Here is a 70,751-nt window from a genome sequence, read left to right on the forward strand (position 1 = left end):
GGCCAGGAGAGACCGGGGGTGGGGCGGGGCCAGGAGAGACCGGGGGTGGGGCGGGAGAGACCTCGGGATGAGGGCGGGGCCAGGAGAGACCCGGGGATGGGGCGGGGCCAGGAGAGACGGGGGGTGGGGCGGGGCCAGGAGAGACCGGGGGTGGGGCGGGGCCAGGAGAGACCTCGGGATGAGGGCGGGGCCAGGAGAGACCCGGGGGTGGGGCGGGGCCAGGAGAGACCCGGGGGTGGGGCGGGGCCAGGAGAGACCCCGGGATGGGGCGGGGCCAGGAGAGACCCAGCATGATGGGGCGGGGCCAGGAGAGACCCGGGGATGGGGCGGGGCCAGGAGAGACCCGGGGATGGGGCGGGAGAGACCTCGGGATGAGGGCGGGGCCAGGAGAGACCCGGGGATGGGGCGGGAGAGACCTCGGGATGAGGGCGGGGCCAGGAGAGACCTCGGGATGGGGCGGGGCCAGGAGAGACCCAGCATGATGGGGCGGGGCTAGGAGAGGCCTAGAGGAGGGGCGGGGCCAGGAGAGACCTAGGGGTGGGGGGCGGGGCCAGGAGAGACCTAGGGGTGGGGCCGGGGCCGGTGGAGACCAAGAGGTTGGGGTCTGGGGAGACTAAAGGTGGGGGTACGGGGCTGGGGAGACCTAGGGATGGGGCGGGGCTAGGAGAGGCCTGGGGCGGGGGGCGGGGCCAGGAGAGACCCAGGGATGGGGCGGGGCTAGGAGAGGCTAAGGGGGCGGGACCAGGAGAGACCTAGGGGTGGGGCGGGGCCAGGAGAGACCTCGGGGATGAGGGCGGGGCTAGGAGAGACCTAGGGGTGGGGCCGGGGCCGGTGGCGACCAAGAGGTTGAGGGGCTGGGGAGACTAAAGATGGGGGGGGACAGGGCTGGGGAGACGTAGGGGTGGGGGTGGGGCTGGGAGAGACTTGGAGGCGGGGCCCAAGGAGTAGGGCGGGGCCAAGGAGGGCTGCGGGCGGGGACCAAAGAGCAGGGGCGGGGCTGAGGGAGACGGAGGGGTGGGAAAGCAATGCTTGGGTAGTGGGCTGGGGCTGTGGAAGTGGAGCCCTAGGGAAGGGAGGCCTGGGCCAGGTGGTAACGGGGTGGAGGAAGACGGTGTGAGTAAACCTGGGGGTGCGGGGCGACGGGGGCGGGGGTGATATGAAAGGAATTGGGAAGCTGAGGGCGGGGCGAAAGTGGGATGGGCGAGGAATCCCGAGGCTGCCTCTCAGGCCTTCTCAGATGCCCCCTCCCCCAGTTCCCCTGAGGAATGTGTTCCCCTGAAGAATTTTCAGTTTTACCACGGGGCCGCAGACCCCCTCCGCCCCCCACCCCGCCTTGCGTCAGAGGTCACTTTCTAACTGGAGTTAGAGTTGGGATGCAAAGAGGCTTTGGGTACTTGCTCGGCCCTTGCAGTTGTTGATGGCCTTTGAGTTTTCCCTGGGCTCAGCTACTCTAACCGACCCAATGGCCCCCGCATTGAGCTGCCCTCGCCGCTCCCCTTTCCTGCCCCCCGCGGTCCGCAGTTCTTCGGGTCCATCCTCCGACTATCCCCTTTGCTTCTTGCCAAGAACCTCCTGTTCCCCTCTCAGCGGTCTTAACATTTGCTTTTCCACCAGCCTCGCCTTTCCTACCATAACTACTGTTTCCTGTGTGCTTTGCAATCCCGGCCCCTAATTAAAATTTAATTTTAAAATAACCCATTTCCGGTTTGGGGCCCCTCATCCCGCCTCTCTCGTCCAGGAGGGCGGCTTCTGGACCTCGCCTCTCCCGGTGACACCTGGTTGTCCTCTGTCTACCTGCTCCTGCCTGGAGGCCATTTTAACCTGCCAGCCCCCCTCGCGGGCTTCCATTCAATAAAGGGCGTTTCTTTGTTTTTTTAATGACCTGCCTGCCTTCTCAAGCCTTCACGTTTATCCTCACCCCCGAGTTGGTCTGCGCCATCAGGGTCTCATTTCAACTCCATCTCCTGGCCACCTTAGTTACCTCGGCCTCATTCCCACCACCCCCTTTTTTTTTTCTTTTTCTTTTTTTTTAACTCAGCTCCAGTTTCCTCCACCCTTAACCTCTGCCATTTTTCCCCATCAATTTTCTCTTTTTCTGGAGGGGTGGTACTGGGGATTGAGTCTACTTCCACTGTACACCCCCAGATCTGCTTTGCTTTGAAACGTGTTGCTTGAGTCCCTCGCTGTATGGCTGAGGCTGTCTGAATCTAGGATCCTCCTGACTCAGCCCCTCACATACTGGGAATCCCAGCCACAGTACTTCTGTTCTTGTTCTGGGGATTGAACCTCGGGTCATTTTACCACTGAGATGCACTCCCAGCCCTATTTTTTATTCTTTATTTATTTATTTTTTGGTGGTATTAGGGGTAGAACCCAGGGGCTCTTCTACCTCCAGGCTACACTCCCAGACCTATTTTTTTTTTAAGATTTAAAGAAGTTTATTAAAAGATAGAAATACAGAGGATAGGTACAGCTCCATACCAGACTGGCATGGAGGGGTGACTCGAATGAATACACCCCCCCCAGACCTATTTTATACTTTATTTGGAAACAGGGTCTCACTAAGTTGCTGAGAGCCTCACTAAGAAGCTGAGGCTGGCTTCGAACCTGCGAATACACCCCCCCAGACCTATTTTATACTTTATTTGGAAACAGGGGCTCACTAAGTTGCTGAGAGCCTCACTAAGAAGCTGAGGCTGGCTTCGAACCTGCGCGATCCTCCTGTCTCAGCCCCCCAAGCGCGGGGATTACAAGCCTGTGCCACCAGGCCTGGCTATTCTTTATTTTGAAACAGGATCGCACTGAGTTGCAGAGGGCCTCACTAAGTAGCCAAGAGTGGCTGCGAACCCGCGATTCTCCTGTCTCGCTCAGCACCCCAAGTACTGAGATTACAAGCACATGCCACCATGCCCAGCTCCTGTTCATTCTTGGTCCCCCAAATTCTCCTGATCGCTGGTGTCCACAAAATTAAAAGGTCCCAATTTTAATTTTTTTCAATTTGTTCTGGCAATTGAACCCAGGGCCTAGACGATGGTAGGCACACCTTAATGTACATTCTAAATGTATTCAGTACCTAGGAGTCACAAAAAAGAATAAAACATCAAAGGGGGCAATATTGTTTCCATTATCAGGAAAACTGGTCAAAGAAAAACAAAGGTCTTCCTCGTTTTAACAAATCTTTCCATGTCCTAGCCAAATCTCAATCAAGATCTCGGAAACGGTTCTTTAAAAATAACTTTATTCCATAATGTTTAAAAAATTCCATAACCTCAGAACAAATTCCCCCCAACCTTTGCCCCACCAAATAATAAAACGTAAACCACGCCGAGGGATCTGCTTATTTTCCTTTGCAGCAGTTTCCAGCGGGTCCCTGGGTGAGAATATTAATTGGCTCTTAAAAGCATCACAATAAATCCACCCCGGCAAGGATTTTCCAGGTTTCAGTGCACAGGTTATAGAAATTTCCATCATGTGTTTCCCTGCTGCAGTTATGGCTCGGTACGTGGGTATGTGCCGGCGAGGATGGAGATAATATCAAAGCCACAGGATTTCAGAGCCCCGCCCAGGGGCTCACCCCGTTTTGAGGAAAGGCCATGTAATTAAAATAGCCCTGACTTACTGCTCTTCCCGGTTCTGCTAAGTAGATCTCATGGCCTCTGAGTTAACAATACATGCAGATAAGGTTTGTTTTTTTTTTTTAAAGACAAAGCAATGTCACACAAAGGCCGAAACCTACTGTCAAGAGCTTGTAGCGATGAAAAAAAAAGGAAAAATGCTCCAACTCTTTATTAGTCCTTATGTGTGTGAAGACCTTCAGTGATTGGGCTCTGGAACGGGCCCAGCATATAAATGTGTACGAGGGGCTGATATAAGGGACAGCGGTCCCGGTTGGTTCCCCTGGTCTGGTCTGGGCTCCATGACGTTTGGCTCCAAGCCCTTTCCACTCCCATTTGGTAGTGGAAAAACCCTCAACAATTTCCTATCATTCCCTATGTGTGCAAGAGAAGAGGAAGCTGTGGGACGCATCCCAGGAATCTTGCAAAACATTCTCTGCATTCCCAACAAGCGGTTTCATTTCTCCCTAGTGTGTTCCGTTCTCTGTCTCCAATTCAGTTGCCTCTGAATTGTGGACTGTCGAATGCAGAAACGCAGACACGGAAGACTCCGAAGGACAAAGCTGAGTCTCCAGCGGCTTTAGAAGCGACCCGAGTATCCCATCCTAAGAGGATGCTAACAGGCCATGTGAAATGGTCCAGTAGGTGAGGTACCATGCACCGAAGGACCAGGCCAGGTGGCAGGGAGACCTGCAGTTCACAGCTGTTCCCGAGGGATACAAACGGCAGGAACTCCCAAGGACCCTGGCATACTTCTGAGGATTTTAGTCAGTTGGGTTCCTTCATCCAGGAAAACGGAGTTTCCCAACCACACCTGCAGGATGCCTCAGATAACCAGCTCCTCGTCTTGGAAGTCCCTGTCCCTGGTACTAGAGAAAGCAAGTCTATGTAACATTAAAGGGTGCAAATTCAAGCCAGCTGTTCATGTGTAGCACACATCTTTGCACCTTTATATGGTCCCTGACTTCAAGAGACTTAGATGAAATACCCAAAACTCATTCCATGGAATTCTCATTCAAAACTTAGTGTTATTGGTCAGTGTATCCTCATAATATTATCACCAAGAAATAGAAAGAAAACGGGCTTTCTCGTTTCAGAAAGACAGAGGAAAGAACCGCTTCCAGGCGGACTGGTTTGTCTGAGAAATTCTTACGTCCAGATACTGTAATGAAATGCTCTTCCTGCCTTCTTTCTTCAAAGCAAGAAAAAAGAAAAAACAGCTAAAAAAGCTCATCCTAGCTCCCTGTCTGAGGAGGAGGCTTTTATATAAATAGGAAGCTCAGGAAACTGGGAGGTTCTAATGAAAGGCACTTCTCCCATCAGCTCCGACCTCTTCATACCTCCGGGGTGGGGGTGGGGCTGTCAGGGCCTATGGCCTTCTGGGAAAGCATTCTAGAAAGAATGAAAGCCACGGGGCAGCTCCTAACTTACAGTGAATGTCTTTTCTTCCACGAGGGAAGGCGGAGAAGGTAACTGACACCCGTCAAGCACCTCGTAGGCACGTTTACTGATCCTCGCCATAGCCTATGGGAGGAGTGATGGTGCCTCTATACCGAGAGAACTGATGCCCAGCTAGAGGTAAAGTGATGTGGCCAAGCCTGTGAGAGAGGGGAGGCCCAGGTCCCCCTGTGTGTGGCCCCAAAGCCTGCCCCAAGCCCCTCCCTCTGCCTTGCCTTGCCAGCTGCGGTTCGCCTGGCCGCTCACCTGGGCAGCAGCAGAGGAGGCTTGCCTGGACCTCAGCATCCCCCTTTGTGCTGGGCAAGCTGGTCACAAACCTCCTGAGGATGGCTCCTCCAAATCAGCGTCCGGCACGGGAGGGGAAGCGCAAGGAGTCACGGCAAAAGTGACTCCCCGGCCCTGGGGCAGCTTCTCCAGAGCTTAAGTCAAACCAATCAAAAGGAACACAAAAAATAAAAGGAAAGGTGATGTTTGCTTTTCCGCTTTGCTAAAGCAAGCTCCCAGGCGGGGTGCGGGTCAAAGCGGGATGAAGAGCTCCTCCTCCTCGACAGGGCTTCCCAAGCCCTTAAGACCACCGGGTGGCCGGTCTCCTCTTCAGACGGGCCGCTCCTCTTCTTGAGTGTCCCCTGGCGGCTCAACACTGTCATCTGTTCCAGGGAAAAAACAGACCAGCTCAAGAAACTGTGATTCTCTCTCCACCAGCCGTCTCCAGTCATCTCGGTGACTTCTTCGCTGTCTTTGTTTTCTTTGGTTGCTTTGGGTTTTGGTTTTGGTGGCACTGGAGATTGACTGAACCCGGGAGAATTCTACCACTGAGCTATACCCCAGCCCTATTTTCTTTTCTTTCTTTTTTTCTCTTTTTTTTTGTACTAGGAATGGAACCCAGAGGCATTCTACCTCTAAGCCACACCCAACTATGTATTTATTTCTTTATTTACTTATTTGCTTATTTATTTATTTATTTATTTATTTATTTATTTATTTATTTTGTGGTACTGGGGGTGGAACCCAGGGGCATTCTACCTCCAAGTTACACCTCCAGCTATTTTTTTTTTTTTTTTTTTTTGGTGGTACTGGGGTTCCTGGAAACCCTTCTATCTCTGGGTTACACTCCCAGGCCTATTTTTTATACCTTTTTTAAATTTGGAAACAGGGTCTCTTAAGCCATCCAGGCTGGCTTCGAACCTGCGCGATCCTCCCGTCTCCGCCTCCCAAGCACGGGGATTACAAGCATGTACCACCATGCCTGGCTATTCTTTATTTTTTTATTCTTTATTTTGAAACAGGGTCTCACTAAGTGGCAGAGGGCCTCAGCCTCCCAAATGCTGGGATTACAAGCGTGTGCCACCACGCCCAGCTCCTATCTTTTATTCTTGATTTTGAAACAGGATCTCACTAAATTATAGGGGGCCTCGCTAAATAGTTGAGGCTAGCTGCAAACCCATCACCCTCCTGTCTCAGCCTTCCAAATGCTGGGATTACAAGCATGACACTACACACGGCTATCCATTTAATTTCTATATTGGTAACTAATACATGTCCAATATCCTTTACCCAAAAAACTCAGGACCAGAAGTGTTTCAGATTTGGGAATATTTGCATATTCATAATGAGGCATATTGGCATGAGACCTAAGTCTAAACAAAAAAATCCACTTCTATTTCATACACTCCATATGCACAGAGCCTAAAGGTGCTTTTTAAGGGGATACTGGAGATTGAACCCAGGAGCATTCTACCACTCAGCTACTCCCCTCTCTGTTTTTTAAATGTTTTACTTTGAAACAGAGTCTCACTACGTTGCCGAGGCTGGCCTTGAACCTGCAACCCTCCTATCTCAGCCTCCAAAGTACTGCAATTACAGGTATGCGCCACTGCATCGGCACCTAAAGGTATTTGTGTGTGTGTGTGTGTGTGTGTGTGTGTGTGTGGTACTGGGGATGGAACCCAGGGGCATTCATTCTACTTCTGAGCTACACCCCCTGCCCTATATTTTATTCTTTATTTTGAAACAGAGTCTCACTGAGTTGCAGAGGGCCTCACTAAGTAGCTGAGGCTGTCCGCGAACGGCGATCCTCCGGTCTCAGCTTCCCGAATGCTGGGATGACAAGTGTGCGCCGCCACGCCCGGCTTAAAGGTAACCTTATACAATATTTTTAATAATTTAATGCATGTTACAGAGTTAGCGCTAACTGAACCATCAGATTAATGGCGTTGTTTCGGCACTCAAAGAGTTCTGCATTTTATTGTGGCTTCCCGATTTGAGTTACAGTACTAGTGATTGAGCCCAGGGCATTCTACCTCTGAGCTTCTTCACCCCCAGTCCTATTTTTTATTCTTTATTTTGAAACAGGGTCTCGCGATGTTGTCGAGGGCCTCACTTAATTAAACAGCTGAGGCTGGGCTCGAACCTGAAATCCTCCTGTACCGGCATTACAGGTGTGCACCGGCACGCCCAGCCGAGACAAAATTTCAGCCCTTTATCTTTCCCAGCCTCTAACAACCGAGCTGTCTTGTTGGAGATGGGTTGCACAGAGCTGAGTGTGAGGGAAAGGACATACCTTGAAGATCCTGGAGTCCGTTTCCCATCTGGTCCAAGTTCCCGTTCACCAGCGCGGTGACTCTGTGGATGTGGCCGTGCTTAGGTATCTCCTTTGGCCACCCCTCTCTCTCACTGGTCTCCTCGTCCTCTTCCTCTCCAGCATCCTCCTCCGGCTCCTCCTCTTCCTCTTCCGAATCCACCAACACCATGACGTCACCCACATCTTGCCCCCTAATTGCCAAAGGAGGAAAAATAATCAAGCAGACATCGCGTTTCTCCCAACGTCAGCCCTCCACGAACAGGCCACGCTGGACGCTGCACCTTGCGGCCCCTTTAGAGCTGGGGGACGCCTCGTGCGCCCAGTGTGGCGGCGTCACGAGGAGTCAGTGCGGTTGCGACCTCACAGAGACGCAGCCGGTCTCCCACAGATGATCCTATCTTGTGCCAGGTTGCTTTCTTAATCTGTCCCTGCTCCTGGCCAGGTGACTATGTTATTTCAGGTCCTCACACAACATGAATATCAATGCCACGGTCTTGCCTGAAATGTCCTAATTTCCCTTCCTGCTCCTCATCATTTAAGACCAAGAAAAGCTGGGTGGGGTGGTGCATCTCTAGAAACCCAGTACTTGGGAGGCTGAGACTGGAGGATCCCAGGTTGGAGGACAGCCTCAGCAAGTAGTGAGACTCTTAGCAACCTAGTGAGACCCTGTTTCAAAATAAAAATAAAATAGGGCTGTGGGGGATAACTCCAGAGGTAGAACTCCCTGGGTTCAATCCTGAGTACCACAAAAGACCAAGGTAAAATCCTCCCCTGCTCCCTAAAGCCTTGGAGTCCATGCCCAGCAGATGAGCACTTAATTACTCTGTAGTTTAGCACTAACTCTGCCTAACTAGCCAGACACTGAGCCCAGGGGCATTCTACCATTGGTCTACACCCCCAGCGCTATTTTGTTTTGTTATCTGAAACACGGTCTCACTAAGTCGTGGAGGGCCTCATTAAGTTGCAGAGGCTGGCTGCGAATCTGCGGTCCTCCTGTCTCGGCTTCCCGGTACTTGTATGTTTGTTAAGAAAGGAAGAATTTGGGCCGGGCGCGGTGGGCACACTTGTCATCCCCGCGCTCGGGAGGCGGAGACAGGAGGATCGCGCAGGTTCGAAGCCAGCCGCGCGCGCTGGCTTAGGAGACCCTGTTTCCAAATAAAAATGTAAAAATAGGTCTGGGAGTGTATCCCGGAGGTAGAAGGGCTTCCAGGAACCCCAGTACCACCAATAAATAAAAAAAAAAAAGGAAGGAAGAATTTGTCCCACGAGCCAATCACAGCCCTCAGATTCTATTCTCATCCCGTTCCCCCAAAGCCCCCCAAGAAGTAGATGAAGATTCATGGTGCAGAGATGGTCATGAATTTCCAATAAGCTCAGGGCTCGGGAATGGTGGTTATAATTCTTTTCTTTTCTTTTTTTTTTTTTTTTTTTTGGTGGTACTGGGGATGGAACCCAGGCGCCTTCTCCCTCCTCCAGGCTACACTCCCAGACCTATTTTATATTTTATTTGGAAACAGGGTCTCTTAAGCCAGCGCGGCTGGCTTCGAACCTGCGTGATCCTCCTGTCTCCGCCTCCCAAGCGCGGGGATGACAAGCGTGCCCACCGCGCCCGGCTCGGCAGTTAGAGTTCAAACCCAGGTCCACTGATTGCAAAGCCTTTTCCCACAATGCCACACTGCTGTCTCCCGTGGGGGGGGGGGAAGCTCGGGAATGACCGGCTCACTGGGCCAGGGACCCTCAAATACAGAGCATTAGAGGGAATGGGTTCCCACGAGAGATAGTCCCAGAAAAATAAGAGCCCGTCACCACGAATGAGAAAAGAGGGGTCATTTGTCCATATGACGTAGAGAAGCGTTCTCTTTGCCCCCACCCAGGAGCTGCTGAGAAAATTAGAAAATGAGACACACACGTTTCGTTTGCTTGTTTTTTCCCTGCGGGTTTCCTGGGGGAGGGATTCCAGGCAGGCTCAGACTAGTTTACCAAATAAAACAAATGCATGAAGGGGGCTGGCCGTGTACACACTGTCTTCCAGGGCTGGGCCGCAGCAGTACCAGCACAGAGGCTTGGCACTGTAAAAAAAAAAAAAAAAAGCAGACTCTGGAATCCGGCAGATCTGGGTCAGGACACAGACACCGCCGTTCCTTCCTGGAGAAGCCTGCAGAAATGGCTTCACTTGACTTGAGCCTCTGTCTCCTGGTCGGGAAAGCGGAAATGCCACCAGCACCCTCAGATGTCCCGAGAAGGTTCTAGCCAGGCGTCCCGAGCAGCCTGGCGTCAGGTGCACCTGCAATGGGAGCTGCTACCGTCGTCATTATGAAAGAAAGCGACACAGCCCGGTGCGATGGCGCACACCCGTCCTCCCAGGACTTGGGAGGCCGAGACCGGAGGACTGCAGGTTGGAGTCCAGCCTCGGCAATTTAGCAAGACCCCGTTTCAAAATAAAAAATAAAATAGGAGCCGGGCGCGGTGGCGCACGCTTGTCATCCCAGCATTCGGGAGGCTGAGACCTGGAGGATCGCGGTTCGCGGGCAGCCTCGGCTACTTAGTGAGGCCCTCTGCGACTCAGTGAGACCCGGTTTCAAAATAAAGAATAAAAAAATAGGGCAGGGGGTGGAGCTCGGAAGTCAAACGCCCCTGGGTTCCATCCCCAGACCCGCAAAAAAAAACAAAAAAATAAAAAATAAACATCTGGCTCTCACAAAAAATACATACATACATACATACATACATACATACATACATACATAAAACAAAATAGGGCCAGAGGTGTAGCTCAGAAGTAGAATGCCCCTGGGCTCAATCCCCAGTACCAAAATAAAATAAAATAAAATAATAGAAAAGCAACAACAACAAAAAAGCAGTGAAGATACATTCTGAAAGTAGGTTTGGATATGAGTCTAGAGAATTCTTACCTGAAAGTGTTTCCAACTGAAAAGAGAAAGAAACAATATATTAAGGTCCAGTAACACCACTGCAGTCTCACAGGTTTCTGAACAAACACTTAACAAAAGATAAATAAACGAGCAACTGAGCCAGCACGGGTTACAGGGTGGGGGTGATAGGGCGTTCAGGAACTGTATACTTAGGTGCCTTATTATTGCATTTTTTTATGGTGGTACTGGGGATGAGACCCAGGGGCATTCTACCTCTGACCGACACCCCCCACCCTATTTTATTTTTTTAATTTGGAAACAGGGTCTCACTATTATTACACGTCTTGATCCAATGCAGAATTCTACAGAACGTGGCTCCCTCACCCCGGCACGGTAGTGCACACTCGTGATCCCAGTGCTTGGGAGGCTGAGACGGGAGGACTGGAGGATCGAGGCCATCCTCAGCGACCTAATGGGACCGTCGGCAACTTATACCAAGGCCCTGTTCCAAGTTAAAAGCCCAGTGTGGTGGTGGTGCACGCCTGTAATCCCAGTGCTTGGGAGGCTGAGACAGGAGGATTGCAGGTTGAAGGACAGCCTCAGCAAAGTAGTGAGACTCTCAGTAACCTAGCAAGACCCTGCTTCAAGTGAAATAAAGCTGGGCGTGGTGGTGCGTGTTTGTAATCCCAGTACTTGGGAGGCTGAGTCAGGAGGATAGCAGGTTTGCAGACAGCCTCAACAATCTCTTGAGGTCCTTCACATTTATTTATTTTTTTATTTTATTTTATTTTACTTTTGTACTGAGGATGGAACCCAGGGGCTTTTCTACCTCCGGGCTACACTCCCAGACCTATTTTATATTTTATTTGGAAACAGGGTCTCACTTAGTTGCTGAGAGCCTCACTAAGTAGCTGAGGCTGGCTTCGAACCTGTGCGATCCTCCTTTCTCAGGTGGGATTACAAGTGTGCGCCACCACGCCCGGCTGAGGTCCTCCACACTTAATGAGAACCTGTTTCAAAATAAAAAATAAGCCGGGCGTGGTGGCGCACACTTGTAATCCCCACGCTTGGGAGGCGGCGACAGGAGGATCGTGTAGGTTCGGAGCCAGCCTCGCTGTCTTAAGAGACCCTGTTTCCAAAAATAAAAAAGGTATAAAATAGGTCTGGGAGTGTAGTCCGGAGGTAGAAGGGCTTCCAGGAACCCCAGTACCACCAAAAATAAATTTAAAAAATTAATTAATTAATTAATTAAAAATTAAAAATAAAATAGGGCTGGGGGTATAGCTCAGAGGTAGAATGCCCCTGCATTCAATCCCTAGTACATATCAAAATATAAAAATAAAAAAATAAAAAGAGCTGGGGATATAGCTAGGAGGTAGAATGCCCCCTGGGTTTAACTCTTACTACCAATAAATTAAAAAGTTCATTAACTAATTAAAAATAAATAAAAAATTAAAAGGGCCAGGAGCGTATCCCAAAGGAGAATGCCGCTGGGTTCGTTCTCCAGTACAAAAAAAAAAAGAAAAAGAACTAAATTTTAAAAAGCCAAAGAGCGAAATAGCAACAACAAAATACCAGGCAGGCAGAAGTGGCGAGGAAGGCCTGACCTTTCCAGCAGAACACAGGGCTGTAATAGAGCAGAAGTCCTGAGACGATGGCCAGCCCCAGCAGGAGGAGGCTGACGATGGTACCCACGACGCCCCCGATGTTCAGAGGTTCTGCGGAGACAAATCACATGGCAGGATCTTACGACACACGCTCGACACTAAGCACAGTCAGTCCCTCTTCTGCCGAAATCCAGCTCCCAGTCTTGTCTTGGAATCACGACATATGGTCTGTCCATGATGCAATATACTTATCTCCTCTTTCAACCTCAGACAGAGAGTTCCTGGGGCTTGAGGGCAGCACATGATATGAAAGAACAATGCCTAGTTAGACACCCCGGTGTCGACCGGACACCAAGACTACCAGTGGGTTACAGGTGCATGACGGAGTGACCACTGGAACAGAGCAGAGAATCTAGGCAGGCCCACACATACAAAGAAATTTGACATATGACAAATTAGTGCGCTAAGGAAGTACAATTCAAGAAATGGTGCTGAAATAAATGATTATCCAGTTTGGGAGGGAATAAAGAAAGAAACTCAATCCCTACCTCACACCATTCACAAAAATCAATTCTGAGCCAGGCTCGGTGGCGCACACCTGTAATCTCAGTACCTAGGAGGCTGAGACAGGAGGAACGCAGGTTCAAAGCCACAACGTCAACAAGTTAGCCAGGCCCTGTTTCAAAATAAAAAGGGCTGGAGTTGTAGCTCAGAAGTAGAATGTCCCTGGGTTCGATTCCCAGTACAAAAATAATAATAATAACAATAATGATAATATCATTATACCAATATATTATCATTATTTTATGTATTAATTAAAGGCTTAGCTGTGAGAAGCAAAATGTTAAAACTTTTAGGAGAAAACATAGGAAAATGTCTTCATAATTCTGGGACAGGGAGGATCCCTTTAAGAATAGGTCTGTTCTAGCCGGGCGTGGTGGCTCACGCTTGTAATCCCAGCATTCGGGGGGCTGAGACAAGAGGATCACACAGCTCAGCTGCTTAGTGAGACCTTTTGCAACTCAGTAAGACGTGTTTCAAAATAAAGAATAAAAAATAGGAGCCGGGCGTGGTGGCGCACGCTTGTAATCCCAGCATTCGGGAGGCTGAGACAGGAGGATCGCGGTTCGTGGACAGCCTCAGCTACTTAGTGAGGCCCTCTGCAACTCAGTGAGACCCGGTTTCAAAATAAAGAATAAAAAATAAATAGGGCTGGGGATGTAGCTCGGAGGTAGAATGCCCCGGGGTTCCATCCCCAGTACTGAAAAAAAAAAAAATTGAGGGCTGGAGACATAGCTTGAAGGTAGACTGCCTCTGGGTTCAACCCCTATAACCACACACCAAAAAAGTGGAACAAATAAGTACTCCTCCACACCGCCGATGGGAATGGAAACTGAAAATAATCTGGCATTATCTCATAAAGATAAAAAGACAGATGTGTCCTCTAACCCTTCTACATATCCTAGAGAAGTGTTTGCCTGGGTACCCGGTGTACATTATACGAGGGCTAAGTACACGCTGTCCATAGCAACTCTGTTTATCGTAAAAACACGGACCAAAAAAAGACACCAGAAACAACACAAACATCCATCAGTAAGAAAATAAAAAACTTAGCTGTGGAATAATGGCACAGCTGTACAGAGTTAGGAAGTTTTATCGCACCCATCAGCATGAATGAATCTTAGAAACAACCCTCGTCCTTTTTATGTTTTATTTTGAAACACGATGTCGGTAAGTTGTTGAGGGTCTTGCTAAATTGCTAAGTCAAAGGAGGCTGAGAGAGGAGGATCCCAGGTTCGGGGCCAGCCTCAGCAATTTAGTGAGCCCCTCAGCAACTTATCAAGACTACTATTTATTTTTACTTATTTATTTATTTTGGTACTAGGGATTGAATTCAAGGACATTCTACCTTTGAGCTACACCCCCAGCCCTATTTTTTATTCTTTATTTGGAAACAGAGTCTCACTGAGTTGCAGAGGGCCTCACTAAGTAGCTGAGGCTGGCCGCGAACCGCGATCCTCCTGTCAGCCTCTCAAATACTGGGATTACAAATGTGCACCACCATGCTGGGCCTGTCCTGGTTTCTTGAGTGCTCATTTTGCTATTATGTTTCACAGCTTACACATACTCTATATATTTCTATATTTATCTATAAACATATATGCCATTTGATGCATAAGAGATATAAACCAGGTGTGGTGGCGCAAACCCATAATCTTAGTATTTGGAAGGCTAAGAGAGAAGGATCACAGGTTCGAGGCCAGCCTCAGCTACTTAGCAAGACCACTACCAAATAAAAATAAACAGAAGCCAAATGTGGTAGCACCTGCTTGTATCCAGTACTTGGGAGGCTGAGACAGGAGGATTGCAGCCTCACAGCAAGCCTCAGATACTTAGTGAGGCCCTCCACAACTTAGACCCTGTTTCAAAATAAAATAAAAAATTGAGCTGGGGGTATAGCCCAGAGGTAGAATGCCCCTGGGTAGCCAGGCGTGGTGGCACATGCTTGTAATCCCAGCATTCGGGAGGCTGAGACAGGAGGATTGTGGTTCGCAGACAGCCTCAGCTACTTAGTGAGGCCCTCTGCAACTTAGTGAGACCTTGTTTCAAGATAAAGAATAAAAAATAGGGCAGAGAGTGTATCTCAGAGGTCAAATGCCCCTGGGTTCCATCCCCAAACCAGCTAAATAAATAACTAAGTAAGTACATACGTACGTAAGTAAATAAGTAAGTAAATAAATAAAATAGGCCGGGCGTGGTGGTGCACGCTTGTAATCAATCCCCAGGCTTGGGAGGCTGAGACAGTAGGATCGCACAGGTTCAAAGCCAGCCTCCGCTACTTAGTGAGGCTCTCAGCAACTTAGTGAGACCCTGTTTCCAAATAAAATATAAAATAGGTCTGGAAGCATAGCCCGGGGGTAGAAAGCCCCTGGGTTCCACCCTGAAAAATGCCAAAAAATTTTAAAAAAAAGAATAGAATAAAATAAAATAAAATTGGGCTGGGGGTGTAGCCCAGAGGTAGAATGCCCCTGGGTTCAATTCCCAGCACCACACACACACAAAGAGAGATTATATAATTTCTGCTCCCTGACCTCTCGTCCAACCACAGGCCACGTGTCGGGCGGCACCAGGCCGTCCCCGCAGTGGCCTCTCCCATCACTCACCTTTCACGCTGAGCCAGATGTCCAGCTCCCTCACACCCACGGGGTTCTCAGCCCGGCAGACAAAGTAGCCCTGGTCCAGGTCCTGGGAGCAGTTGTGGATGGTGAGGGCGGAGCTCTGGCCGCTCTGGGCGATGACATAGCGGCTGCCGGGCTGGATGACAGCCTCGGGCTGGGTGAGGTTCCTCAGCCAGCGGATCTCGGCAGGGGGGTAGGCCCCGGACACTAGGCAGGTGAGCGTCACGTTGCCCCCCACGAGGCAAGTTTTCATGGGCTCAGAGAGAAGGGAGGGGCCGCCTGCGGACCAGAAGGGGGTAGAGAAAGACAAACGCGTAAGGACAATCAGGACATGGCCTGAGGTCTTCAGGAATATTTTTCCTTACTAATGAAGCAAATGTAGGAATTTCTAGACACTCAGTCTTGTGGGATAATTAAAAGCTAAAGCTGGCCGGGCGTGGTGGTGCACGCTTGTAATCCCCGCACTTGGGAGGCAGAGACAGGAGGATCGCGCAGGTTCAAAGCCAGCCGCGCTGGCTTAAGAGACCCTGTTTCCAAATTTAAAAAATATATAAAATAGGTCTGGGAGTGTAGCCCGGAGATAGAAGGGCTTCCAGAAACCCCAGTACCACCAAAAAAAAAAAAAAAAAAAAAAAAAGCTAATGCTAGTGGGGCGTGGTGGCACACGCTTGTCATCCCAGCATTCGGGAGGCTGAGACCTGGAGGATCGCGGTTCACGGACAGCCTCAACTACTTAGTGAAGCCCTCTGCAACTCAGAGACCCGGTTTCAAAATAAAGAAGAAAAAATAGGGCAGGGGCTGTAGCTCGGAGGTCAAATGCCCCTGAGTTCCATCCCCAGACCTGAAGAAAAAAAAAAAAAAAAAGCTAATGCTTAGCCAGACATGGTGGTACAGGCTTATAATTCCAGTACATGCATAGGAGGCTGAGACTGGGGAACCACAGGTTTGAGGACAGTCTCTGCAACTTAACAAAATAAATGAATAAATAAATAAATTATTTTTTTTTAAAAAAAGAGCTGGGATGTAGCTCAGAGGTAGAATAGGTTCAATGGGCCTATGGACTTAATCCCCAATACCAAAATATCCCCCCACACACATACTATCACTACCAAAACCACTTGGCCTGGAGAACAGGTCCCTACAGAGCAGAGATGCTGCCTTTGTGGCTACATGAGAGACCAGGGAATGAGCACTACGTTCTGGCAACATCACTGCTTCTATCCAGAGCAGAGGCACACACCTGAGGTGAGCTGGTTTCTGCAGGGCGGGGACCTATGGGCCACCCATAGAGACCTAGAGCTGGTAGGTGTGGTGAACACGCACCTAGAATCCCGACTCCTGGGGGGCCTCAGGCAAGAGGACCGCTTGAGCCCAGAAGCTTTAAAGCCAACCTGAGCGACATAGCAAGGTCCGATTTTTTAGAAAATATAAACAAGAGCCGGGCGTGGCGGCGCACGCTTGTCATCCCAGCATTCGGGAGGCTGGGACCGGAGGATCGCGGTTCGCGGACAGCCTCAGCTACTTAGTGAGGCCCTCTGCGACTCAGTGAGACCCAGTTTCAAAATAAAGAATAAAACATAGGGCAGGGGGTGTAGCTCAGAGGTAGAATGCCCCTGGGTTCCATCCTCAGACCTGCAAAAATAAATAAATAAATAAATAAATAAAATAAAATAAAAATAGAGGTTGGCTCTCTGGTAGAGCGTTTGCCTAGCATGTGGGAGGCCCTGGGACAGAGAGATCCAGGCACCAGGGGCCCCTAAAGCATCGCTTTTCATCATCTGGGGAGCTGCGTTGTCAGTGCTACGTGCTGAGGGGGGCGTCAGTGTCGCCTCTCACCCACTTACTGAGCTCCTCAGCTGAAATGATCCTGCCTCAAGAAGTCTTCCTTGTGGGCCTCTCCTACAGAGGACTCTCTTTTGCACATGTTATTTATTCTCCTCTTAAGTACGATCACTTCCTGAAAGCCTATCTGAGCTGTGTTTGCACTCATCCTCCCACCCCGACCTCACCCAGGGGTTAGCGTCTATGAAATGGTTGTGGTTTCCAAGATATGTCCAGACCGCCGGGCGTGGTGGCGCACACTTGTCATCCCAGCATTCGGGAGGCTGAGGCAGGAGGATCACAGGTTCGCAGCCAGCCTCAGCTACTTAGTGAGGCCCTCTGCAACTCAGTGAGACCCTGTTTCAAAATAAAAAATAGGACTCAGAGGTAGACTGACCATGGTCTCAGTGGGGGAAAAAAAAAATCCCCAATACAGCAAAAACAAAAACACCAGAATGTGGAGAAAAGGAAGCTACCCGGGGCTAGGTCTCTGAAGTGGATGGCTTCTGCCAGGCCTACTGCCTCCCCACTGCCCTGCTCTGGGGTGAGTCGGCCGCCATGTTGGAAGGAAGCTCAAGTAGCCCCGTGGAGAATCCCACATGGAGAAGAGCCCACTCGCCTTGGGGGGGGGTATCTTTCTCATGATTTCAGCTCCCCAGCCTTCCAGCCAAGACCCGCTGGAAGACAAAACATCCTCACTTCCCCCTGCCTGAATTCCTGCCCCACAGAAAGCAGGAGATAACAACTGGGGGTCATCAGGTCTTAAAACACTAAATCAGGAGGTAATTTGTTACATGACCGAGAACTAACGTAGGAGCCTTGCCTGCCTCATCCACACACAGTCACTGTACCCAGCACGCAGTAGGCCCTCAGTTAGCATTTATTACATAAAAAGCAGCCTCAGCTGGAACCAAGAAACTCAGCTAGGCATCTCCAGAGTTGAGAAGAATAATAAAGAAGAAAGAAAGGGAAGGAATTCAGTCCACTCTGACACGGTGCGATTTCTTTCTCAGAACGACGCTCAAAGGAGTCTCCCGGAAGAAAGAAAGGTAGGACCCCAACCCAGGCTGAAGAAAACCAGACTCACGGATCTGCACCACGCAGCTGGCTCGAGACTCTGGCCCTACTACGTGACTGCCAGCACACTGGAACTTCTTGCCGTCCGACAGCTGGGACTGGTTCAGCGTTTCTACCCCCAGCTCCGACTTCCCCACGATCGCCCCTCCGGGCTCTTCTGTCCACAGGAAGCTAGGGGGAGGGTATCCCCCGTCCCAGCGACAGGTGAGACGCAGTGCAGAGGACCCTGGGGACGCCTCCGCTGAGCACTGAGGAGCCGACGGAGGAGGCCCTGCAAAGCACCAGAGAACACAGCTTCACCTCACACTCCGAGATCAGTGGTCACCGGGCAGGTGCTGAGGGTTAAAGAGCCGTAGTCCAGAGAAGCCCTGGCTTCACTAAATCGGCCCTTGAAACAGCACCTGGCACCAAGTGCTGAGGAGGCTGAGACAGGAGGATCACAGATTGGAGGCCAGCCTCAGCCACATAGTGAGACTCTCAGCGACCTAGAGAGACCCTGTTTTAAAATAAAAATAAAAATAGGGCCGGGCGCGGTGGGCACGCTTGTAATCCCCGTGCTTTGTAGGCGGAGACAGGAGGATCGCGCAGGTTCGAAGCCAGCCACGCTGGCTTAAGAGACCCTGTTTCCAAATAAAAATATAAAATAGGTCTGGGAGTATAGCCCGGAGGTAGAAGGGTTTCCAAGAACCCCAGTACCACCAAAAAAAAAAAAAAAAAAAAAAATGGGGCCGGAACAAGGCTTGTTGGCACATGCTCGTAATCCCAGCATTTGGGAGGCTGAGATAGGAGGATGACGGTTCGCGGACAGCCTCAGCTACTTAGTGAGTAGGAATCCCAGCCCTTTGCAACTCAGTGAGACCCTGTTTCAAAAAACAAAAACAAAAAAAGAATAAAAAAAATAGGGCTGGGAGTACAGCTTGGAAGTAGAATGCCCCGGGTTTCATCCTCAGTACTACACACACACACACACACACACACACACACACACACACACACCACACAACTGAGCTGGGTGTGGTGGCGCACAAACTTCTAATCCCAGCATTTGGGAGACTGAGACAGGAGGATCGCGGTTCACGGACAGCCTCAGCTACTTAGTGAGCCCCTTTGCAACTCAATGAGGCCCTGTTTCAAAATAAATAAATAATAAATAAATAAAATATCATCCCCAGTACTGCAAAAAAACAAAACAAAAAAAAAACTAGGACTGGAGATAGAGCTCAGGGCTACGCAGAATGCCCGTGGGTTCAATCTCCTGTACAAATAAAATCAGATCAGTAGCCAAAGGGTGGCCCTGCAGGTCACAGAGCCAGGGCTCAGCCTCCCGAATGCTGGGATTGCAGGCCTGCGCCACCACGCCCGGCTCAGAATGATTACTTTTTTACATGCACCTGTGTTTCCTACAAGCACGTGTGAATTTATGCGCTGGGGTCATTTACGAGAGGGCAGAGACCTGTAGGCTCTGGATAACGCACAAATTGAGTAACACAGCACGACCCCGCCCGCTCGCTGCCCTTCCGATGTTGCCCTCGCCATGTTGCCCTCGCCGGGGTTACGGGTACACGCAGCCTGTCCGCAGTAGTCTGCGTCTGAGACGTCTGTGTTGGGGAGAGTTTGCTTTGCTTCCCCTCTCCCAAAATAAAGCCTCAAAGGACTGCTAGTTGATGACCGAGCAGCCGAGTGCCTGGGTCGATGAAAAGAATGAATGCAAATGTATCGATGGATAAGAACACCATGTGACGTACAAACGGTGGACTAGTATTCAGCCATAAAAAGGAATGAGGTACTGATACTTGCTACAGGGTGATAATGTTACAGGACGGATGAACCCTGAAAGAGGGCAGAGTGCAAAGTACCAGACACCAAAGGCCACATCATGCCATCCACACGCGGTGTCGGGATAGGTAAATCGGCAGAGACAGACACAGATCTGTGCTTTTTAGGGCACAGGGAAAGAGGGGGTGAGATTGACTGTTTAACAGACTTGAGTTTCTGGGGGTCTTGTGGGTTTTTTTGGGGGTGGGTACTCAGTATTGAGCCTACCTCTGAGCTACACCCCAGCCCTATTTTATTTTTTATTTTGAAACAGGGTCTCGCCGGGCGTGGTGGCGCACGCTGGTAATCCCCGCGCTTGGGAGGCAGAGACAGGAGGATCACGCAGGTTCGAAGCCAGCCGCGCGCGCTGGCTTAGGAGACCCTGTTTCCAAATAAAAAAATGGAAAAATAGGTCTGGGAGTGTAGCCCGGAGGTAGAAGGGCTTCCAGGAACCCCAGTACCACCAAAAAAAAAAAAAAAAAGAAAGAAACAGGGTCTCACCAAGTTGCAGAGGGCATCGCTGAGTTCCTGAGGCTGGCCCTGAACCTGTGATCCTCCTGTCTCAGTCTCCTAAGTCCTGGGACTACAGGCCACCACTCCTGAAGAGTCTCCATTTGGGGTGATGATAATGTTTTGCAATTTGCTACAGTTTGGGTCTGCAGTGTCCCCCAGAAGCCCAAGCGTTTCAGGTGGGGGCCTAGCGGTGTACGGTGGCGCACGGCTGTAATCCCAGTACTTGGGAGGCTGAAACAGGGCATTCGCAGGTTCAAGGCCAGCCTCAGCAACTCAGTGAGGTTCTCAGCGACTTAATGAGACCCTGTTGCAAAAGAAAAAAATAAAATAGGGCCGGGGGTGTAGCTCAGAGGTAGAACACCTCTGGGTTCTATCCCCAGTGCCACACATATACACACACACACACATACTCCAAAAGGAGAGCCCAGCTGGAGGTCTTAGGCCACCGCAGGTGTGCCCTCATAGAGGACTGCTGGACCCCAGCCCCTCCCTGTCTCTTTGGTATCAGCCCTGCTGTGAATAGGCTGGCTCTGTGCAGGCTTGCCCCGGGATGTACTGCGTCAGCTCAGGCCCAAGCAAAGAGCCATCGGTCATCGTCTGAAATCTCCGAAACTGTGAGCAAAATAAGCCTTTTCTCTCCACAAGTTGCTTATTTCAGGTATTTATTACAGTGATGGAGAGATGACCGACAACTAGAGGGAGACGGTGGTTGCAAAATATTGTGAATGTAAAGCCGGGCGTGGTGGTGCACGCTTGTCATCCCCGCGCTTGGGAGGCGGAGACAGGAGGATGGCGCAGGTTCGAAGCCAGCCGCGCTGGCTTAAGAGACCCTGTTTCCAAATAAAAAAATATAAAATAGGTCTGGGAATGTAGCCCTGAGATAGAAGGGCTTCCAGGAACCCCAGTACCACCAAAAATAATAATAATAATAATAATAATAATAATAATTTAAAAAGTGGCTGGGAGTATAGCTCAGAGGTAGAATGCCTGTGGGTTCAATCCCTGGTACGACAGCAAAAGAAAAGAAAAGAGACCGAGGGAGGAGGCCCAAGCATGCAGCGCACAGGGGCCGGGCGCGTCTTACGCACAGTAGACCAGGAGCTCGGTGGTCACCTGTCGCTGTCTTCCGCTGAGCTCGTTCCTGGCCAGGCAGGTGTAGTTTCCTTGGAGGCTCTGTGACATCAACAACAGCGTGAAGCGGCTGACGGTCACGTTGTTCCCAAAGGGCTCGGGGCCGGCGTGGGCCCGGAACCACCACTCCACCACCGGCGGCGGCCGGGCGCTGCTGCCGCAGCTGAAGTCCACCTGGGAGCCCTTGGCCGCGTACAGGGTGCCGTTGGCGAGGCGGCCGCTGGCCGAGATGTTGACCTCCACCTGGTAGGGACCACCTGGGGACGAGAGGGAGGGCGGCGTGGATTACCCAAGCACTCGCTGGAGGGCCTTAGATCTCAAAGGCATCTAAGTGATTGTGTGTGTGTGTGTGTGCACACGCGCCTGTGGGCATGCGTGCACAAGCCCCTCAGGGGCATCCTGCCTCTGAGCCACACCCCCAGACTGATTTTTTTATTCCTTATTTCGAAACAGGTTCTCACTAAGTTGGGGAGGGCCTCGGTAAGTCGCTGAGGCTAGCCGTGAACCTGGATCCTCCTGTCTCAGCCTCCCAAGTACTGGGATTACAAGTGTGCGCCACCACGCCCGGCTTCTTATTTTATTATTTATCTTGAAAAAGGGTCTCACTGAGTTACTGAGGCTATCTTCGAACCTGCAATCTACGTTCCTCCAATATCAGCCTCCCAAGTACTGAAATCAAAGGCATGCACCACCATGCCCGGCTTTTATTTACTTATTTATTTATTTATTTATTTATTTATTTATTTTTGGATGGTACTGGGGTTCCTGGAAGCCCTTCTACCTCTGGGCTACACTCCCAGACCTAATTTTTTTTTTTTTTTTTTTTTTTTTTTTTTTTTACTTTTTATATGGAAACAGGGTCTCTTAAGCCAGCAAGGCAGGCTCTGAACCAGCGCGATCCTCCTGTCTCCGCCTCCCAAGAGCGGGGATTACAAGCGTGCGCCACCACGCCCAGCCCGGCTTTTATTTTTTAATTAATTATTTATTTATTTTGTGGTACTGGGGATGGAACTCAGGGCATTCTACCTTCAAGCTACACCCTCAGCCCTATTTTTTTATTCTTTTTTTTGTGTGTGTGATACTGGGGGTGGAACCCAGGGGCTTTTCTACTTCTGGGCTATACTCCCAGACCTTTTTTATACTTTATTTGGAAACAGGGTCTCACTAAGTTGCTGGGAGCCTCACTAAGTAGCTGAGGCTGGCTTCAAACCTGTCCGATCCACCTGTCTCAGCCTCCCAAGCGCGGGGATTACAAGCGTGCGCCACCACCAGTCATGGTGACGCACAGCTATGATCCCAGTACTTGGGAGGCTGAGACGGGAGGATCGCAGGCTCTAGGATAGAAGGCCCTGTTTCAAAACAAAAAATAAAAGTTGGGCTGGGGGCGTAGCTTGGAGGTAGAATGCCCCTGGTTCAGTCCCCAGTGCCTCCTTCACACACATAAACCGACAGCTTTGGTTTTTTTTTTTTTTTTTGCGATGGGGGGGGCCCAGGAACATTCTATCTCCAGGGACATCCCCAGCTCTATTTGTTTATTCTTTATTTCGAAACAGAGTCTCATTGAGTTGCGGAGGACCTCACTAAGTAGCTGAGGCTGTCCTCGAACCATGATCCTCACTCAGCCTCCCAAATGCTGGAATTACAAGCATGTGCCACCACGCTCGGCGCTAAACTGACCCTTTTATTTTTTTTATTTATTTATTTTTTTGGTGGTACTAGGGGTGGAACCCAGCGGCTTTCTACCTCCGGGCTACACTCCCAGACCTATTTTATACTTTATTTTGAAACAGGGTCTCAATAAGTTGCTGAGAGCCTCACTAAGCTAAGTAGCTGAGGCTGGCTTCGAACCTGTGCAATCCTCCTGTCTCAGCCTCCCAAGCGCGGGGATTACAAGCGTGCGCCACCACGCCCGGCTAAACTGACCCTTTTAAAAGACACTGCAAGCCCGGCGGGAGACTGAGATGGGAGGGTCGTGGTTTGTGGCCAGCCTCAGATCCTTAATGGGGTCCTTTGCAACTCAGTGAGACTCTGTTTCAAAATAAAGAGTTAAAAAAAAAAAAGAAGAAGTATGGCAGGGGTTGTAGCTTGGAGGTAGAATGCTCCTGGGTTCCAACCCCAGACCCGCAAAAAAAAAAAAAAAAAAAAAAAAAAAAAAGTGCAGAGTGGGCAGGACTCTATACAGAGCTCTCCTAGGAAGGCCTGCCCACACAGCTGGCCCTTGACTGGTATCTGGAAACCTGGATTTGGGGAGGGTTGCCAGCGGCTTCCCTCAGTACAAGAATGCCGCGTGTGCAGAATACCTGGCCTCCAGCTGGGGCTCTGGAATTCTGAAGTGTGCAGGCAGCCCTGCCCCATCAAGCCCTTGGGCACTAGACTCTAGTGAGCTTCCCCGCAGGCAGGCATGGGACAGACCTCAGAGCAGGACGATCCCAGCAACTCGATCCCGCACAAGAAGACGGGAAGCCTGCGCGCGCCTTCATCCCCTGCCCTCGCCTCGCCGATTTTGCTTTGACATGCTGAGATCTGTGGGTCGGCCTAGAGAATCACAGAACCTAGAGGTGCTCCTGGGAGAACCTCACACAACATCACACCGAAAAGAAATACTAGGGCTGGGTACGGCGGCACACGCTGGTAATCCTAGTATTTGGGAAGCTGAGGCAGGAGGATCGCAAGTTCAAGGACAGCCTCAGCAGACTCTCATCAACCTGGCGACACTGTTTCCAAATAAGAAATAAAATCAGGCCGGGCGTGGTGGCGGAGACAGGAGGATCGCGCAGGTTTGAAGCCAGCCTCGCTGGCTTAAGAGACCCTGTTTCCAAATAAATAAAAATATCAAATAGTTCTGGGAGTGTAACCCGGAGGTAGAAGGGTTTCCAGGAACCCCAGTACCACCAAAAAAAAGAAAGAAAGAAAGAAAGAAAGAAAGAAAGAAAGAAAGAAAGAAAGAAAGAAAGAAAGAAAGAAAGAGAGAAAAAGAAAAAAGAAAAGAAAAAGAAATAAAATCAGTCTGGGGGTGTAGCTTGCAGGTAGAATGCCTCTGGGTTCAATTTTCAATACTATACAAAATGAAAGAAAAAGAGAGAAAGAAAGAAAGAAAGAAAGAAAGAAAGAAAGAAAGAAAGAAAGGAAGGAAGGAAGGAAGGAAGGAGAGAAGGACAAGTTTCAGTCCTAACTTCGGGCTTCCCTTCCTAGCTGTGTGGCTTTGGGCAAGCGACTCGCCTCTCTGCCTCGTCTGTGAAGTGGGGATGAGGCCAGCGCCACTCCCTGGGTTGTGCCCGTTGAACGGGGTAGTATGGGGGAGGCTCAGCGCGGCAGGCACATTGGAAGCCCTGCTTCACTGCTAGGCCTCGCTTGGTCCCCATCATGCCCTGGACTTCTTTCTTGCTCCTTGAAAGGCCGTCCACTGTTGGTACCCAGATGTCATGTCCCCCTTAAAGAAAGAACCTCACCCAGCCAGGGATGTGGAGCAGCAATGGGGGGCGCGCTTAGCAGAGGGGAAGCTCTGGACTCTATCGCAGCACTGGAGGAGGAGGAGGAGGAGGAGGAGGAGGAGGAGGAGGAGGAGAGAAGGAGGAGGAGGAGGAGGAGGAGGAGGGGAGGAGGAGGAGGAGGAGGGGGAGGAGGGGAGGAGGAGGAGGAGGGGGAGGAGGAGGGGAGGAGGAGGAGGAGGAGGGGGAGGAGGGGAGGAGGAGGAGGAGGAGGAGGAGGAGGAGAGAAGGAGGAGGAGGAGGGGGAGGAGGAGGAGGAGGAGGGGAGGAGGAGAGAAGGAGGAGGAGGAGGGGGAGGAGGAGAGAAGGAGGAGGAGGAGGAGGAGGAGGAGGAGGGAAGGAGGAGGAGAGAAGGAGGAGGAGGAGGAGGAGGAGGAGGAGGGAAGGAGGAGGAGGAGGGAAGGAGGAGGAGAGGAAGAGGAGGAGGGGGGGAGGAGGAGGAGGGGGAAGAGGAGGAGGAGGAGGGGGAGGAGACCGAAGGAAAAAGAAATCTCACCCATAAATACTTATAATTATGCCAATTTGGGGGAGTATTGGGATTAAACTGAGGTGTGTTCTACTTTTGAGCTACACTCTCAGCCCTATTTTCTTTCTTTCTTTCTTTCTTTCTTTCTTTCTTTGTTTCAAAATGAAAAATAAAAAAGATCTGGAGGTGTCGCTTAGAAGTAGATGGTTAATTCCAGTTAATAAGAAAAGGTTAAATCTGTGTGTAATCCAGTAAATAAAAAAAGACAAACAGCCAGGTGTGGTGGCACGGGCCAGTCATCTCAGAACTTGGATAGGTGATCTTAGAAGGATCAAAGGTTAGAGGCCAGCCTCAGCTACTTAGTGAGGCCCTCTGTAACTTAGCGAGACCCTGCTTTAAAATAACGAATAAAACGGGCATGGTGGCGCACGCTTTAATCCCAGCATTCGGGAGGCTGAGACAGGAGGATCACGGTTCACACACAGATATCCTCGGCTACTTAGTGAGGCCCTTTGCAACTCAGTGAGAACCTGTTTCAAAATAAAGAATAAAAAATAGGGCTGGGATAGCTCGGAAGTAGAATAGCTCTGGGTTCCAACTCCAGTACTGCAAAAAAAAAAAAAAAGGTTGGGTTATAGCTCACAGGTAGAACAGCCTGGGTTCAATTCCCAGCACCACCAAAGCAGGGTGGGGGAAAATAAATAAAAGTAGGGGATAGTTAAGAAGGTCCAGCACCTCATCAAGGCACGGTCCTGGTTCGGGTCTGTTTCTGGTGCCTAGTGATTATGCGCCCGGATGCTGAGTGCAGGCGGAGCCGGCCAGAGAACTGGCCGACACAGATGGACAGCCCAGGACAGCGCTGTCCCTCTCAGCCTTTCCTGCCCTTCCTGTAAGATGAAAGGGGCACTATTAACTCCCGTCACTGGGTTGCTGAAGGATCCAGCAAGATAATAAAGGCAAAAAAAAAAAAAAGATAATAAAGGCAGAACACTTCTGGTTAATATTCAGCGAATGTTATATCATTATTAGTTTATACTTAGAGAGCAATCCGAGAACAGAGTCTCAGAAAATGGTAGACCATTTTCAGGCAAAGTTTTTCTTTTTTATTTTTATGGTACTAGGGATTGAATCCAAGGGCATTCGACCTCCGAGCTACACCCCAGCCCTATTTTTTATTCTTTATTTTGAAACAGGGTCTCACGAAGTTGCAGAGGGCCTCACTAAGTGGCTGAGGCTGGCCTTGAACCTGTGATCCTCCTGTCTCAGCCTCCCAAGTACTGGTATTACAAGCGTGCGCCACCACGCCTGGCTTATGCCTGGCTTTTACATATTTTGATGCCATTTTATAGGCAAAAATGACAACCCATTGCCTCCTGAGCTCCCTGGCTTACCAATCATACCCCAAAAGCCCAAGCCCAGAGGCCTTCAACTCCGCAAGCACCCATCTCTGCTTCAAACCAAATCAATCGAGCCTTACACCAGGGTCACTGCACCTGCTGAGGGAGCCAACATGTCTCTTTGGGGTATCCCTAGGACCCCACATTGGGGGACACAGTGGCACCACTGCCAACACAGAATGAGGCTCTGTTGACAGACACACATCTCAAGGAACACGAATCCCTCCAGAAACCTCCTTCCCGGGGAGCTCCGAGTTAACAGCCACTTCCCCAGTGAGCCAGGGCCACCTCCTGTCCCCATCCCCAGCCGAATCCTCAGGGGCTCGTAGACCAGGACAAAAGCTTCCTCACTGACCACGTGCCCGCTGGTTCAGATGTTCCCTACGCGTCAGCTTGGCTTGAGAAAAACAGACACAGGGAGAGCCTGGCACCGTGTCCCAGCAAATGACTGGGGTCTTTCATGGCTGAGCACGCAGCTCCGCCAGTGCACAAGAGACGCCGCCGCCATGAAAGAAGCCCGGAGTGTAAGATCTACGCGGCTTCATGCCTAGCTGCTCTGACCCCACACCCACCCGGTGTGGAGGCAGGAAGGCCAGGAATCAGCCTCAGCTGCCGAGGCCTGGGCTGCTGTGCCGCTCCCAGCACGGTCCCCTACGATGGCCACATTCTTCAACCCTGTGTTTGTTTTTTTATTATTAATTTATTTATTTATTTATTTATTTATTATGGTACTAGGGATGGAACCCAGGGGCATTCTACCTCCGAGCAACACCCCCAGTCCTGTTTTTTAATCTTTACTTTGAAACTGGGTCTCACTGAGTTTCAAAGGGCCTCACTAAGTAGCTGAGGCTGGCCCCAACCACGTTCCTCCCGTCTCAGCCTCCCGAATTCTGGGATTATGTCGGGCGTGGTGGCGCACGCTTGTAATCCAAGCATTTGGGAGGCTGAGACAGAAGGATCGTGGTTCGTGGACGGCCTCAGCTATTTAGTGAGGCCCTCTGCAACTCAGTGAGACCTTGTTTCAAAATAAAGAATAAAAAAATAGGGCAGGGGGTGTAGCTCAGAGGTAGAATGCCCCTGGGGGGGTTCCATCCCCAGTATCTCACACACACACACACACACACACACACACACACACACACACACACACACTTAGGTTGGGGATGTAGTTCAGAGGTAGAATGCCCCTGGTTCCATCCCAGTACCACACACAAAATAAATAAATAAATAAATAAATAAGCAAACAAACAAAATATGCCGGGCGTGGTGGCGCACACTTGTAATCCCAGTACTTGAGAGGCTGAGACAGGAGGATCACGCAGGTTCGAAGCCAGCCTCAGCTACTTAGTGAGGCTCTCAGCCACTTAGTGAGACCCTGTTTCCAAATAAAATATAAAATAGGTCTGGGAGTGTAGCCTGGAGGTAGAAAGCCCCTGGGTTCCATCCCCAGTACCACACACACAAAAAAAAAAAAAAAGAAAAGAAAAGAAAAGAAAAAAGAAAAAGAAAGAAAGAAGAGAAGAGAAAAAAGAAAGTTACAAAATGTAATCTACAGCACTATAGACCCTCTCATCTGGGATGACTGACAAAATCCCGTGGCAGATGTCCACCCCAGGAAGGCTAAACCCCTCACCCCTGGACCTATAAAACCTGCTCCCGGCACACCAAATGCCCGCCCTGCTGGGCAGCGGGCCAGGTGGTGGGTGGGAAGACACGCCTGCCCCAAACTGGCTTCGTGCCTCTGTGGCCCCTCACCCATTCGAGAATTGGCCTTTCCTGTTCTCTCTCTAGTTTCAAAGGCCACCTTAGAATGTTTCCAAACGTTTATCCTCCAGACAAGGAAGATATGTGAGTCAGTTAGCACGCATGTCGCTGAAAAGATGGAGAAAAACAAAGACAGGGCCCCGCCACTCCTCAGGTCCTGTTCGGAAGGTCCAGACGCACACTGATTCTTGGGAACCTGAGGCACATTTTTCCCACGGTAATCCAGCCCCAGGCTTCCCTGATGGATCCAGTCCCCGGCTTCCCTGATGGATCCGGTCTCCGGCTTCCCTGATGGATCCGGTCCCCGGCTTCCCTGATGGATTCGGTCCCCGGCTTCCCTGATGGATCCGGTCCCCGGCTTCCCTGATGGATCCGGTCTCCGGCTTCCCTGATGGATCGCAGTGACATGGGCCAGGTGCACGCGGTCCTGGGACCACACAGATTACCTCGCCCTGAGTGCTGCCAATTTGTGACTGGGTTCCACCTCGACCCCGAGCTTCACAGATGAGGGGCAAGGTCACAAAGCGGGCAGGGCCTAAGTGTGAAGACAGGCAGGCGGACCTCGGAGTAGATGCTCTCGGCCACTCAGCAACACCACTGCCTCCCAGAACTCAGATCAACCCTAACCCGCATCCCCAGACCTTCTGTCCAAAGATGAGGGCCAGCTTCCAATCAGAGACGCCCAGACCTAGCCGGGCGCAGTGGCGCTCACCTGAATTCCTAGTTACTTGGAAGGTAGGATCAGGACAAGAGGATCACGGGTTCGAGCCTAGCCTCAGCAACTTAGCGAGACCCTATTTCAAACTAAAAAATACAGAGGGCTGGGGTGTAGCTGGGAGGTAGAATGCCCCTGGGCTCGATCCTAAGCACCAATAAATTAATAAATACCAAGAGCTCTCCATTTGCCACTATCTGAGAATCGGGAAGGGGCTCCCAATGCTGGAGGGGTTTGGTGTTGGTTCCAGGATCTTCCCAGAAAAGGAACAAGGAGTGAGACCCCAGAGAGCTCTGGGCATCTGTGAGCCAAAGGGCATCTGTGTCTAATTTCCACAAACAAGCGATGTACCATATATTCCCAATGAAAAGGGACCCCATGTATTCCCAGTGTAAAGACTCCACCTCAGAAATCACGTCACGGCAACCCAGACAGACGCAGGGTTTCCCTTCAGTACGTGGGAGTGCTGTTTGACATTTTTTTTTTTTTTTTTTTTTTTTTGGTGGCACTGGGGATGGAACCCAGGGACCTTTCTACCTCCGGGCTACACTCCCAGACCTATTTTATATTTTTATTTGGAAACAGGGTCTCTTAAACCAGTTGAGGCTGGCTTCGAACCTGCGCGATCCTCCTGTCTCCGCCTCCCAAGCGCGGGGATTACAAGCGTGCGCCACCACGCCCGGCTCAACTGTTTGACATTTTTAACATCTAAGTTTGCTGTCATGGTGATAAGGCCTTGCATTTATCTCCCTACAGGGCAATAATGAAGCTAATCCACTCTCCAATAAAGTTAGCTAATGATTAATAAGTCAGTGCCAGGTTGAGTCATCATAACTTGGAGAGAATAATAATTATAAATCAAAAAGTTGCCAGGCATAGTGGCATATGCCTGTAATCCCAGTACTTGGGAGGCTAAGACAGGAGGATCATAGGTTGAAGGCCAGCCTCAGTGAAACCCTCAGGAACCTAATGAGAACCTGTTTCAAAACAAAACATAAAAAAAAGCTGGGAGTATAGCTAAGAGGTAGAATGCCCTGGTTCAATCCCCAGTACCACAAAAATTAAATAAATAAATAAATAAATAAATAAATAAATAAATAATAAATAAAAAAAACTGGGCATGATGGTACATGCTTGTAATTCCAATACCTGGGAGGCTGAGACAGGGGGATTACAGGTTTGAGGACAGCCTCAGCAAGTAGTGAGACTCTCATCAACCTAGCAAGACCTTGTTTCAAAATAAAAAGAATAAGCCAGCCATGGTGGCGCACACTTGTCATCCCAGCATTCGGGAGGCTGAGACAGGAGGATCGCGGTTCCCAGACAGCCTCAGCTACTTAGTGAGGCCCTCTGCAACTCAGGGAGACCCTGTTTCAAAATAAAGAATAAAATATAGGGCTGGGGGTAGAATGCCCCTGGGTTCTATCCCCAGTACTGCCAAAAAATAAATAAATAAAATAATAAAAATAGGGCTGGGGTATATAGCTCAGAGGCAGAATGCCCCTGGGTTCAATCTCCAGTACTACCAAAAAAAAAAAAATCTGTGTGTTTTCACCAAGACTTCTGTTTCTAGTCATTAATATCTAGTATCTCAAATGATTCCTCTGCTTTTATTTATTTATTTATTTATTTATTTATTTATTTATTTTTATTTTTGTGTGTATGAGATAACTGGGGATTGAACCCAGGGGCATTCTACCCCCAAGCTATTCCCCTAACCCTTTCTATTTTTTATTTTGTTTTTTGTTGTTGTTGTTTTTGGGGGGTATTTTTGTTTTTGTTTTTGTTTTGCGGTACTGGGGTTCCTGGAAGCCCTTCTACCTCTGGGCTACACTCCCAGACCTATTTTTTATATTTTTATTTGGAAACAGGGTCTCTTACGCCAGCGCGGCTGGCTTCGAACCTGCGCCATCCTCCTGTCTCCGCCTCCCGAGCGCGGGGATGACAAGCGTGCGCCACCGCGCCCGGCCTCTATATTTTATTTTGAAACAGAGTTTCACTAAGTTTCTTGCTAAGTTGCTGAGCTAGTTTCTAGCAAGTTGAATCTTGCTAAGTGGCTGAGGCTGGCCTCAAACCTGTGATCCTCCTGCCTCTGCCTCCCAAGTCCTGGGATTACAGGGGTGCACCCCAGGTGCAGCTGTTCTCAGATCCCCCTGTATGTGGAATCAGGCCACCCCCAGCTGAAGCTCTGGGCATTTCCTCTGCACGCAAAAAAAAATCCCAGGCAGGGGCGTTAGGCTCCTAGGGCTGGCCTAACACCATACAGTAGATGTTAGTAATAGAAATGTGGGCTGGGGTGTAGCTCAGTGGCAGAGCACTTTTCTGGCTTGTGCAAGACCCTGAGTTCAATCCCCAGCACCGGAAAAAAAGAAAAAGAAAAAAAGCAGAAATAGCAAATATCCCAGGCTTAGGGACCAGGCGATCTATTTCACAGCCGCCACTCCGGCAGCAAGGCAGTCAGAGATAACAGCCGCATCAATGAATGGGCGATATGCCAATAAAACTTTATTTACACACACTGAAACCTGGATTTCAGATCATTTCTTTTTGTTTCTTTCAACCACTTAGAACTTAAAAAAAAAAAATTACTCAGTTATTTGGGAGGCTGCAGCACAAGGATTACAAGTTTTGTTTGGTTTTTGTTTGGTTGACTGGTTTTGAACCCAGGGGCATTCTACCGCTGAGATACACCCAAGGCCTATTTTTTTTTTATTTTTATTTTAAAACAGAGTCTTGCAGCCGGGTGTGGTGGCCTAGGCTTATAATCTCTCAGCATTTGCTTTAAAATAAAGAATATAAAAATAGGGCTGGGGGTGTAGTTTGGAGGTAGAATGCTCCTGGGTTCCATCTCCAGTATCGCAAAAACAAAACACAAAAAAACAAACAAGCAAAAAAAGCCAGAGTCGTGCTAAATTTCTTTCTTTCCTTCTTTCTTTTCTTTCTTTTGAACCCAGGGACCTTCTACTTCCAAACTACACGCCACCCCTTTTTACTTTTTGATTTGAAACAGGGTCTTGCTAGGTTGCTATGCTTCTATAGGCTACACCCCCAATCCTATATTTATTTATTTATTTATTTATTTTGGCAGTACTGGGGATGGAACCCAGGGGCATTCTGCCTCCGAGCTACACCTCCGACCTTATTTTTTATTCTTTATTTTAAAATAGGGTTTCACTGATTTGCAAAGGGCCTCAGTAGTGGCTGAGGCTGTCCTTGAACTGCGATCCTCCTGTCTCAGCCTCCCAAATGCTGGGATTACAAGCATGCACCACCACACTTGGCTTATTTATTTATTTATTTATTTATTTATTTATTTATTTATTTTTATGGTACTGGGAATGGAACCCAGAAGCATTCTACCTCTGAGCTACACCCCCTGCCCTATTTTTTATTCTTTATTTTGAAACCGGGTCTCACTGAGTTGCAGAGGACCTCACTAAGTAGCTGAGGTTGTCCGTGAACCTAGATTCTCCTGTCTCAGCCTCCCGAATGCTGGGAATGACAAGCGTGTGCCACCACGCTTGGGTTATTTTTTATTTTTGAAACAAGGTTTTGCTAAGTTGATAAACATCTCACTACTTGCTGAGGCTGGTCTTGAACCTACAATCCTCCTGTCTCAGCCTCCCAAATACTGAGATTACCACCATGCCCAACTAAAAAGGATGATATTAACAATAACAATAAATAATAGTTTAGCTGAGCCAGGCGTGGCGGCGCACGCTTGTAATCCCAGCATTCGGGAGGCTGGGACAGGAGGATCGCAGTTCGCGGACAGCCTCAGCTACTTAGTGAGGCCCTCTGCAACTCAGTGAGACCCTGTTTCAAAATAAAGAATAAAAAATAGGGCAGGGGGTGTAGCTCGGAGGTCGAATGCCCCTGGGTTCCATCTCCAGACCCGCAAATAATAATAATAATAATAATAATAATAATAATAGTAGTAGTAGTAGCTCAGCTGGATATGGTGGTGCACTCCTTTAATCCCAGTACTTGAGAGGCTGAGACAAGATGATCTCAGATTTTTCAGCCAGTTTTGCCAACTTAGTGAAGCTCTCAGCAACTTTTTTTAATCCTGTTTCCACAGAACAATAAAATAGGGGCCGGGTATGGTGGCGCATGCTTGTAATCCCAGTACTTGGGAAGCTGAGAATCCCAGTACTTGGGAGGCTGAGACGGGAGGGTCGCAGGTTCAAGCCAGGCTCGACAATACAGTAAGACTCTCAATGTCGTAAGAACTAGCAAGACCCTGTTCAAACTAAAAAATAAAACAGAGCTGGGAGTGTAGCTGAGAAGTAGAGCTCCCTTGGGTTCCATTCCTCGTACCACAAAAAAAATAAAGTAAAATAGGATTGGGGGTGTAGCCTAGAGGTAGGTCTCTGGATTGCATCCTCAGTATAACAAAAAAGAAATTTTTTTTTTTTTTTTTTTTTTTTGGTGGTACTGGGGTTCCTGGAAGCCCTTCTACCTCCAGGCTACACTCCCAGACCTATTTTTACATTTATATTTGGAAACAGGGTCTCCTAAGCCAGCGCGCGCAGCTGGCTTCGAACCTACGCGATCCTCCTGTCTCTGCCTCCCAAGCGCGGGGATGACAAGCGTGCGCCACCACGCCCGACCAAAAAGAAGTATTTTTTAAAAAATGAATGAATAATAAAAATTAAAAGGAAGCCGGGCGTGGTGGCGCACGCTTGTAATCCCCGCGCTTGGGAGGCTGAGATAAAAGGATCACACAGGTTCGAAGCCAGCCTCAGCTACTGAGTGAGGCTCTCAGCAACTTAGTGAGACCCTGTTTGCAAATAAAGTATAAAATAGGTCTGGGAGGATAGCCCGGAGAATAGAAAAGCCCCAGAGTTCCACCATCAGTACCAAAAAAAAAAAAAAAAAAAAAATGAAAATGAAAATGAAAAGGGCCGAGGGTTGCGCTCGGAGGTGAAATGGCTGGGTTCAGTCCCCGATACCAAAATCAACGAACAGCTAACCAACAGACAGGAGTCACTGAAAGCGCTGCACGGGGCGGCCTCTGCTCCCGCAGCGATTCTATGGGGCAGGATGTCGCCCCATTTCACAGGGAGAGTGACTCAGCTCAGAATCCAGGCTGAGGGTGAGAGCCCCAGCCCGCCGTGGCCCCCACGCCCGCCCCGCCAGCCCCACTTACTGACCACCCGCAGCCTGACGGGGAAGCGCCGGGGCCCGCTCAGGAGCTCGTGGCAGGTGTAGTTGGCCTCATCCCGCAGGCTCAGCACCTGGATACGCAGGGAGCTGCCGGCCACCAGCGAGAAGCGGGGCTCGGCCGGCGGGAGGCTGGAGTTGGAGGACAGGAGGAAGACGGGCTCCGGGTCGATCCGGTACCAGGTCACTGGGCCCCTGGGTCCTGAGACGTTGCCGCAGGGCAGAGTAATATTCTCCTGAACTTCTCCAATGACAACGGCCTCCGAGCCTGCGACAAGGAAGGGTCAGGCGGTTACTACTTTTGTGTGTGCAGGGGGATACTAGAGATTGAACCCAGGGATGTTCGTAGCTCCGAGCTACACCCTCGGGCCTTTTATAAGTTTTTGTTTTGAAATAGCATCTCACTTGGTTGACGAGGGTCTCACCTCATTGCTGAGGCTGTCCTCGAACCTGCGACCCTCCTGTCTCAGCCTCCCAAGAACTGGGATTATAGGGTGCATTACCAGCCCAGCTGTACCTTTTCTGATCTCTCAACAACCTCTCTTTGTGGAGAGTCCCTATGAATTAGAGTTTGTTTGCCTTTTGTTTTTGCAGTACCGGGGATGGAACCTAGGGGCATTCGACCTCTGAGCTACACCCTCAGCCCTATTTTTCATTTTATATTTTGAAACAGGGTCTCACTGAGTTGCAAAGGACCCCACTGAGTAGCTGAGGTTCCCGGAGAGCCTCAGATACTTAGTGAAGCCCTTTGCAACTCAGTGAGACTCTGTTTCAAAATTAATAATAATAATAATAATAATAATAATAATAATAGAGTGTAGCTCGCAGGTAGAATGCCCCTGGGTTCTATCCCCAGTACTGCAAAAAAAAAAAAAAAAATGTGGCGTCTGGCCTTGACCCTGCGATACTCCCATCTCAGCCTCCCAAGTACTGGGATTATAAGTATGCATCACTTCCCATTTACCAGAGTCCCAGTTATCCACCTCTGGCCTCTTTCTGATCAGCAAGGACTCCAACGTCAGCCTGGAGCCGCAGGGAGCTCCGATTCGGCGCTCACCGCAGCCACACTGTTACCCAAAGACTTTCCATCCAGAGCAGAATGAGGGGAAAACATGAGAGTCCCAGCAGCGGGTGGATAGGGTTCCCTCCCCAGCACCATAAAAAGGAAAAAAAGTTAAAAAAGCAGGTGAGGATTCTTTCCAAAGGATGGTGCAGAGCCCAAGTTCTCAGATGGCGGCCCCCGAGGGGACGGTGGACCAGGCACCGGCGCAGCATGTGTTCCTGACCTGCAGCCCTGCCCTTCCCCGACTTCTTGGCATGGGAATAAAGGCCCGGTGGCTTGGAAAAGCCCTCGTGAAACCTGAATCGTGGAACTTGAGCTCACGCTGTCTTCTCCTCCGAGGAACAGGCTGACGTGGTCACAAAAGAAGCCGCTGGGAGACATGGTGCTCTCCCAGCTCGGCCTGCTCCTTTTTTATTTTATTTTTTATTTTTATTTTTGCGGGTCTGGGGATGGAACCCAGTGGCATTCAACCTCCGAGCTACACCCCCTGCCCTATTTTTTATTCTTTATTTTGAAACTGGTTGAAACTGGGTCTCACTGAGTTGCAGAGGGCCTCACTAAGTAGCTGAGGCTGTCCGCGAACTGCGATCCTCCAGTCTCAGCCTCCCGAATGCTGGGGTTACAAGTGAGCGCACCATGCCTGGCTTATGCTCCTTTTTTTTATTTTTTATTTTATTTATTTATTTATTTATTTATTTATTTATTTTTGGTGGTACTGGGGTTCCTGGAAGCCCTTCTACCTCCGGGCTACACTCCCAGACCTATTTTTTATACTTTTTAAATTTGGAAACAGGGTCTCCTAAGCCAGCGCGCACGGCTGGCTTCGAACCTGCGCGATCCTCCTGTCCCTGCCTCCCAAGCGCGGGGATTACAAGCGTGCGCCAACACTCCCGGCTCCTTTTTTTAAAAAAACGATCAAACCTGAGATCTTATAGGCCAGAGATCCTGGCTCGGCGGAAAGCTCAGGCATCGATTAGTGATGCCTGCAGGGACAAGGAAAGGGTGGTCCAGGAAGATACACTGGATCGGCGCCTCATCATCTCCTAGTTTCCTATTGAGAAAATCGGGGAAGCCCTGATTTACTTAAGGAAATGCGAGACTATGCTATGGGTCTCGAGTACTCTAGGCCACAGGAATTTGCTTTGGTCTTTTACACCAGACAGGGTCAGAGGATAAAAACACATTAACAGTTTGTGCCCCTCAAAGTCGTTTACAAGTGTCTGGAGCGCCCTGTGATGTTCCTAACCTGATATTCAGAATATAAGCCATCTTGGTGCCGCCCTAGTACCATTACTTACGGAGTTGGAGCTAAACCCAAACACTTATCTTGTCCTAGCAATTTCCCCCGAGGATGATTTGGGGTCCACCATCATTGTCATCTGGAGCTGTCAGGAGAGGCTATCTCAGCTTAAAAACAGACAGACAGAAAGAGACCACACCCAAGAAGCCCCCAGCACCAATACACACGAGAGCAGTGGGCGCGGGCACAGAAATACCCGGGCATAGCGGGGGAGCTGGGCCCCAAAGTGGGGAGCAGCGGTCACCCCAAAAGCTGCTCCATTTCAGATTTTAGCTGAGGATCAGGTCCTGATGGCCTTGAGTACAGAGAACTCTGCAGACAGCTAGGCAGAGAGAATATTCCTCCACACTTTCAGCTTCCGACCCCCAGCCCTGCACAGTGACCTCTCAGGTCAAAAATCGGGAGAGGCTGCCTGGTCGGTGGCTGAAAAGGGCCAGGAGTAAGTTACACGGCCAGGAAAGGCGGAACCAAAAAGGGTGGCTCTGCTCGGTTTCAGGGGGGAAAGCTCGTCGCCAGACCTTCTGACTTTTCCAGATAAACTGGAAGTCTAGAATATGGGACATCTTACTATGTGTGTGTGTATGTGTGTGTGTGTGTGTGTGTGTGTGTGTGTGTGTGTGTGTGTGTGTGTGAGAGAGAGAGAGAGAGAGAGAGAGAGAGAGAGAGAGAGGATCTAATAATTAGGAGCTTTGGGCACTTGCTGCTAGGAAGCTCGGGTGCAATTTACAATTCACAAGCCCAGGTGCCTCCTGGACCTTGGGGAGGAGACCAAGTGGGAGGACTGGACCAGGAAACAGAAAGTAGCAATCCTTTGCACATGGCTGAGCACATGGACTCCGGCTCCAACCAAGTCTCTTCCCTCCGGCACAACCTCCTCCTCCCGGTTCCTGATGCTCACAACACACGATATTCAATTTTAAAAAATGTATTTTCAGCTGGGCGTGGTGGCGCACACTTGTAATCCCAGCATTTGGGAGGCTGAGACTGGAGGATTGCGGTTCGCGGACAGCCTCAGCTACTTAGGTCCCCTGCAACTTAGTGAGACCCTGTTTCAAAAATAAAGAATAAAAAACAGGGCAGGGGGTGTAGCTCGGAGGTCAAATGTCCCTGGGTTCCATCCCCAACCCCCCCACACACTATATATATATATATATATATATATATATCCATAATTTTCCATGTTTCCACATATATATGTTTTTCTAAGCAACCTGCTATTTTTTATTTTTATTCTTGGTCACAAGAAGCATCTAGGGTGCCTCCCTCCCTTCTGGCCAATCACGTCTGGTGTGAAGGGAATTTCCTGGTAAGTCCGAAATTATTTCTAAATAAAAAGTTTTTCTGAAAAGGAAAAAGAGAGTGGAGGAGGAAGGCTGGGCGTCCGGGTCTGCACGGCGGAGGCAGGGGCATGGGGGCTGCACAGCCGCAGGTGGAGGCGGGGGAGCACCCGCACAGGGAGTCAGACCTCCGGCCAGTCTAAGGGGGCGAAAGCACTGCCCGTCTACACGCGCCGGCCCGTCTACACGCGCCGGCCCGGCCTCCCCCAGCCCTGGCAGGCCCGGCCCGGGCAGCGGGGAGCCCCAGCCCGCCCTCCCGCCGGCCCCTTACCTGCGGCGACCCCGGCGGCCAGCAGCGCCCCGAGGCCGCAGAGCAGGACCTGGGGTGCGGCCATCGCTCCCAGCCCGGCGCCCGGGGAGGCCGCGACCGCGGAAGGCAGCCGGAGCCCCACCTCCTCCGCCGCGGGAGGAGGGCTTTATGCAAGGGCGCGCCGGGCGCCGGCCACCGCCGCCGGGGGAGGACCGCGGGGGCCCGGCTGCCCTCCGCCGAGCCCCGCCCGGCCGAGCCGGGGCGCCCAGGCCGGCTGGGGGCTGTCCCCGGGCCCCCCAGCGCCGCCCTCCCCGGCCCGGGCGGGAGGCGGAGGAGCCCCAAAGCCGCCCTGCAGCCCAGGCCGACCCGGCTGAGACCGAGTGCCCTGGCTGTGTTTGCAAGACTATTTATTATTATTATTATTATTATTATTATTATTAGTGGTGGTGGTTATTATTATTATTATTATTATTATTTATTGTTGTTGGTGGTGGTGGTTATTATTATTTTTGTTGTTGTTGGTGGTGGTGGTTATTATTTTTTATTATTATTGTTGTTGGTGGTGGTGGTGGTTATTATTATTTTTTATTATTGTTGTTGTTGGTGGTTGTTGTTGTTGTTATTATTATTATTATTATTATTATTATTATTATTATTATTTTCCTCTCCCGCACGCAGAGCTCGGGTCCTGGACTGAATGAACCCCCTCTTCCCTGCCTGGTCCCCAGCCCTCCCCGTCCCCGGGAAGACAGGGCTGTAGGGCTGTGTCCTTCCCAAGAGGCAGCAGGGAGAAAAGTCCTCTTTCAAACCCGCTGTGGCCGAGATCGGACTCACGGCTGGCCCCGGGGAGGGCCGTGGGTGTGCGCTTTCAGCTTGGCGGTGTGTTTGAAAACGTTCACTTGAAATATCGGGAGAAGGTGGTGTTAGAAGCGCTCCTCTTTTTGGCCCGAGGCTCCTTGTTGACAAGCGTCAGCCATGAGAAAATCCACTTGAGGCCTGGAAAACAAGTGTCTCTCGGAGCCAGCAAGCACACCGCCCTTCCCTTTGGATCTATCTTTCTTTCTTTCTTTCTTTCTTTCTTTCTTTCTTTCTTTCTTTCTTTCTTTCTTCTTTCTTTCCTTCTTTCCTTCTTTCCTTCTTTCTTTCTTTTTCTGTACTGAGGCTGAAACCCAGAGCATTCTACCTCTGAGCTACGCCCTCAGCCCTATTTGTGTTTGTGTGTGTGTGTTACTGGGGATGGAACCCAGGGGCATTCTACCTCCGAGCTACACCCCCCTGTCCTATTTTTTATTCTTTTTTTTTTTTTTGAAACGGGGTCTCACTGAGCTGCAAAGGGCCTCCCTAAGTAGCTGAGGCTGTCTGTGAACTGCGATCCTCCTGTCTCAGCCTCCCAAAGGCTGGATTACAAGCGTGCGCCACCACTGAGTCGCAGAGGGCCTCACTAAGTAGCTGAGGCTGTCCGCGAACCGCGATCCTCCGGTCTCAGCTTCTCGAAAGCTGGGATTACAAACCTGTGCCACCACACCCGGCTAGTTTTATTATTTTTGAAACAAGATCGCAGTAGGTTGCTGAGTTCTCACTACCATGCTGAGGCTACTCTCAAATCTGCGGTCCTCCAGTCTCAACCTCCCAAGCACTGGGATTATGGGCGCGCACTACCACACCCCACCTGGCTCTTTATCTTTTACCTTGTGATGGAAGAAAAATTCTGGCTGGACCTGTTTCCTGTATCCCCAGGACCTGGCACCTAGACGTCATCTAATGTATAATTGCTGAATAAAGAAATATGTATTAACATCAAGCATTTGGGTGGAGGGTCTAGGATTCTCGTGGTCCCCCGAGTGCCTCGGAAGGGAACCCGCCCAGCGCAGGCTGCTGTCTCTATCAGTGTAGGGCTGTGACCTCAGGGCCCTCGCAGCAACCCTTGGACCCGAGCGCCTCCAGCCCTGACCAGCCCTGTCTCCTACGGTGGAATGTACACCCCTGGAAGGTGCCGCTGGAGTCTACGGCTGGCTGATAATAAAAACAAGGATACTCCCATGTCTATCTGACTTCCAGTCCTGCCCAGCAAGGCCTGTGGTATCCACTGAGCTGCCAGGGCCAGCCGGGCGAGGGTCTGGGGGACCGGTGTCGCCTGGGCGAGCAGGCTCTGAGCGCTCATTTCCTGAACCGCGGAGGAAGCAGCCACCCCTGGCTGGACCCCAGGAGCAGTGCTCCACCGCCTGCCTGACATCCGCTGGCCTCGCAGGCCGCTCTGGACTGTGGAAAGTACCGCGTCGGAAAGTGGCCGGCCAGTGGGGATCTCCTGGGCCTCTGAGAGCCCCGGAGTGTGGGCCAAACAGTCCCCTCTAGGAGTCAAAGCCTTACTAACTGAAGACGCTTTTTTTCTTCCTTCTTGGTACCGGGGATTGACCCACTATTCTAGTTAAACCCCCCAGCCCTATTTTATTATTTTGCTTTGATTTTTTTGTTTGTTTGTTTTTTGTTTTTTTGCGGGTCTGGAGATGAAACCCAGGGGCATTTGACCTCTGAACTACACCCCCTGCCCTGTTTTTTATTCTTTATTTTGAAACCAGGTCTCACTGAGTTGCAGAGGGCCTCACTAAGTAGCTGAGGCTGTCCGCGAACCACGATCCTCCAGGTCTCAGCCTCCCGAATGCTGGGATTACAAGCGTGCGCCACCACGCCCGGCTATTGTTTTGTTTTGATACAGCACTCTTGCTAGGCTGATGAGAGTCTTACTAGTTGTGGAGGCTGACCTCACACCTGCGATCCTCCTGTTTCAGCTTCCCAAATACTCGAATTGCAGGCATGGGTCACCGCACCCAGTTTAAGGCACCTTTTTAGGGAGCGTGTCACTGGAGGCGGTACTCAGGCAGGGTTGCTCAGTCCCACAGTCCTGTGTGAACCCGAGGCCGCCGCCCCTCCTTTGGGCAGCTACACAAGGCAGTTACTGTTACTGTTTTCTCCCCCCCCCCAACTTTCTGCCTTGCACATTTTAGTTGATTTGACCTCTCTACACCCCTGAGAGGAAGGCTTTCCTTCCGTACAGGCATCTCCAGGAGAATATGTCACCAAGCAAAAGAAAAAGGGCGCCATGATGCGAGCCCAGGCCCGGGGATGTATCATCAGGTGAGTTCTGGCCACACTGGGAATGGAACCCAGGCCTCAGGCATGCTGGGCAAGCACCAGCCCACTCTTTTTGTTTGTTTGTTTGTTTGTTTGTTTGTTTTTGGTACTGGGGATTGAACCCAGGAGCATTCTACCTCTGGGCTACACCCCTAGCACCCCTTCTTTTTTTTTTTTTTAAACAGCAGGGTCTTGCTAGGTTGCTGAGGCTGGCCTTGAACCTGCAATTCTCCTGTGTCAGCCTCCCAAGTACCGGGATCACAGGCCTGGGTTACCATGCCCACCTTCCCAGTGTCGTTTTGATCAGTCTGAGAGTAAAGAAAAGTCGGGGCTCCTTCCTGACCCCGCAGTAGGGGCCTCTGCAGCCTGGGTCTTTGAAGACTCAAGCAAAGGGTTGGAGATAGAACTCGCTGGTGGAACATCTGCCTAGTGGGCTCGAGACCCTGGCTGCAATCTCAGTACCAGAAAAAGAAAGAGACTGAAGCGACTTCTCTGTTTCTCTTATTTCTGCCCCAGTCCTCTTGCCAGCGTCCCCTCTCTGATGTAATTCTCATGGGTTTCTTAGCAACAACCTGCTTCTGCTTCAGCCTGAGATATTCTCCTGGGGGCTGTAGAAAGAGGGCCAGGAGGGAAGCGCCTGGGCAGGAGCCTCTCACCGCGGCTGCCTCGCCCCCAGAGGAACTGAAACGGATGACAGAAATCCTGCGTTTGAGCCTCCGGTGGGCGCACACACCTGTAACCCCAACACTTGGGAGGCTGAGACAAGAGGATCGCAGGTTCAAGGCCAGCCTCAGCTACTTAGTGAGACCCTCTGCAACTTTGTGAGACCCCTGTTTCAAAATAAAGAATAAAAAATAGTGCTGGAGGTGTAGCTCAGAGATAGAAAGGCCCTGGATTCCATCCCCAGTATCACAAAAATAGATAAATCAATAAATATAAAGCTGGGGGTGTGGCTCAGAGGTACAGTGCCCCCGGGTTCAATCCCTAGTACCACAAAAATAAATCCCACCCGTGTTCCCTCGGGTGACCTGGGACCCAGGAGAAGGGGACCGGCAGCCGGCTGGAAGCTCACGGAGTAAGAACAAAATCAACCTAGCTTATTCTTTGGGGAAGAAAACCTGCTAAACCTTCCCAAAGCACCATCTCTCCTGCCTTCTCTTTGCCTTCTGCCCAGAAGAAAGACGCGGGGTGTGGTTGGTGGAGCAAGAAAGTTCCTGAAATCAGGCAAAGGTCCAAGAAGCAGCTGGCGGGGGGAGGTAGAAAATGGAGTTGCCAAATGAGGCTGCTATATATTTTTTTTCTTTTCCACTTTTTATTTATTTTTTTTTTATTTTTATTTTTATTTTTATTTTTTTGCAGGTCTGAGGATGGAACCCAGAGCTACATCCCAGCCCTGTTTTTTATTCTTTATTTTGAAACCGGGTCTCACTGAGTTGCCGAGGGCCTCACTAAGTAGCCGAGGCTGTCCGCGAACCGCGATCCTCCGGTCTCGGCCTCCCGAATGCTGGGATTACGGGGTGTGCCTGGCTTGAGGCTGCTATTTTTAACCAGAGCCCAGCCTCTCCTCTCGGGATGAGAGAGCAGGAGGGTGCAGCGTTTAGTGTCAGGGGACGCAAAAGGTGTGTCCCACTCCCGAAGGCGACGTGTCCCTTGCAGAGGGATCAGGAAAATGGCCATCCAGGGCCCGAGGAGGCGGATTCGCCCTCGCCCCACAGGTGAGCGAGTGTCCAACCAGACTCTGGGCGGAGACTGATTCCAAGCCACCACTAGGAAGCTAGGGAGCTCTGCGCCCAGGGGCTTCTCCACAGCCTGCTCCGCTGGCGCCGCCCTGCGCCCCACTGTAAGTCACATCACCCTCCTGGGTGGGAACCAACAGGCGACTTGGGGAGAAATGACTTTTGTATTGCATCGTTTGTTTTGTGCTGAGGATTGAACCTAGGGACTTCCTACCTCTGAGCTACACTCCCAGCCCTTGTTACTTTTTTTTTCTTTTTTGGCACGTCTGGGGATGGGAACCAGGGGCATTGGACCTCTGAGCTATACCTCCTGCCTTATTTATTTATTTGGTGGTAATAGGGTGTAACCCAGGGGCTTTCTACCTCTGGGCTATACTCCCGGACCTATTTTATATATATTTTTTTGTAAACACGGTCTCACTGACTGGCTGAGAGCCTCACTAAGTAGCTGAGGCTGGCTTCGAACCTGCGCCATCCTCCTGTCTCAGCCTCCCAAGCGCGGGGATTACAAGCGTGCGCCACCATGCCTGGCTCTATTTTTTTAAATCTGAAACAGGGTCTCACTAAGTTGCGGAGGGCCTCACTAAGTAGCTGAGGCTGTCCACGAACCGTGATCCTCCTCTCTCAGCCTCCTGAGTACTGGGATTATTTTTATTCTTTATTTGGAAACAGGGTCTCACTGAGTTGCAAAGGGCCTCACTAAGTAGTAGCTGAGGCTGTCTACAAACCGCGATCCTCCAGTCTCAGCTTCCCAAATGCTGGGATTACAAGCATAATGCCCAGCTATAACAAGACACCGTTTCAAACTGAAAAACTAAAAGGACCGGGAATGTCGCTCAAATGTGTGGCACACATTTGTAAACCTAGAACTTGGGAGGCTGAGACAGGAGGATCGCAAGTTCAAAACCAGCCTCAGCAACTTAGTGAGGCTCTCAGCAACCTAGTGAGACCCTGTTTCCAAATAAGAAATAAAATCAGGCGGGGGTGCAGCCTGGAGGTACAATGTGTCTGGGTTTAATTCCCAGCACCTTAGTGAGGCTCTCAGCAACTTAGTGAGACCCTATTTCCAAATAAAATATAAAAATAGGTCTGGAAGTATAGTCCAGAGGTAGAAAGCCTCTGGATTCCACTCCCAGTAACACAAACAAACAAACAAACAAAAATAAATAAAAATAAAATAGGGCTGGGGGTGTAGCTTGGAGGTAGAATGTATGTCCCTAGTTCAATCCTTAGTGCTATGAACAAACTTGGGTTGAAGGTAAGAAGACTAAGGGCCTTGTGGCAAAAACTTCAGCTGTTCTCTAAGGAAAACACCCATATTCACCGTGTATATATGTATGGGGGGTCCTGGGGCATTCTATATCTGAGCTACACCCCCAGTCCTATTTTTTTTTTTTTTTGGTGGTACTGGGGTTCCTGGAAGCCCTTCTACCTCCGGGCTACACTCCCAACCTATTTTTACATTTTTATTTGGAAACAGGGTCTCCTAAGCCAGCGCGCGCAGCTGGCTTCGAACCTGTGCGATCCTCCTGTCTCTGCCTCCCAAGCGCGGGGATTACAAGCGTGCGCCACCACGCCCGGCCCAGTCCTAATTTTTATTCCTTATTTGGAAACAGGTTCTCAGAGTCAAGAGTGGTGGCTCACGCTTGTAATCCCAGTACTTGAGAGGCTAAGACAGGAAGATTGCAGGTTCGCTGCCAGCCTCAGCTATTTAGTGAGGTCCTTGCAAAATTAGTGACACCTTGTTTCATAATAAACAATAAAAAATAGGGCTGGGGCTGTAGCTCAGAGATAGAATACTCCTGGGTTCAATCCCCAGTACCACAAAAACAAACAAACAAAAAACAAAGAAATAGGGTCTAAGTTGTGGAGGGCCTCATTCGCTAAGTAGCTGGGGCCAGCTATGAACCTGTGAACTTCCTGTCTCAGCCTCCCAAGTACTGGGATTACAAGGGTGTGCCACCACACCTGGCTTTTTTTTTTTTCTGTTTTAAAACAAGGTTTTGCTAAATTGCCAAGTGTCCTCCTAAATTGCCAAGGGTCTTCTTAAATTGCCAAGGCTGGTCTTGAACTTAATCCTTCTCTTTCAACCTCCCAACTACTGGGATTGTAGGTGTGTGCCACCTTGCTGATTTTTTTTTTATGGTACTAGAGATTGAACACAGGAGCACTCTACTTCCCAGCTATACCCCCCTGTCCTATTTTATTTTTCTATTTTGAAATAGGGTTTCACTAAATTGCTGAGAGCCTTGCTGAATTGCTGAGGCTGTCCTTGAACCTGTGAGCCTCCTGTCTTAGTCTCCCAATACTAGTATTACAGACCTAGTTTACTCTCATCATTTATTTTATTGCGGTACTGGGCAGAAACCCAGGAGCATTCTACCTCTGAGTGACGCCCCCCCCCAGCCCTATTTTTTTATTCTTTATTTTGAAAGGGTCTCACTGGGTTTTAAAGGGCCTCATTAAGTAACTGAGGCTGGCTTTGAACTTGAGCAATCCTCCTGTCTCAGCCTCCCAAATGCTGGGATTACAAGTGTGCGCAACCACGTCCAGTTTAGTCACATCGTTTTAAAAGCTATTTCAAAACCAGATGTCATGGCTCATGCTTGTAATCCCAGTACTTGGGAGGCTGAGACAAGAGGATTGCAGGTTCTCAGCCAGTTTCAGCATCTTAGTGACGCCCTCTACGATTTAGTGAGACCTTGTTTCAAATTAAAAAATAAAATTGGCACCAGGTGTGGTGGTGCATGCCTGTAATCCCAGTTCTCAGGAGGCTGAGATAGAAGGGTCTCAGGTCCAAAGACAGCCTCAGCAAGTAGTGAGACTTTTCTTAATCTGGCAAGCTCTTGTTTTCAAATAAGAAAATCCAGCTCGGGGTGTAGCTTGAAGGTTGACTGACTCTAAATTCAATCTCCAGTACCACACACAAAAATAGGGCTAGGGGTGGAGCTCAGAGGTAGAATGGCCCTGGGTTCAAACTCCAGCAAAACACACACACACACACACACACACACACACACACACATAAACAAAAAATAGGGTCGAGGGTGGTGGCGCACACTTGTAAATAAACAAAAAATAGGGTCGGGCGTGGTGGCGCATGCTTGTAATCCCTGGGCTTGGGAGGCTGAGACAGGAGGATCGCGCAGGTTCGAAACCAGCCTCAGCTACTGAGGCCTTCAGCAACTTAGTGAGACCCTGTTTCCAAATAAAGTATAAAATAGGTCTGGGAGTGTAGCCCGGAGGTAGAAAGCCTCTGGTTCCACCCCCCAGTACCACTAAAAAATAAATACATAAATAAAAAATACACCAAGTTGGTTGTGCTTGTAAGGTGAAAATGAACTCACTTACCAATCTGAGTCACCAGGTGGCGCTCTCAGCCCTCAATGGAATCCGGGTCCCGCAGCCAAGGTCACAGAAGAGGTAACTGGAGCCAAGCTTCAGGGAACTCAAAGAATTTTACAGATTAGGGTCCGCCAATGGCCTCACCTTCCAGAGGAGGAAACAGGCCCAGAGTTGTTAAGCAACTGGTTCAAGGTCGCAGCTCTGAGTGCAGCCAGGACTCGCCATACTTGCCCAAGTTCAGATATTTCTTAAATATATCACAAAGTTCGGGACTCATTAAACAGGGCACAGTTGACACAGTGCAGAGTTGTCTCCTGAGGATTCAGGGAATGGCCTTTCCTGCTAGAGGCGCTGCGCTCCGCCATCTGGGGAGCGGAGAGCTTTTAAACAACTCACTCCCCCAACACCCCGGCCATTGTTTCTTTGTTAAACTACCCAATCCACATTTGTTTGTTGTTGTTCTTCATTCTCCTAGGGCCGAGGTACTAACTTCAGGTGAGATGCCCCGTCAGCTCTGATGGTGTAGCTCTGTCCTCAGGAAAGTTCTTCTCCCCTTTCTGAGCCTGAGTTACTAAGTTTCTGAGCCTTAGTGACTAAGTGACTAGCAGGCAAGAGAGAAGCAAGGATTTATTATTGTTATTATCAGCATCATTATTATTTTAGGGATTGAATCCAGGGGCATTATATGTCTGAGCTAGACCTCCAGGTCATTTTTTCACTTTTTAATTTATTTATTTGTTATTTATTTATTTCGGGTCTGGGGATGGAACCCAGGGGCATTTGACCTCCGAACTACACCCCCTGCCCTTTTTTTTATTCTTTATTTTGAAACCGAGTCTCACTGAGTTGCAGAGGGCCTCGCTAAGTAGCTGAGGCTGTCCGCGAACCGTGACCCTCTGGTCTCAGCCTCCCGAAAGGTGGGATTACAAGCTTGCGCCACCATGCCCGGCACTTTTTAATTTTAAATTTGTGTGTGTGTGTGTGTGTGTGTGTGTGTGTGTGTGTGTGTGTGGTGTGTTGTTAGGGATTGAATTTAGGGGCATTCCACCTCCGAGCTATACCTTCAGCCTATTTATTTTTTTATTTTGAGACAAAGTCTCACTAAGTTGCCAAGGGCCTCACTAAGTAGCTGAGGCTGGCCTCCAACCTGGATCCTCCTGTCTCAGCCTCCCAAGTTCTGGGATTACAGGGTGCGCCACCACGGGCCAGCAGGCCATTTTATTTTAAATCACTCTTTAATTGTATGTGGTTAAGGGGAATAAGGGAACACCTGGGGAAGGGAATCTCCCTTGCCCACCCTCTGCTTGGCACAGTTCTGAGCTCACAGGCACATGTGGGGTAGATCAAGAAGTAGTCAGGGAAGAGGTTAGAAATAAATATCCATGGCCCGGGCATGGTGGCGCACGCTTGTCACCCCAGCACTCGGGAGGCAAAGACAGGAGGATTGCGGTTCGAGGACAGCCTCAGCCACTTAGTGAGGCCCTCTGCAACTCAGTGAGACCCAGTTTCAAAATAAAGAATAAAAAATAGGGCAGGGGGTGTAGCTTGGAGGCCGAATGCCTCTGGGTTCCATCCCCAAACCCGTAAAAAAAAAAATAATTTCACCTAGATTTCAGTATGGCTGTGTGTGTGTGTGTGTGTGTGTGTGTGTGTGTCATTAGCAATTGAACTGAAGGGCGATATACTTCTGAGCTACACCCCAGCCCTACTTTATTTTTTTATTTTGAAATAGTGTCTGGGGGCCTTACTAAATTATTGAGGCTGGCTTTGAACCTGCAATCTTCCTGTCTCAGACTCCCAAATAGTGAGATTACAGGTGTGTACCACCATACCCAGCTCTAAATTTCTTATTTTTATTTATTTTATTTATTTATTTATTTATTTTTGCGGGTCTGGGGATGGAACCCAGGGGCATTCGACTTCCAAGCTACACCCTCTGCCCTATTTTTTATTCTTTATTTTGAAACAGGGTCTCATTAAGTTGCAGAGGGCCTCACTAAGTAGCTGAGGCTGTCCTCGAACCGCAGTCCTCCTGTCTCTGCCTCCCGAATGCTGGGATTACAAGCGCGCGCCACCAAGCCTGGCTTCTAAATTTTTTTAATTAATTAATTTATTTTGTGGTGCTGTGGCTCAAACCCAGGGCGCCTCATGTGTGCTAAGCAAGCACTGTACCACTGAGGTACATACACTCCCAGCTCTAGGCTGGGGATAGTAATATCTGAGTTTTAAACTAAAGAAATCTTTTCTTGCCTGTGTTTAAAGCCAGGTGTGGGGGTGCGTGCCTGTAATATCACTACTTGGGAGGCTGAGGCAGGAGGATTGCAAATTGAAGGCCAGCCTTAGCAATGTAAGAGCCTCGGCAATCTAGCGAGACCCTGTTTCAAAACAAAACAGAACAAAACCTGGCGGCTGTAGCTCAGAGGTAGAATATTCCTGGGTTCAATCCCCAGTAACACACACACACACACACACACCACACACACATACCCTAAATCATCAACATCCTTGTGTCTAACGTCACTAGTAACCTTTGACTGGGTTCATCTAATAGCAAATTAGATTAATATGAAAAAAAATATTTGTGCATAGGCCATATTTGCCCTTCTAGGACTTTGATCCATCTCCAGGCAGCCGGGCTGGTGTCCCGTTGTTATCTAATCTCTCTGTTTACTTACTTTGAACTTCTGGACAAATGCTAATTACAGTAAAATCTAACCAGTTCAAACCAGTTGGGAAGTCACAATGAAGTCCAGGTTGGCGTGCTTTAATCGATACACTTTCTGAAAGACGGGGCCTGCAGAAAGCTGGTTACATTTTGATAAGCAGAGCTGGGCCTGTTTTAATGAAGGGGCCCGTACCACACGTGTGGGCTGTGGATCTGTTCAGGGTGTTTACCAGTGCGGGACTGCAATGTTGCTCTCAAACTGATGAAGAAGGTCTCTAATGAAGTATTACTGTTTTGCTGGTTGGCAGACAACATCTTTTGCTTTTCCTGTCTCTATCTTTCTTGGCCCTGGCATTAGTACGTTTATTTTTGTTGGCGATCTGCCCTTCTCGAGCCCTACAATGTGATTGGGATGGAGCTGGGGGTGGGGGGGCAAGGCCCCAGGCTTGCAGAGAATTCTTTTTTTTTTTTTTTTGGTGGTACTGGGGTTCCTGGAAGCCCTTGTACCTCGGGCTACACTCCCAGACCTATTTTATACTTTTTTATTTGGAAACAGGGTCTCTTAAGCCAGCGCGGCTGGCTTCGAACCCGCGCGATCCTCCTGTCTCCACCTCCCAAGCGCGGGGATTACAAGCTTGCGCCACCACTCCAGGCTTGCAGAGAATTCTAAGGCATGGATTAGGGCTGGCCACTCCAGCCTGCTCGTGTGCTTGAGAGGCCATTCCTGTCTTTGTACTGTTTTTTATTTTTTATTTTTGGTGGTACTGGGGATGGAACCCAGGGGCCTTCTACCTCGGGCTACACTCCCAGACCTATTTTTACATTTTTATTTGGAAACAGGGTCTCTTAAGCCAGCGCGGCTGGCTTCGAACCCGCGCGATAGTCCCGTCTCCGCCTCCCAAGCACGGGGATGACAAGCGTGCGCCACCACGCCCGGCTCACACACTCTTAAATAAAAATAAAAGGGGCTGACATTTAGCTCAGAGGTAGAATGCCCCTGAATTCAGTCCCCATTACCAAAAAGAAAAAAAAAAAGGGACGTATACTTACCATATGCGATGGAGCGTGTCTTGGTCCCAGTGCTTGGGAGGGTGAGAAAGGATCACAAGTTCGAGGACAGCCCCAGCGACTTAGCCAGACTGTTTCAGACGAAAGAGGGCCGAAGGTGGCGCTCGGAGGCAGGAAGCCCCATTTTACAATGTCTGTGGATTAAGCAGTTCGGCCTCACAGAGCTGGGGCCTTTGCTGAGCCAGGCGCTGTCAGAGGCTGCCGCCCAGGGGCCAGGCAAGCTGCTTGGGGCCCGGGAGCTGCCTGGCAACTGAGTAGCAGGTGTAAGCGACAGCCCAGAGAGCCGAACCTTGAAGCACTGGCCGCGACGGTGATGGGAAGGCCTGGGGAGGCCTGGGTGCCGAGTCAGAGCCCAGCAAACAGTTTTAAGGTTTCCCTCTCCTGCCGCAGAGGCGGCCTTGGCTGGCTGCTCCAGGGATCCCTGCCCAAGGCCTCAGGGCAGGAGACCCAGGGTGAAACCTTGGGCTGGGAACGCAAATGAGGCAAGAGCATGACCAGTCCTTGGCAGCCAGCCTTTTGTTTGTTTGTTTTTGGTAATGTGAATTGAACCCCAGGGGCAGTCTACCTCCAACGACACACTCAGCCTTATTTATTTATTTATTTATTTATTTATTTATTTATTATTTATTGCGGTACCAGGGATTGAACCCAGGGGCATTCTACTTCCAAGCAACACCCCCAGTCCTATTTTTTATTTTTATTTTTTCTTTTTTTTGCGGGCCTGGGGATGGAACCCAGGGGATTCAACCTCCGAGCTACACCCCCTGCCTTATTTTTTATTCTTTATTTTGGAAACGGGCTCTCACTGAGTTGCAAAGGGCCTCGCTAAGTAGCGGAGGCCGGCTTCAAACCTGTGTGATCCTCCCGTCTCAGCCTCCTGATGCGGGACTACAAGCGTGCGCCGCCACGCCCGGCTCTGCTTTCTATTTCCATGGGCTTGCCTATTCTCACCGCCATGTAGGTGTAGACTCACACCGCAGGTGTCATCTCGTGACTGGCTTATTTCACTCGGCCGCAGGGGCCGCCTGTCCGCAGGGGCCACCGAGCTGGAGCATCCCTCCCCCTGCTTCCTTCCTAGGGCTGGGAATGACAGTGCGCGCACATTCGCTCAGCAATAATGGGCGGCCCTTCTTGGATACACTTCCACCCACCGTGGTAGCATCAACATGGAAGTTGGAAAGGCCCTTGGAGCCGGGCGTGGTGGCGCACGCTTGTAATCTCTGCGCTTGGGAGGCGGAGACAGGAGGATCGCGCAGGTTCGAAGCCAGCCTGGCTGGCTTAAGAGACCCTGTTTCCAAATAAAATATAAAATAGGTCTGGGAGTGTAATCTGGAGGTAGAAGGCCCCTGGGTTCCATCCCCCATACCACACACACACACACACACACACACACACACACACACACAGTTCTTGGAGCCCTGACTTCAATTCTTCTGAATACATACCCAGAGGGGGGATTGCTGGATCAGACCCAAACTCTACTTTTACTTTTTTTTTTGCAATACTGAGGATGGAACCCAGGGGCATTCTACCTCCGAGCCACATCCCCCAAGCCCTATGTTTTGTTCTTTATTTTGAAACAGGGTCTCACTGAGTTGCAAAGGGCCTAAGTGGCTGAGGCTGTCTGCGAACCATGATCCTCCCAACTGCTGGGATCATAAGCATGTGCCACCAAGCCCGGCTATTTCTTACTCTTTGGTAGAACTAGAATTTGCCTGTTTTTAAAATTAATTTCCTGAGGCTGGACTACTACTGCTGCTACTATTGCTATTACTACTAATAATTTCCTGGATAACTCTTTTCAAGAAATATTTTAGCCGGGCATGGTGGCGCACGCTTGTAATCCCAGCGTTCGGGAGGCAGAGACCGGAGGATCGCGGTTCGCGGACAACCTCAGCTACTTAGTGAGGCCCTCTGCAACTCAGTGAGACCCTGTTTCAAAATAAAGAATAAAAATTAGGGCAGGGGGTGTAGCTTGGAGGTAGAATGCCCCTGGGTTCCATCCCCAGACCCGCAAAAAAAAAAAAAAAAAAAAAAAAAGAATATTTTATGTAGAGCCAGTATGGTGGTGCATGCCTGTAATCCCAGTATTTGAGAGGCTGAGACAGGAGGATCACAGGTTCAAGGACGGCTACAGCAAGTAGTGAGACTCTTAGCAACCTAGCAAGATCCTGTTTCAAAATAAAAAACAAAAAGACCTGGGGGTATAGCTTGGAGGTAGATTGCCCCCGGGTTCAACCCCTAGCACCACAAACAAACAAAAAAATGAATAAATAAAGTTTATGTGGAAGATGCCAATAAGAATATAAAACATGCTTTTTTAGGGTTTGAAATTCTCAAAGAGAAAAAAATAATTTTTTTTTTTTTTTTTTGGTGGTACTGGGGGTGGATCCCAGGAGCTTTCTACCTCCGGGCTATACTCCCAGACCTATTTTATACTTTATTTGGAAACGGGGTCTCACTAAGTTGCTGAGAGCCTCACTCAGTAGCTGAGGCTGGTTTCTAACCCGTTTGATCCTCCTGTCTCAGCCTCCCAAGCGCGGGGATTACGAGCATGCGCCACCATGCCCGGCAAAAAAAATAAAAATTTTCAACATGAAAAAAATCCCAAGGAGTGGAATCTCAGAGACCAGTCAGAGGATAATTTTTAGAAGGAGGTCTCAGTCCAGACCCCGGTCAGCAGCCAGAGTTCTGTCCCCCGGAGCCACCATTCCCGGTGACCTGTAGGATGAAGCTTCTGTGCAGGTCTTTTTTTTTTTTTTTTTTTTTTTTTTTGGTATGTGTGGTACTGCAGTACTGTAGAATCCAGGAGCATTCTACCTCTGAGATACACCCCCAACCCTATTTTATTATTCTTTATTTTCACTAAGTAGCTGAGGCTGGCCGTGAATAGTGATCCTTGTTTCAGCCTCCCAAGTACTGGGATTACAAGTGTGAGCCATCACGTCTGGCTTCTTCTCCTTCATTCTCCGTCCTCCTCCTCCTCCTCCTCCTCCTTCTCCTCCTCCTCCTCCTCCTCTTTCTTTTTTGTGGACTAGGTATGGAATCCAGGGGCCTTCTACCTCCAGGGTACACTCTCAGACCTATTTTATATTTTATTTAGAAACAGGGTCTCACTAAGTTGCTGAGAGCCTCACTAAGTAGCTGAGGCTGGCTTCGAACCTGCGCGATCCTGTCTCAGCCTCCCAAATACTAGGATTACAAGCCTGTGCTACTATGCCCGGCTTACTCCTGGTTCTTTTAATTGTTGAAACAGATTCTTGCTAAATTGTTGAGGCTGGCCTGGAGGCTGTGATCCTCCTGTCTCAGCCTCCCAAGATTACAGGCTCCTGTGCCACACAGGGCCAGCCTCCCTTCGGAGCACTGTCCCTAGCAGAAGCACTGTGAATAAAATTGGACTGAAACCATTCCAATGAATAACCGCATCAGCGAACTTCCTGACTCACTCTACGTACAAAAATGATCCGGTGGTTTTACAGGCTCATTCATAAACCCCATTCACTTGACTCTTCCTGCCGCCAGCACCTACCACAGCTCCTGGCTAAACACACAGGGACAAATGACAGTCTAGACGGGCAAACCGACGGCCGGGAGTGGGGAACAACGCCTGTCTCAGCCTTCCAAGCACTGGAGGCTGAGACAGGAGAGTCGTAGGTTCAAGGCCTGCCTTGGCAACTTAGGAAGATGGTGGGCACCTTAGACCCTGTTTCAAAACAAACAAAAAATTTAAAAAGGGCCGGGGATATAGCTTGGTGGTAGAATGCCCCTGAGTTCAATCTCCAATACCAAAAAAAAAAAAAAAAAAAAAAGTTAAGAAAATAAAAAGGCAAATAGCCGTGCGTGGTGGGCACGCTTTTTAATCCCAGCATTTGGGAGGCGGAGACAGGAGAATCCGGGTTCACTGCCAGCCTCAGCTACTTAGTGAGGCCCTCCACAGTTTAGTGAGACCCTGTTTCAAAATAAATAATAAAATCTGGCTGGTGATGTAGCTCAGAGGTAATATGCCCCTGCGTTCAGTCTTCAGTAACACACACACACACACACACACACACACACACACACACACACACACACGGCAAACAGATACCAGATGTGCATTAATAAATTTCAGATTTCTTCTTGCTCTGCTTTTTATTGCTTTCCTTAGCTGTTTGTTTGTTTGTGGTACCGGGGACTGAACCTAGAGAAATTCTATCTCCTAGATAGTCCTTCCTATACCGATTTTATTTTTATTTTGAAACAGGGAGGGTCTCACTAAGTTGCTGAGGCTGGCCGTGAACCTGCGATCCTCCTGCCTCAGCCTCCCAAGTCTGAGATGACAGGCTGCGCCCCACACCTGGCTCCTTACCTCCTTTAATACATGCTGCAGTATGAATCTTAGCGTTTCCCCAGGGCCCACGGGTTACAGGGCTGGCCCCCAGGCCACAGCGCTGTGGGGAGATGGTAAAACCTGTAAGAAGCCGGGCGTGGTGGCGCACACTTGTAATCCCAGTACTTGGGAGGCTGAAACAGGAGAATCTAGGTTCGAGGCCAACCTGAGCTACTTAGTGAGGCCCTCTGCATCTTAGCGAGACCCTGCTTCAAAATAAAGAACAAAAAATTGGGCTGGGGTGTAGCTCAAAGTTAGAATGCCCCTGGGTTCAATTCCCAGTAACACAAATATAAATAAATGAATAAATAAATAAATAAATAATAGGGCAGGGGGGTGTAGCTCAGAAGTCAAATGCCCCTGGGTTCCATCCCCAGACCTGCAAAAAAAAAAAAAAAAAAAAAAAAAAAGCTGGGTGTGCACCCTTGTAATCCCAGCATTTGGGAGGCTGAGACAGGAGGATCGCGGTTCGCAGACAGCCTTAGCTACTTAGTGAGGCCCTTTGCAACTTATTGAGATGCTGTTTCAAAATAAAGAATAAGGGCTGGTCGGGGAGGCGGCAGCGGCGGCGGCGGCTGGGCAGGCGGGTGCAGGCTTCGGGGCCAGCCGCTGCCATGATCCTGCTGGAGGTGAACAACCGCATCATCGAAGAGACGCTCGCGCTCAAGTTCGAGAACACGGCCGCCGGAAGCAAACCAGAAGCAGTAGAAGTAACATTTGCAGATTTTGATGGTGTCCTCTATCATATTTCAAATCCTAATGGAGACAAAACAAAAGTAATGGTCAGCATTTCTTTGAAATTCTACAAGGAACTTCAGGCGCATGGTGCTGATGAGTTATTAAAGAGAGTGTACGGGAGTTTCTTGGTAAATCCAGAATCAGGATACAATGTGTCTTTGCTATACCACCTTGAAAATCTGCCTGCATCCAAGGGCTCTATTGTGCATCAGGCTGGCATGTTGAAGCGAAACTGTTTTGCCTCTGTCTTTGAGAAATGCTTTCAATTCCAAGAAGAGGGCAAGGAAGGAGAAACAGGGCAGTCATCCATTATAGGGATGATGAGACCATGTATGTTGAATCTAAGAAGGACAGAGTCACCGTAGTCTTCAGTACAGTGTTTAAGGATGATGATGACGTGGTCATCGGAAAGGTGTTCATGCAGGAGTTCAAAGAAGGACGCAGAGCCAGCCACACGGCCCCACAGGTCCTCTTCAGCCACAGGGAGCCGCCTCTGGAGCTCAAAGACACGGATGCCGCTGTTGGCGACAACATTGGCTACATCACCTTTGTGCTGTTCCCTCGCCACACCAGTGCCAGTGCTCGAGACAACACCATCAACCCGATCCACACGTTCCGGGACTACCTGCACGACCACATCAAGTGCTCTAAGGCCTATATTCACACACGTATGCGGGCAAAAACATCGGACTTCCTCAAGGTGCTGAACCGTGCACGCCCAGATGCCGAGAAGAAAGAAATGAAAACAATCACGGGGAAGACGTTTTCATCCCGCTAACTCTCGGGAACGGAGGACGCGCCGGTGGCCGAAGGCTGGAACTTGCTCCTGGATAATCGTAGCCCTTCACGTTGCACCTCTCCAGGTTCTTAAGGGATTCTCCGTTTGGGTTCCATTTTGTACACGTTTGGAAAATAATCTGCAGAAACGAGCTGTGCTTGCAAGGACTTTATAGTTCCCAAGAATTAAAAAAAAAAAAGAAAAAAAAAAGAATAAAAAATAGGGGCGTAGCTCAGAGGTAGAATGTTCCTGGGTTCCATTCCCAGTACTGTAAAAATAGAGAAATAAAGAAATAAGCTGTGCGTGGTGGCACACGCTTGCAATCCCAGCATTTGGGAGGCTGAGACCGGAGGATTGTGGTTCGCGGACAGCCTCAGCAACTTAATAAGGCCTTCCACAACTTAGTGAGACCCTGTTTAAAAAAAAAAGTATTAGGCAGGGGGTGTAGCTCAGAGGTGGAATGCCCCTGGGTTCCACCCCCAGACCTGCAAAAAAGAAGAAAGAAAGAAAGAAAGAAAGAAAGAAAGAGTAAAAAATAGGGCTTGGGATATGGTTCAGAGGTAGAATGCCCCTGGGTTCTATCCCCAGTACCACACACACAAAAAAAAATAAAAAATTAAAACAAAAGGGCTAGGGGTGATGCTTATAGGTAGAATGCCCCTGGGTTCAATCTCTAGTACCAAAACAAACAAGATAATAATAATAATAATAATAATAATAATAATATAATAATAATAAATAAATAAATAGGCTCCACCACTTCCCAATGCTGCCTGTGACCTGGGGACCAAATCTCTTAACACATAGGCCTTTGGGGACACTTATCCAAACCATAGCAATAAATATATACATATTAGAACATATTTGAACATATTCTATGTTCAAGATAGCATATTCAAGTAACACAGAAAGTCAACATAATTTTTTATATGGATCATATATGGATCATAAGAAAACATGGAAAATATGGATCATAAGAAAACTTGTAATCCCAGCATTCGGGAGGCTGAGACAGGAGGATCGCGATTCACAGACAGCCTCAGCTACTTAGTGAGGCCCTTTGCAACTCAGTGAGGCCCTGTTTCAAAACAAAGAATAAAAAATAGGGCAGGGGGTGTAACTCAGAGGTCAGATGCCCCTGGGTTCCATCCCCAGACCCGCACAAACAAAAACAGAAAAAACCGTGAAAATAGAACTTTGTGGAGACAAACACATTCAAAGGTGAAGAAGGAGGCCCCACTGGTCTAAAGGCTGTGGCGTCCGGCCACGTCCCTCCCAGAGGCTCTGGGGAGCATCGTTCTCCCACCTGCCCGGCTTCTGGATTGGGGCCCGCGGCCCTCACACCTTCGAAGCCAGTGGTGGCTGGTCTAATCTTTCCCACAGCGCGTCACTCTGGGGTGACGATCCCGCCTTCCTCTTCCCAGTTTAAGGCCGGCGGTGATTTTATGGGCTGGATATACCTGGATAATCCAGCACAATCCCTCTGTTTTAAGCCACTAGATCACCAACCTTAGTTCGAGGTGCATGGATCCCCGTTTGCTCACACAGTCACAGACTCTGGGCACTGGGGTCTGGAGAGCCTGGGGAGGCCACTCTCCTGCCAACCACCGTCGCCCGAGGGCCTGGGTGGTCACTTGGAATTTGAACTCATTGATTCTCAAGTCTGTGCCTTGAATTATGCTTAGTGGCTGATGGTGTAAGGGAGAGTTTGTGTGTGCGTGTGTGTGGGGGGGTACTGGGGATAAAACCCAGGAGCATTCTACCTCCGAGCTACACCCCCAGCCCTATTTTATTCTTTATTTTGAAACCAAATAGTTGAAAATAGAGTTAGGGGGTTTAGGAGGGAGGTAAAAACACCAACCGAGTTATCAGAGACCGCTGATTTTTCAGGCCCCAACCCCAGTACCAGTACCCTCCGGAGAGTCAGCCGGCCGTGGGGGAAGGGACCGAGGGGCCACGCATCCAGGGAGTTGCACAAAGTCCTGATCTGCCGGCTGAGTCACGTGGCGGATCGGAGGCACCGCTGTTTTATAGGCACGCCCGCCGATTCTCTCGCGACATCTGTAGTCTCGCGATGTTTGGAGTCTCCAGGCACCTGGAGTCTCGCGATATCTCTGCCTCTGGCTTCCGGAGTTCCGCCTCCTGTTCAGATATGCGATCCCGTGGGTCGGAGGGACCCAACTTATCAGAAACAGGGTCTCGCTTAAGTTGCAGAGAACTTAACTAAGTCGCTGAGGCTGGCCTCGAAACTGTGATCCTCCTGTCTCACTGGAATTACAAACATGAGCCACTGTGCCCACCAGGAAGACATTTTTAAACTTTTGCTAGGTTAAAATAATACAAAGATGCTCCTTTTCCTGTCCCTCTGACCTTCCTTTGCCTGGCTGCTTCTACATGGAGCCCCGTTCCACCAAAACCCCTCAGCACCGCCTGTTTTGTGTGTGTGTGTGTGTGTGTGTGTGTGTGCATGCGTGTGTGTGGTTCCTGGAAGCCCTTCTAACTTAGGGCTACACTCCCAGACTTATTTCTATATTAATATTTTATTTGAAAACAGGGTCTCTTAAGCCAGCCTGGCTGGCTTCGAACCTGCGCGATGGTCCTGTCTCCACCTCCCAAGCGCGGGGATTACAAGCGTGGGCCACCACGCCCAGCGTCAGCAACCTGTTTTCAAAGAAGATATAAAGTCGGTTTGAAGGTGTAGCTTGTAGGTAGAATGACTCTGGGTTCAATCCCCAGTACCAAAACAAAACACTCATTTCTAGCTGGGAATGGTGGCACACATCTGTAATTCTAGTACTTGGGAGGCTGAGACAGGAGGGTCGCAGGTTCTAGGACAGCTTCTGCAAGTAGTGGGACTCATCAACCTGGCGAGTGCCTGCTTCAATACAAAAAAAAAAAAAAAACAAAAAAAACCACACACACAAAAAACAAAAAATAGGCCCGGGATGTACCTTGGAGGTAGAATGCCTCTGGGTTACATCCCCAGTATCCTCCCACAAAATAAATAAATACATAAACTTAAAAACTCGTTTCTTAAATTTCTTAAAAAAAAATTTATCAGAAATCTTGTGAAGATTAAGTGGGAGATAAAGAATGAACTCTCTGCAAATACATTTGTCCATGAAGAATATATTCAAGTTTGTTTGGTGAGGCCTCGGGAATTGAAAAAACACAGAAACGAGGGAAATCCGGCTTATATTAAAAAGTGCAAAGCAAGGCCTTGCCCCTTCTGAATTGCGAAAGTGGGGCAAAGACTCATGCAAAAATAAATAAATAAGTAAATAAATAAATAAATAAAAAAACCCAACACGCACTGACTTAATTGTATTTCTTGAAACAATGGCCTCAGAGACCAAGCCGCAGTTCCGGGGAACTGGCACGCAGCGGGATGGAATGACCCAGGAGCACGAGACGCCCCGCGCTACCGGGTTGGACCAATCAGAGAGCAGAGTAGGCGGGACCTCGCCTGTGATTGGAGGGCCGCGGCGGGGGCGGGGCGGCGGCTGCGCACGCGCGCTCGCGGGGTCGTTGGGCTCGCGCCGCCTCGCGCCAGTTCGGGGCCGTCGGGGCGAGCGTGCGGTCGGCCTGCGCGTCCGGCTCCGGTTCGTCTCCCAGCCCCGCGCCCGCGCTTCCCCGCCATGCCTGCGGACGTCAGCAAGTGGACGGGGCCCTTGAGCCTGCAGGAGGTGGACGAGCAGCCCCAGCACGCGCTGCGGGTCGCCTACGCCGGGGTGGAGGTGGACGAGCTGGGCAAAGTGCTGACGCCGACCCAGGTACCCGGGCGGGGGGCGTGCAGCGCGGCCGCTGGGCGGGGAGGGGCCGCGCGTGACGGGGAGCATCTGGCGGAGCCGCGGATCCACGTCCCCGCGACCTCAAGGCCCAGAAGCTGCCCCATCCTGGAGTTGGGTCGGGAGGAGGGGTCGTGCACGGGGCCGGGTGTTTGGGGCCGCGCATAAGCCCCCCAGGGCCTCCCGTGGGGGCTCGGGGCTCAGGGCTCGGGTGGCGAGCCAGCAGGCGGCTCGTTGCGTAACCAGCAGCATCGCCCGGCGGCGATATTTTCTTTTCTTTTTTTTTTTTTACGGTCAAGAGCGTGCAGCGCCCCAAAGTTGATCGTCCTGCAGCCCGAAGGCTCCCCGCGCAGCGGCCTTGTGTTACACGGCCTTGCTGTTGGCTGCTCAAAGCGGAGAAGCTAGGTTTCTCATCGCCCTTGCTACCAGCAAGGCGTGAATGAGCTGCCCTGGCCCTCCACTGTTGGGATGGTTACAGGAGTTTATTGTTTCGGATGTCGCCATGCGTAGTGCCCCTCTTGGAGGCGGCACCAGCTTCCTCCCCAGACTCCCTGCCCCTCTCCTCACGCCCTGGCCTTTTGCTTCCCCGCTGTTTTAAATGTCCAGCGAATTGCAGATCTCACTTTTGCAGGCCCCAAGTAATCTGGTCATCAAATCCAGAGACCTTGTCATTCCAGACAGAGTGTAAGGTTGAGGTTACAAGGAGGGGCCCCGGGCCAGGGTTGATCCTGACCCCATTTCTTTCCCAGCGTTAATTACCTGCGGGGGTACCTTAGTCCCCATAGTGTTCAGACTCAAATAAATCGTGCAGAGCCAGGCGTGGTGGCACGCGCTTGTAATCCCAGCATTTGGGAGGCTGAGACAGGGAATCACAGTTCACAGCCAGCCTCAGCTACTTAGGCCCTTTGCAACTCAGTGAGACCCTGTTTCAAAATAAAGAAAAAAAAATAGGGCTGTGGGTGTAGCTCAGAGGTAGAATGCCTCTGGGTTCTATCGCCAGTACAGCAAAAATAAGTCATGCATATAAAACTTTGCTCATGCCAGGCATGGTGGCACACGCTTGTAATCCCTGCGCTTGGGAGGCTGAGACAGGAGAATCACACAGGTTCGGAGCCAGCCTCAGCTACTTAGTATAAATTAGGTCTGGGAGTATAGCCCAGAGGTAGAAAAGCCCCTGAGTTCCACCCCCATTATACCATAAAAAATAAAAAAAAATAAAACTTGGCTCATGGTTCCTAGTGGAGGAGTAACTTACATGAATAATCTGTTTTACTTTTGAAGAGCCAGATGTCAAAGAAAGTTGGTTTCTTTGGCATTTCTGGCTCTTTGACTCCAACTGGTTCCTTTTACAGGTGAAGAACAGACCCACAAGCATCGAGTGGGATGGACTCGATTCCGATAAGCTCTACACCTTGGTCCTCACCGACCCGGATGCGCCCAGCAGGCAGTCTCCCAAATTCAGGCGAGTTGGGGGCAAAAGGGGTGAGGCTGCTGCCCTGGTTTGGGATGGTTGTTCCATGCTTAAGCCAGAGTGCGCATTTCCTCTGGTCTTGCTGTGGAGTGAGCCTATCGTCTACAGCCTGAGCAAGCCCCGCCCGTGGCCTGCTCTCCCAGGGCTGCGCCGTGGAGCTGACAGTCCCGTGTTCTTCCACACAGGGAGTGGCACCATTTTCTCGTGGTCAACATGAAGGGCAACGACATCAGCAGTGGCACTGTCCTCTCCGATTACGTGGGCTCCGGGCCGCCCAGTGGCACTGGTCAGTAGAGGCTGCTGGGGGAAAGCGGGAGGGTGGCTGGGCGCACGTCAGGATCAGCCCGAGTGCTGCCAGCTTCGTCTGGCGTTTAAAGCCTTCCTTCTATTTATGAGAGCCTTTACCCTACTGGAAATGGAAGGCTGCTTGGTTTCCCTGTAGGCCACCAGCTTTCCAGAACCTTCAGCAGTGTAGGGTGGCTAGAAGTCAGATGGACCATCTGTAGGATTGCTTCTTGGGCTCTCTTGAAAATCTGATTTGGTATCATTTTTTTGTTTTGTTTCGGCACTAGGGATTGAACTTGGGAATTCTGCCACTGAGCTGCATCCCCGGCCCTTTTTATTTTGAAACAGGGTCTCACTAAGTTGCTGAGAGGCTCACAGAGGGGCAGAGGCTGGCCTTGAACCTGCGGTCCTTCTGTCTCAGCTTCCCAGGAGCTGAGGTCACAGGTGTGTGCCCCCTATTTGGAAACCCTTGGTCAGATCAGCGCTCCCTGAGCTGGTGTTGGGAGGGCATCGCCGTCGTGTGTTACACGCTGGTTCCATTTGCTAGAGCGAGGACATGGTGGTAGCTGAAGCACGGCGGAGTACTAGCTTTTGCACACATTGTCCTGCTGTGAGTTGGTACGAAGAGGTACAAGGAGATCCCTGACGAGGACCATTGATCACGGGCTTGGGTTTTATATGTAAACCAGAAGCTTCCAGATGGTTCCAACCTTCTCGTGCATTCCTAAGAGGGCAAGTAAAAGGACAGATTTCCTAGAGATCAATTAAGTTCTCCAGGGCCGCTACGAAGCTAGGAAATTTAATTATGGAGAGTATACACATGAGAATAAAGCACGCCTCTCGAGTAGAAGCTGTGTTCTCATTAGAAAAGAAGAAAAGAAAAGCCAGCCGGGCACGCCAGCACACACCTATAATCCCAATACTTGAGAGGCCGAGACAGGATTGCTGGTTTGAGTCCAGTACATGGTAACTTACTGAGGTTGTTTCAAAAACTGGAAATAAGCCAGGCATGGTCGTGTGCGCCTGTAATCCCAGTACTTGGGAGGCTGAGAAAAGAGGATCGCGGACCAAGGACAGCCTCAAAGTGGTGAGACTCATTAACGTGTTTTTAAAAAAATAAAATAGGGCTGGAGGTATAGCTTAGAGGTAGACTGCCCCTTGGGTTCAGTCCCCAGTACCACAAAAACCCAAAATTAAAATCAAGAAATAAAAAGGGCTGGGAATATAGCCCAGACTCCCCTGGGTTCAATCCCCAGTATCACAAAATAAAGAATAAAGGGCCTCAGTCGCCTCCCCACCCCGGATGCATTGAGTAAGGGCTAACTTCCGTATAGTAAATACACAGATCACACCGTTTCAGGCAGCAAATCTGACTGATGTGTACACATGTAAACACTTCAAAAGATTCGGGTCTAGAATTGGGCCTGTAATCACAGTACTTGGGAGGCTGAGATGGGAGGGTCACAGGTTCACAGCCCACCTCAGCAACTTACCGAGGCCTTCCGCAGCTTAGTGAGACCCTGTTCCACCTTTTTTTTTTTTTTTTTTTTTTTTTTTGTGGTACTGGGGGTGGAACCCAGGGGCTTTTCTACCTCTGGGCTATACTCTCAGACCTATTTTATATTTATTTATTTGGAAATGGTCTCACTAAGTTTCGAGCCTCACTAAGTAGCTGAGGCTGGCTTTGAACCCGTGCGATCCTCCTGTCTCAGCCTCCCAAGCGCGGGGATTACGAGTGTGCACCACCACGCCCGGCCTCTGTTCCAACATTTAAAAATAAAATAGGGTTGGGTAAGCCGGGCGTGGTGGCGCACGCTTGTAATCCCAGCATTCGGGAGGCTGAGACCAGAGGATCTGCAACTCAGTGAGACCTGGTTTCAAAATAAAGAATAAATAGGGCAGGGGGTGTAGCCTGGAGGTAAAATGCCCCCGGGTTCCATCCCCAGACCCACCAAAAAAAAAAAAGACTATTTCCAAATAAAAAATATATTAAAAAAATAGGTCTGGGAGTGTAACCCGGAGGTAGTAGGGTTTCCAGGAAAATAGGGTTGGGCATGTAGCTCAGAGGTAAAATACCCCTGGGTTCAGTTCCCAGTAAAACACACACACACACGCGCACACACACACACACACACACACACACACACACACACACACACACACACACACGTGCAGCGGGTTTAAGGGGACCTGGGCGGGAGGGCGGAGGGGAGCCTGCAGCCTCCGAGGCTGGCAGGATGGCGCGGGCGTGGCGCCGAGCAAGCCAGGGCTTCTGCGTCTCCCCGCAGGCCTCCACCGCTACGTCTGGCTGGTCTACGAGCAGGACAAGCCGCTCAAGTGCGACGAGCCCGTTCTCAGCAACCGCTCTGGCGATCACCGTGGCAAGTTCAAGGTGGCGGCCTTCCGCAAGAAGTACAAGCTGGGTTCCCCGGTGGCCGGCACGTGTTACCAGGCCGAGTGGGACGATTACGTGCCCAAACTCTACGAGCAGCTGTCTGGGAAGTAGGGGGCGCTGGGCGCGCAGAGGTCGGGGGTCCGCGGTGTGGAGTTGAGGCGCACGGACAGCCCCCCTGCCCCGCACAGTGCCGCCCGCGCTGTCAGGCTGGTCTAGGTGACTCCCTGCTGCCTGTCCTTTGTGAATCTAGGTAGTCACATCCCCGTTTATGTTCTGATAATTTTGAGCTCCGTTTTGGGGGATATTTTGGTAGTGTGATGGGCTCATCACACTGTTAATAAACCAGAGCAACCCAGAATTGAAAGAAGGAAAAACCCCAGGAAATAAGACCTGGTCTACAGGAGAGCAGAGTCCAAATCATCCTTGAGGGAGATGGGTGGGTGTCTCTCCCCTCGGCTTAAACCCTGTTCCACGCATCTCAGGGCTTAGCAGGTGTTGGCCTGCTCCAGCTCCTTTGACAATAAAAGCGGGAGACGCTTTGGGAGGGTGGCTTTGCTGCCCGGATGCCCGGAAGCCTGGCTGTGGCAGCCACGGGGCGGGGACGGCTTTAGGAATCTTTCCTTGGTTAAGTCCAACCTGGAGTCGCTTAATGTTGTGTTAATTCTGCTGTTGACTTATTGCCGAATAAAATAAAATACTGGATGATGCAGGCCTCCAGATATCTTGCCTTGTTGGGTGTGGGTTTTATAAATGGGGCAATCACGAAGCAGCCCGGGGCCGGATGTGGTGGCGCACGCTCGTTATCCCAGCATCTGGGAGGCTGAGACCGGAGGATCGCGGTCGGTGGCCAGCCTCAGCTACTTAGGCCCATCACAACTCAGTGAGACCCTGAAATAATAAAAAATAAAATTTTGTTTCAAAATAAAGAATAAAAAACGCCGGGCGTGGTGGCGCACGCTTGTAATCCCCACGCTTGGGAGGCAGAGACAGGAGGATCGCGCTGGTTCGGAGCCAGCCTCGCTGGTTTAAGAGACCCTGTTTCCAAATAAAAAAATATAAAAATAGGTCTGGGAGTGTAGTCCAGAGGTAGAAGGGCTTCCAGGAACCCCAGTACCACCAAAATAAATAAAGAATAAAAAATAGGGCTGGGGGTGTAGCCTGGAGGTAAAATGCCCCCGGGTTCCATCCCAGTGCCGTCAAAAATAAAAATAAAAGCCGGGCGTGGTGGCGCACGCTTGTAATCCCCGCGCTTGGGAGGCGGAGACAGGAGGATCGCGCAGGTTCGAAGCCAGCCGCGCTGGCGTAAGAGACCCTGTTTCAAAAATATAAAATAGGTCTGGGAGTGTAGCCCGGAGGAAGAAGGGCTTCCAGGAACCCCAGTACCACCAAAAAAAATAAATAAATAAAAGGCAGCAGCCAGGGTGCGAGCAGCCCCTTGCTCTGGTTAACAGTAGCCACTGGGATTTGATTCTGGGCCGGGGAGAGGTCGCCTCGCTCCACTAGCTTCTACAGGGGCTGCTGTGCCACAGCAAGGGCAGACCTTCGGGTGGGGGGTTTCTAAAAGCTTTGGGGTGCAGGCCAAGTTCTCTTGCTCAGAAGCATCTTTGCTAGCGGGGCATGGTGGCGCACGCTTGTAATCCCTGCGCTTGGGAGGCTGAGACAGGAGGATCGCACAGGTTCGAAGCCAGCCTCAGCTACTGAGTGAGGCGCTCAGCAACTTAGTGAGACCCTGTTTCCAAATAAAGTATAAAATAGGTCTGGGAGAAGCCGGGCGTGGTGGCGCACGCTTGTAATCCCCGCGGAGGATCGCGCAGGTTCGAAGCCAGCCGCGCGCGCTGGCTTAGGAGACCCTGTTTCCAAATATAAAATGTAAAAATAGGTCTGGGAGTGTAGCCCGGAGGTAGAAGGGCTTCCAGGAACCCCAGTACCACCATTAAAAAAAAAAAAAAAAATAGGTCTGGGAGGATAGCCAGGAGGTAGAAAGCCCCTGGGTTCCACCCTCAGTACCACACACACACACACACACACACACACACACACACACGAAAGTATTTTTGCTTCTTTTTTTGTATTTGTTTTGGTACTAGGGATGGAACCCAGACACATTCTACATCCAAGCTGCACACCCAGCACTACAGCACTATTTTATTTATTTGTATGGTACTGGGCATGGAACCCAGAGGCATTCTACCTCTGAGCTACACCCCCAGCCTAATTTTTTATTCTTTATTATGAAACAAGGTCTTACTAAGTTGCAGAGGGCCTAAGTAGCCGAGGCGGTCCACGAACCTGTGATCCTCCTGTCTCAGCCTCCTGAATGCTGGGATTACAAGCGTGCACCACCACACCTGGCTCATTTTGTTCATTTTGAAACAGGATCCAAGTGTTTTGTTTTAATCTGTGTGTGTGTCACCGAGGATTGAACCCCGGGGCGTTCTACCTCTGAGCTACACTCCCAGCCCTATTTTCTATTTTATTTTGAAACAGGATCTCACTAAGTTGCAGAGGGTCTCAAGTTGAGGCCAGCCTTGAACCTGTGATCCTCCTGTCTCATCTTCCCAAACACTGGGATTACAGGTGTGCACCTCCATGCCCAGCTCTCATAAGTTTTCCTTTCAGCCTGAGGATGATTTTATTTTTGCAATGCTGAGGATGGAACGTAGGGCCTCACACGTGCTAGGCAAGCGCTGTACTGCGGAGGCACACCCCCAGCCCTGTTTTGTCTTTATTTTGAAACAGGGTCTCGCCGGGTTGATTAGTCTCCCTACCTGCTGAGGCCAGTGAGCCTGCAGTCCTCCTGCCTCAGCCTCCCAACTACCAGGATGACCAGTGTCTGGTTGTTTGCTGTGGTAAACAGTGCTGCAGCAAATACCCCGTATGTGTAAAATACTTGTGCAAGTGATTCTGTGGGGAAAATTCCTAATACTGAACTATTTACTTCAGAGGGTGTTCGATGTGCCCAGTTCTTGTGCTGACAGGCCCCGTCCAAAGAGATCACTGTGTCACTGGTCTCGTAAACTTCTGCTTCTAGCCAGGCGTGGTGGCGCACGCCTGCAGGCCCAGTGCCTGGGAGCCTGAGCCAGGAGGATCCCACGTTCAAGGCCAGTTTCAGCAACTTAGTGAGGTATGAGGCAACCTAGTGAGACCCTGTTTTCAATTTAAAAATAAAAGAATAAAAGATAAGGCTGGGGGTATAGCTCAGAGGTCCCTGGGTTCCATTCCCAGTACTGCAAAAAAAAAAAAAAAAAAAAAAAAAAAACTGCCCAGCATGGTGACACACATCTGTAATCCCAGTACTTTGGAGGCTGAGACAGGAGGATTACAGGTTTGAGGACATATTGGCATGGTGGAGCACGCTTGTAATCCCAGCATTAGGAGGTTGAGACCGGAGGATCGGGGTTCGCGGACAGCCTCAGCTATTTAGCGAGGCCCTCTGCAACTCAGTGAGACCCGGTTTCAAAATAAAGAATAAAAAATAGGGCTGGCGGTGTAGCTCGGAGGTCGAATGCCTCTGGGTTCCATCCCCAGCACCCCACCCCCCACACACAAAATAAGTAATACTGGACTGGGGTGTAGCCCAGAGGTAGACGGCCCCTAGGTTCAATCCCCAGTACCACAAAAAATTAATAACTAGATCATTAATTACCTGGTATGATGAGGTATAGCTGTAATCCTAGTACTTAGGAGGCTGAGACAGGAGGACCGCAGGTTGAAGACTAACCTGTGGTAACTTAGCAAGAACCTTTTCAAAATAAAATAGGGACGGGGAGAACCTGATTCAAGATGAAAAATAGAGCCAGGCGTGGTGGCGCGTACCTGTAACCCCAGTTTGTGGAAGGGTGAGACAAGAGGCTCTCAGGTTCGAGGATAGCCTCAGCAAGTAGTGAGACTCAGCAACCTAGCAAGACTTTGTTTCAAAAATAAAACGACGCCGGGCGTGGTGGCGCACGCTTGTAATCCCCGCGCTTGGGAGGCAGAGGCAGGAGGATCGAGGCCAGCCACGCTGGCTTAAGAGACCCTGTTTCAAAAATACAGAAAATAGGTCTGGGAGTGTAGCCCAGAGGTAGAAGGGCTTCCAGGAACCCCAGTACCACCAAAATAAATAAATAAATAAATAAAATAATAATAATAATAAATAAAAAATAAAACAAGGCCAGGCGTGGTGGCGCACGCTTGTAATCCCCACGCCTGGGAGGCTGAGACGGGAGGATCGTGCAGGTTCAAAGCCAGCCTCAGCTACTTAGTGAGACCCTGTTTCCAAATAAAGTATAAATCAGGTCTGGGAGTACAGTCTGGAGCTACAAAGCCCCTGGGCTCCACCCCAGTACCACCAAGAAAAAAAGAAAGAAAAGAAAGAAATTTAGGGAAGTAGATATTTAAAGGCACGTTCGACCCCAGAACCCCACTATACCTGTTCCGCGTGGAGTGGGAGGCGAAGCGCACCTGCTCCAGGACACCGCACTGGGCCGGGCGCCCTGGCTCTGACCCAGCCGGGCCCCCACGCCCCGATCCTAGCCACTGCACCCCATCATCAGCTTGGGTTCATCATTTGAAAACAGGCGTGCGGGTCACGGTCTGCCTTACCTACCTCGCAGGCTGTTGGCGAACAACAAAATACCCTTTAGGATTAAGTGAAATACTAATATATGCAAAAGATTAAGCTGGACCCGATTGACACATAGGTAGGTACAAAGTACAAAATCCCGCCCCCCTCGGAACTATTTCCTGGCTACACACTTCCCAACAGTGTTCAGGTTGGTTTACTTATTTTTTTTTACATGCAAAACTTTTATACATTTTTAAAAACACTGTGCTTTTATTGTTACATTCTAGCCTCACATCGTGATGTAAGTCACGTTGACGATGATATTCATGCACACAGCGCTTGGTGACCCCGCCTCCCCGCCTCTGAGCACCCCAGTACAGAGTTCTGGCGTTGCTGTTGGTAGAGTCACAGATGAACGCACAGCTGACGGAGCATGTCCATTCACGAGCCTCACTCTCCCGCTCCCCTTGCCTTCGACACCCTGCCTGGCTCCGCTGAGGTCTCTCCTCCATTACAGGCCGTCCCCCTGGTCTCCCCGACACTCCCTAGCTTTTTAGAGAGCACACGACCTTTCCCTTTCTGTGGCCAGCTGACCTCACCTAATGTTCTCCAGCCTCATCCGTTTTCTTATAAATCACGTAATTTTGTTCTTTATTGCTGAGTAGAATTCCATTGTGTGCGTTTCCCATAATTTTGTAATGCATTCCTCTGCTGATGGACACCTAGGTTGGTTCCGTAATTTGGCCATCGTGAACTGTCCTGCTCTGAACACGGGTACGCAGATGCTCCTGTAGTTCTCTGGTTTCAGCCCCTTAGGAAAGATCCCCAGAGTGGTACAGCCAGATGGAGGGTTGAGAATGAAAACACAGGTGTCCCTACAACAGTGGGGCCTTACCAGCCCTGCCAGAGCACAGTATCTTTTTGTTGTTGTATTGGGGATTGAACCCAAGGCATTCTATCTCTGAGTTAACCCCAGCCCTTTTTTATTTTTTTTTAAATTTTCGTTTTGAAATAGAGTCTGGCCGTAAACCTACAATCTCCCTGTTTTAGCCTCCCAAGTACTGGGATTACAGAGAGTGCCACCATGCCTGGGCCAGAGCCCACCGTCTAGCAAGGAAGGAACCTCATTGTTCTGGCCTTGAGGCAGACAGTAATGTGCAGCGTGTCAACCACTCTGGAAGCCCTAAACTATGACAAACTGATGCGACCAGGACTCAGTCTTTAAAACAAAAGGCCACAGCCAGGCCTGGTGTGCACACTTGTAATCAGAGCATTTGGGAGGCTGAGACAGGAGGATTGCAGTTTGTGAACAGCTTCAGCTACTTAGTGAGGCCCTCTACAACTCAACGAGAGCCTGTTTCAAAAATAAAACAGAATGCCGGGCGTGGTGGCGCATGCTTGTCATCCCTGCGCTTGGGAGGCGGAGACAGGAGGATCGCGCAGGTTCGAAGGCAGCCTCGCTGCCTTCAGAGACCCTGTTTCCAAATAAAAATATAAAATAGGTCTGGGAGTGTAGCCCGGAGGTAGACGGGCTTCCAGGAACCCCAGTACCACCAAAAAAAAAAAAAAAAAAAAAAGAATGAAATATAGGACTGGGGGTGTAGCTTAGAGGTAAAATATCCCTGGGTTCCATCCCCAGTACTGAAAAAAATATATAATATATATATTATATATCATATATCATATATATTATATATAATAAAATAAAAATAAATAAAAACAGGCCATAGCCTTAGTCTGTTTTTATTTTTTTGTAGTACTAAGGATTGAATCCATGGGAATTCTACCTTTGAGCTACACTCGCAGCCCTATTTTACTTTTTA

At 49.9% G+C, this 70,751-nt stretch overlaps 3 protein-coding genes across 3 annotated transcripts; 2 read left to right on the forward strand and 1 right to left on the reverse strand.

The window, feature by feature from the left end:
• Positions 1 to 5,666: 5,666 nt before the first annotated feature.
• On the reverse strand, positions 5,667 to 38,700 carry VSIG10 (V-set and immunoglobulin domain containing 10; the record flags this gene model as incomplete). Its single annotated transcript, XM_080717772.1, has 9 exons — positions 5,667 to 5,719; positions 7,633 to 7,844; positions 10,566 to 10,581; positions 12,134 to 12,244; positions 15,298 to 15,591; positions 18,221 to 18,481; positions 21,627 to 21,926; positions 34,652 to 34,933; positions 38,637 to 38,700. The coding sequence occupies 9 exons, from the start codon at positions 38,698 to 38,700 to the stop codon at positions 5,667 to 5,669; spliced, it is 1,593 nt and encodes a 530-aa protein (XP_080573898.1).
• Positions 38,701 to 55,541: 16,841 nt separating this feature from the next.
• Positions 55,542 to 56,443, forward strand: LOC308278110 (actin-related protein 2/3 complex subunit 2-like; the record flags this gene model as incomplete). The annotated part of the gene is given in 2 exon segments (XM_080717732.1): positions 55,542 to 55,953; positions 55,956 to 56,443. Coding segments are annotated over 2 exon segments (900 nt in total).
• Positions 56,444 to 60,014: 3,571 nt separating this feature from the next.
• On the forward strand, positions 60,015 to 64,493 carry PEBP1 (phosphatidylethanolamine binding protein 1; the record flags this gene model as incomplete). The annotated part of the gene is made up of 4 exons (XM_080717994.1): positions 60,015 to 60,216; positions 61,584 to 61,693; positions 61,888 to 61,988; positions 64,276 to 64,493. The coding sequence occupies exons 1-4, from the start codon at positions 60,082 to 60,084 to the stop codon at positions 64,491 to 64,493; spliced, it is 564 nt and encodes a 187-aa protein (XP_080574120.1). The 5' UTR covers positions 60,015 to 60,081.
• Positions 64,494 to 70,751: the final 6,258 nt, after the last annotated feature.

Source organism: Muscardinus avellanarius (genome assembly GCF_963383645.1).
Source record: "Muscardinus avellanarius genome assembly, chromosome: 21".
Taxonomy (NCBI): domain Eukaryota; kingdom Metazoa; phylum Chordata; class Mammalia; order Rodentia; family Gliridae; genus Muscardinus; species Muscardinus avellanarius.